At 49.2% G+C, this 69,699-nt stretch overlaps 2 protein-coding genes and 2 long non-coding RNA genes across 9 annotated transcripts in view; 2 read left to right on the top strand and 2 right to left on the bottom strand.

Annotated features, from left to right (window-relative positions):
* LOC135289895 (uncharacterized) overlaps nucleotides 1-898 on the bottom strand; it is a 4,431-nt gene extending 3,533 nt beyond the window's left edge. The window contains exon 1 of the mRNA XM_064403758.1: nucleotides 1-898. This exon is cut by the window's left edge and continues 403 nt beyond it. The gene's annotated coding sequence lies outside the window, so the exon portion shown is untranslated.
* A 7,724-nt stretch (nucleotides 899-8,622) lies between these two features.
* LOC135290528 (TOG array regulator of axonemal microtubules protein 2-like) lies at nucleotides 8,623-40,824 on the bottom strand. Of its 3 annotated transcripts, none has more exons than XM_064404459.1 (26): nucleotides 40,131-40,824; nucleotides 39,301-39,338; nucleotides 37,823-37,926; nucleotides 34,933-35,060; nucleotides 34,565-34,734; nucleotides 33,677-33,748; nucleotides 31,866-32,026; nucleotides 31,385-31,431; nucleotides 28,715-28,926; nucleotides 27,038-27,162; nucleotides 26,557-26,603; nucleotides 24,889-24,977; nucleotides 23,787-23,934; nucleotides 22,533-22,694; nucleotides 21,674-21,806; nucleotides 19,926-20,031; nucleotides 18,959-19,194; nucleotides 17,792-17,944; nucleotides 16,526-16,643; nucleotides 16,032-16,076; nucleotides 15,459-15,562; nucleotides 13,874-14,078; nucleotides 12,486-12,702; nucleotides 11,316-11,402; nucleotides 9,472-10,026; nucleotides 8,623-8,991 (listed from the first exon to the last, which is right to left on the bottom strand). In XM_064404459.1, the coding sequence occupies exons 1-25, from the start codon at nucleotides 40,204-40,206 to the stop codon at nucleotides 9,791-9,793; spliced, it is 3,219 nt and encodes a 1,072-aa protein (XP_064260529.1). In that variant the 5' UTR covers nucleotides 40,207-40,824; the 3' UTR covers nucleotides 8,623-8,991; nucleotides 9,472-9,790. The 3 variants fall into 3 exon arrangements, with proteins under 3 accessions (XP_064260529.1, XP_064260527.1, XP_064260530.1); XM_064404457.1 differs by having other exon boundaries at nucleotides 27,038-27,198; XM_064404460.1 differs by lacking the exons at nucleotides 26,557-26,603; nucleotides 27,038-27,162; nucleotides 28,715-28,926.
* Nucleotides 40,825-43,675: 2,851 nt separating this feature from the next.
* On the top strand, nucleotides 43,676-53,662 carry LOC135290642 (uncharacterized). 3 transcript variants are annotated; one of them, XR_010353406.1, is made up of 4 exons: nucleotides 43,676-44,218; nucleotides 49,346-49,619; nucleotides 50,370-50,623; nucleotides 51,175-53,662. It is a non-coding gene; the product is annotated as an uncharacterized LOC135290642 (long non-coding RNA). The 3 variants fall into 3 exon arrangements; XR_010353407.1 differs by lacking the exon at nucleotides 43,676-44,218 and having other exon boundaries at nucleotides 45,936-49,619; nucleotides 51,175-51,796; nucleotides 53,096-53,662; XR_010353405.1 differs by lacking the exon at nucleotides 43,676-44,218 and having other exon boundaries at nucleotides 45,936-49,619.
* Nucleotides 53,663-65,478: 11,816 nt separating this feature from the next.
* Nucleotides 65,479-69,609, top strand: LOC135289871 (uncharacterized). Of its 2 annotated transcripts, XR_010352602.1 has the most exons (6): nucleotides 65,479-65,536; nucleotides 65,791-65,978; nucleotides 67,365-67,485; nucleotides 68,056-68,620; nucleotides 68,977-69,094; nucleotides 69,315-69,609. It is a non-coding gene; the product is annotated as an uncharacterized LOC135289871 (long non-coding RNA). The 2 variants fall into 2 exon arrangements; XR_010352601.1 differs by having other exon boundaries at nucleotides 65,535-65,978.
* Nucleotides 69,610-69,699: the final 90 nt, after the last annotated feature.

Genomic DNA, 69,699 nt, shown 5'->3' on the forward strand with positions numbered 1-69,699 from the left:
TTATTCCTCCGAAATTCCCTAGAAGAAGACCTGGATGAAGGCTGCTGTAAAAAGCCCAAATTCAAGAGTGTTTCTTTGGTAGTATTTTTGTCTGCAAGAATTGTGGCAAAAACCTGCTTTTCCCATGACTTCTGCTACACTTTCATGACCTTTTATGGCAGCACTGCTTCCATCCTCCACTGTCACACAAACATGGCTGTGCAGTGCTGACGCATCTCCCCCGTCAGCCTGGTTTACTCCCCTTTCCACTTCCAATGCTACTTAAAGCTCTCTCAAGGAGCCCTGCTAACTCTGGAGCCGAGAGCCTTTTTCCCTTTGAGGCAGATGTAGCCCATGTGCCACCATCAGGCCTGCTGTCCTGTAGAGTAACCCACGCTCAAACTCCCACACTGTTGCTGGGAACACCAGGCTGCCGGCCATTCACCTCTAGAGCCTTCCTGGGTCTGGCTCACTGCACGTGGCAGAAGAAAATACCACATGCGGCCCAGATCCCTCAAGCAGTCATCCAGAGCCCCTGAGCTCCCTCTGCCTTGTCCACGGACACCATCAGGCACCGCCACGGGACACACACAAATGTCTTGGTTGCTGCAGATATCAGGTAACACTGCTGGCCTTTTAGCCAAGCAGCTCTTCTGACAAATAAATATGCATGACTTATGTGTGCCAGGCAACCTCCGCTCAGAAGCTCTTGGACAGCCTTCTAGAGCACCTTTGGTACAGTTGTCCCTGAAGCTCCACTTAAGCCCCAGGTGTTTCCAGCTGCAAGCAAAGAGGCACTGACAGATTTCCACCCCTCGGGTCTCTCTCCAAGGCTCGTAAGAGTCCTATGCAGCTGACAAGCTGCAGAAACTCAGCCCATGGCATCCTCTGGAATCAAGCACACATCACTGCCCACTGTGAAGGCCGCAGCCCGTGATGAGCAGAGGGCCAGAGCAGGCTGGAGGGTGTTTTGGTGACATCTCCTTCCTACGCAGGACCCAGGCAGGCTGCCCAGCTGCCTCGGCCTTGGCTCTGAGCGCCATCTCGGGCCCTCCATTCCTGCCCCAGGGGAGGCACCAATGAACACGGCCCTCCTTTGTTCCTTGAGGGGCCACACGCCCAGGCTCTCCCTTACCGCGCTCCGCGCCACTGTGCTGCTTGGCGGCCCGTCACCAGCTGTGGCACCAGTGTCCCCAGAGCTCCTGTGCTGCTGCTGAAGCCGCCCGCGGCGTGTGGCCCGGCGGGGCGGCAGCGCTGCCCGCAGCCCGCGGCCTCCTCGTCCCCTGCTGCCGCCATTGCGCACGGGGCCCTGAGGGGCGGGCACGGGGCTGCGGGGCTGTGCCGGCCCCACTTGCCGGGCCTCAGCCCCAGCTGCTGCCGCTGGCTGGCAGCGACCACTGCAGCAGGAAAACACCTCGGGCTTTACTGGAGTGCATACAAAAACTGCCCCTGGGCTTCTCCTTGTGTGTTGCTCTAGCCACTTGCCCGTCCCTTGCTTGCCCGCTATAGCCCTGTTCTTTGCCACTCGCTCTCTATTTTGTTGTCCCTCCAAAGCTTCTTCAACAGTCTCCATCCCGCCCCAGCCCAGCGTTCGCTCTCTCCTGCTCCCTCCTGCTCATTCTGCGTCTCTTCCTCTGTCCCTGCTGCCCCTTCCCGCAGCTCCGGCCCCGTTCCCTGGCCCTCTTTTGCTCCCCTTGTCTCTCCGTTCTGCTTCCTGCCCCTGTCTCTTGGGTCTCTATTTCTCGGCTCCGCTCCCTGGGCCATGCTCGCTTCAGACTCCCAGGCGAACCGCGCGGCAGCCGCTCTCTGCAGCCGGGACACGGCGGGGAGCTCTCCTGCGGCGGCACGACAGCGGCCAATGGGGCCCGGCACCGGCACCTCGGCCCTGGCGCCGGAGCGGGGCCGCTCCCAGGCAGCGGCGGCAGCTGGAGCTGCGGCCCGGGAAGCGGGGCCGGCACAGCCCCACAGCCCCGGGCCCGCCCCTCCCGGCCCCAGTGGCAGAGAGCAGGGATGAGGTGGCAAACCAAGGCACTGGCCACTGGACAGAGCAACACACAAGGCAAATGCCAGGCACGCTTTTTGCTGGACCCCTTTGAATCCAGAGCTCTTTTGCTGCTTCAGTGGCATGTCAGCTCCCTCAGAAGCAGCCGAGGCATTTCAGAAAGGGCACTGCAGGGCATGAGCATGCATATGTCCCACAGCTCTCAGTTGTGCATCTGGAAGGCTGCAAGTGTGGGTGTCTATATGAGAAGAGTTTGTCAGGCTTGCTTCAAGGCTAGAGGCACAGCTCTCTTCTGAACAGAGCCTTGGGCTGCCCTCTCAGGAGGTGGCTATCTCAGAGCTGCTGCTATCTCAGACAGGCCCATGAGAGACAGCGCACAGGCGCAGCTGGAGCTGCTGTGGAGAGCAGAGGAGAGGAACAAGGCTGAGGATCTCAGTGCTTCCTCTTCATCACTTCAAAGGGAAGAGCATTGTCTTGGGACACTCTTTACCGCCTGAGCAAGAAGTAGAAGGACCCCCCCCAAAAGCCCACTGTCCAGAGATGCCTTCAAGCATCTCTCTGGCAATTGCTGCCGGCAATATCCTCCCCACACACTGCAGGCAACAGTCAGCCTCAACAGCAGCTGTGCTGCGTTCCTTGGACAGCAGCTTTGCTGCACTCACACCTCCAGCTTTGGCTGCAGATGGCCCAGCTGGAGCAGGCATGGGCAAAGGCCTGCAGGACCACCGTCAGTCGGACTCGTGAGCCCAGGACAGCAGTTCCCTGGCATGCTGGTTTCTTGCAGTGCCTCGCTTTCTTCATCTGAGACAGGCACTCTGTCACTTCTTTCCACCTGGAAGGCCTTCCTACATTCCATCACTTGAGAAATCCAGCAGGAAATACCCCCATCTATATTGCCTGAGTCTTAATCTCCCTGAACTAAAAGTTAAGTCAAGTCCAAAAACAGGAATAAAGGAGCCTGCAACTGCCACACTCGCTCAAACAAAAGATCACATCAAAGTTTGTGGTATTCCTCACTCTCCCACAAGCCAAGCAATTATTGAAAGAGCACATCAAACATTAAAACGCATTTTAGATCAACAGAGAGGGGGAGCAGAGGTCACACCGCAGATGAGACTGAGCAAAGCTTTGTATGTTTTTAATTTCCTAAACAGTTCGTTTTGCAGAACCTGATCCATCAATTTTTAGGCATTTTTCAAATAACACGCAGGCGAAACTGAAAGAAAATCCACCTGTTTTAATTAGAAACCCTGAGTCTGGACAAATTGAAGGTCTTTTCCAATTAATAACCTGGGGCAAAGGGTATGCTTCTGTCTCTACAGGTGCTGGAATTAGGTGGGTCCCAGCCAAAAATGTCAAACCATATCGCACCCCAGAACGTGTTGACAAGTCCAGAACCGAGGAAGCAAGTACGCAGATGTGAGCCGAGCACAGAGATCCCTGGTCACGCCTGACGTTCCTTGTTCATCGGTGGAACCTGCAAATTCTGGCTTTGTGTTAATGTTATTTATAAGTGTGTCAATTGTATGTCAAATGTTTGTTTTGTAGAGCTGACTTTTGGCAAAAGTTTGGGTTTTTGTTTTTGTTGAAAGCAAAATTTTAGAAATTGATATATATGTAAGGATTCTGCCAAAATTTAGCTCATGGATAAGATGAAGCAAATGCAAGTTGTATGTTGGTATTGGTGGGTTTTAATTCTTTTTTGTCGTGCAGATTTGCCTGTGGAACAACCAAAACCAAATGTTTGGGTGACCTTAGCCAAGGCAGCCGGCTCAGATACCATACGGTTGTCTAATTCGGAACCAGAAAAACCTTTCTCAACCTGTCTGGTTGGTGTGCCAGTAAAAGAGTTGCCTTTAGTCAAAAAACAATCCAATGGTAAGCCAGGTGAAATTGACAATGGAAACAATCCCACACTGAATTGGAACCTTTGGGCCAAAAAACTTCCGAGGTCAGCTTCTGAACCCCAAGAATTGGAAATCCTTGGTTCTTTAACAATAGATTTTTGCTTTACCTTCATAGCTAGTGCTTGGCGAAAAGGTGATCCTCCAAATTTCAATGTTACTCCCCATTACTTTGCATATAGAAATTTGAGGTTTTGGTGTAATTCTTCAAACAGTTGGGATGTGCTTCCTGAGGCTGACCTACATCTACGGCAATTGCCTAAGGGATATTGGTTCATTTGTGGAGACAGGGCTTGGCAAGGCATTCCAGCACACCTTGAAGGTGACCCTTGTGGCATTGGGATGCTCACTGTAATCGCACCCTCAGCTAAAGCGGTCATGAAAAGGAAACAAAGGAAAACAAGATCTGCTCATCATTATGATGAGAACTGTCAGAGTGATTTCATGCCTTGGAAAGCTGCAAGAAGGGTTTCAGCAAGTATATTTTTACCCCAATTGACTTCAGCAGTGGCTTTGAAACAATTAGATCCAGTTGGGTGTTGGCTGAGCAAGCAAACTAATGCCACATCCTCTGCCATTAGTGATATGCTGACCGATGTTGATAGTGTTGGACATGCTACCCTTCAAAACAGAGCAGCAATTGACTTTCTTTTACTGGCACATGGACATGGTTGTGAGGAATTTGAAGGACTGTGTTGTATGAACCTGTCTGATCATTCGGAATCCATTCACAAAAGCGTACGAAAACTGAAAGATTTGACAGCCCAAATTAAAGAGGATGGTGAATCCTGGTTGGATGATCTGTTCCAAGAATGGAGCTTTGCACCTTGGCTAAGGCAACTTTGCAAGATAGGTCTCTATATATTGGGTGTTTTGTTAATGCTTCATCATGGCCACACTGTGGGTCAGCAGCCTGTCTTTGAAAGTGGGAGAAGAAGGATGTTGTGCCACTGAGGCAAGAAAAGTGGTTTCCAAGGCTGTTCACAGGACACCCCAGGAGCTCGTCAGGCAGCACAAGCTCCTGGGAGCGCTCAGTGTCTCTGACAAGCTCAGGAGGAGCTGGGCCCAGGGGCTGTTCAGCAAGGCCCAGGCCTCACAAGCCTTTCTCAGGCCACCATGTGGCCGCACAAGGCCAGGGGCATTCACCACCACAACCTGAAGCACAAAGTTTTGATGTAGGGTAAAAAGCCATGGCCCAGTGGAAGTGGGCTGTGTCCTCAGGCCTGTGGGAGAATCACAATGCAGATCCTTGTGCACCTGATTCCATCTCTCCCACTTTTCTAAGTTCTTGGTGGCAAGGTCATTTAGGTTAGACACACAGCTCACTGTAGCTTTCTGCACAATGAATTAAAGTAAGAGTACACATCCCAAATCGTGTTCTCTTACCATTTAACTGACTGATTTAAGGAATTTCTGGAGCAGCAAACTTGCTTCCTCAAATATTTACTGTGTGTGGCACAGAGAACAGAGGAAAGATTTAATATCAAAGGCATCGCCCAGGCAATGCTCTTTTGACAAGTTCTGCCCTGAGCTTTCCTGAGGAAGATCGGAAAGGTTCAGTGTCACTAGCACAAGCTCCTGCAATGGCTGCTGGCCAGCAGAGCAGGGCTGGCAGCTGGGAAACAAGTCTTGCCACAAGCAGCAGCTCAACCAGGGCAGCAAATCCAGAGCAGGGAAGGAGCTGATCTGAAGGCCAAACCCCCTTTTAGCTCCTCCCAAGAGGGCTGGAACAGTTCCTCATCCCAGTGAGGTGCAGTGCTGGACCCCAGAGCTCTGTGTGAGCACTGGACAAAAGTTTGCTCCCACTGGCTGGTGCGATGGTTTCTACAGGAGCTCTGGGCTCCTGTTTGTGCTGGACACAAGGAGGAGACGAGGAGCCAAGTGCACTGACACACTTTTGCCTTGAGCATAGCCCGGCCTGGACCAAACACACTGCAAGGGTTCCCCTTTGGCCCATGTCTCGAAACATCAGGTGCACTGTTTGATGACTCAGGCTGGTTTGGTGTCAAGGAATTTGCCTCAGAAAGACTGGGTTTGTCTCCCTCTGTGCCTTCCCCTCAGCAGCATTGCGGATGTTCCTGTGTGAAGCCATCTATCCCATGCAGCTTGAGACAACTTAAAACAATAAGTTGTGTCCTCTAAACTGTTCCAACAATCCCCTTCCAGCAACAGGAAATGAAAACTAAAGAAAAAAGGCCAGTGACTTCTAGATACCAAACTGTCAGACCTCACTGTCCCCCCTCTGGAACAAAGGCCCAAAATGCCGGAGGACAATCCCCCCAGGACACGCGTCACAAGATGGCTCCGGGTTCTCCCTCAGGAAGAACAGGAGCTGTCAGGGAGCAGTTCCAGCAGGAGATGAAAGTTTGGTGGCTCGTCTGGCATCTGGCACTTTCTCCCAATGGCAGAGCTCTGTGGAGTGGTCACGGCAGGGGAATCAGCTGGGCTGGAGCCCCTCGTGTCTTTTCTGCCCAGTGTGGCACAGCTCACACTCTTGGGCTGGGAGTGGGACCGTTCCACTTCTGCCAGCACGATGTCCCTGGGCTTGGACAAACAGTTTTCTGCCAGGACAGCCCTGCAGACTGTTCCACATATCTTTCATAAAGCCCATAAAACAACTCCAAACACTCTGCCTACAGCAGCTTTCAGAAAGAGCTGCAGAAATCCAGGACAGCTTAAAGCGAGAGTCAGAAGGCTTTTGTCTTGTTCCTGCCTGCAGAATTCTTGATGATCTGATGCAATTTTATTCAAATGTAACATGGGATCTGAGTTTTTCTGTTAAAATATTTCATGATGAGTGCAAGCCTCTAGAGCATGAGGTACAGGAGTGATGTGTGAAACCATGAGCATATCCTCCAAAGTGGCCAGTTTAGTTGTCCATTTTACTATTCTTGTATTTATTCTACACTAATAAGCAAAATCAAGCTTTGCTTGGATGTAAAACAGGCACGGCATACACTACAGTCCTCACAGGATCACCAGGGCTGGCAGTGACAAAGCATGCAATCTGCTTCATTGTGAACCACTACAGAGCTACATCACAATGTGGGTTTAAGTAGCATGGTATTATTAAGACCTCCTTTTTTGCATGAGATACAAAAAGGAAGTCCCAAATGACCTTCATGCAAGCATGCAGTAAAGAACTGATCCTGCTATCCTAACAAAGCTTTGGCTTTGGCATTTACACTCTTCCCATTCATCTTTTGACACAGACACTCCAGGTTTTCCCCCCCACCCCTGCAAGGCTGGCAGTCGCTGTTTCCCATTTACTGTTCTTCCCTAGAGCCAGTACAGCGGCTGGTGAAACTAAAAGCCCTGAGATCTGGATATCATGAAGGAGAATGAAATGCTAATTAAGTGTTCACATTAGTAATACCCAGGTCTGCACTTCCCAGTGCTCTGAAGTAGCAGCTGGAGGTCCTTGCATTGTTCCTGTTTGTGGATGTTCATGTTTCAGGGCTGCAACAGCAATGGCTTTGAGGAGGGACAAGAATGCCCCTATTCAAACAGTGGCTGTGCAAGGAGATGAGAAGTTTCACTGCCCTTTTTAGAATATTTTAGAAAGATCTAAGAGAATATTGTGGCATGGAGCAGATCCCTAATTGTGTCTCCAGAGAAAGCCCCAAAGCACACGTTCACTCTGCCGCTGATGGCAACCCCATAAGCACATGGACTTGTTTTCCCTGCAACATGCCACCCTGCCTGGGCTTTACTAGACCAGGACTAGACTCATAGCTAAGCAAACACATGCAGCCACGTGATATAGAGTTTTCCCATCAGAAAACCTAATTAACGCATTCACACGCAGTTCCTTCTGTAACATCAGAAGCTGGCAACCATGAGGACTTTGCTGTCAAAAGCTTGCAGTATGCATTGGGCCCAGGAAGTGTTTTCCCTTAAGGCAAAGCAAATTGAAATGTGAACTTTAAAAGTTTCAAAAGACTATGAAAGGAAATTGCAAAAGAATTTCTGGATAGGGAGTATTGTCAATGATTATGCAGCCCACCAAGCAATTCTGGAGCAGAATCCTGAATTGCTTGTTCCAGCTATGCAGGAATTCATTACCCTGGCAGGCAGTGGTCCATGGGAACAAATGATCCCTCAGCTCTGGGCTGAATGGTACACAGACTGCACTTTAGGTTTGAGGAAACCTTGTCACTTGTTATTGGCCTCCCAGTCCACTCATCCTTCTGCAAACAAGTTGCAAACAACAAAGTTGGACTGCTGGCCTGGGTAAATCTATATACAGATGACTTTTCCAAAGCAGTGCATCGTTTCCCAGTGAAATACACGACCTCTTCTTACCTATGAAATTGTGATTGAAGACACCTGTGAGCCAGCTCTGTGCAAGATTGCAAAGGAGCAAAGCTTTGGCATTTGGGCACACTTCTCTTTGTTTCTTTGCTCAGGCCTTTGGTGAGCACAGAACTCATCTAGGTAGAAAACTTTTGACCATACAGGATCTTTTGGATCCATTGTCCCCCAAACATGTCAATGTGTGGCCCTGTTGTCATGACAAGTTAAAAACAGCAGCACAAGTGACACAAAGAAAACATGGCAAAAGAGGAAGAAGAGAGGCCCAGTGAAGAAAGGATGTGGTGAGACACTGCACTCCCATAATCTCCAGGAGATCCTGGTGTCACATTCTTCTTTTGGTTTATTTAAATTTAATTGATTCATTTAGGTTGTTTTAAATCATCAAAATAAAATATATACAATTAAAATATCTCATCAAAATTTAAATATACAATCAAACACATTTATTCAAAACTATCAGAACATAGATACATCTGCAACTATGAAGCCTAAACCTATTCCAAAATCCTAACTCCTATTGTTGATGAATCCTATAGTTGATGAATCCTATTCTTGATGAATCCTATTGTTGATGAATACTTTTCTTGATGAATCCTATTCTTAATGAATCCTATTCTTGATAATCCTAAAGCCTAAATCCTATTCTTGAAACATTCTTTGGACAGTTGGCAGCTTCTTCCTGATCTTGGAAGAAAGAGCATTTCTGGACTGGAGGCAAGGACTTTCTTGGTAAGGGAATATCAGAAATGTCCAGAGAAAACTTCTTGGAAAGACTGTAGCCAGTCGTATCTGTGGAGACACAAAGTTTAACAGAGCCTGGAATGCAAACCTAAAGCATCTGAAGCTCCGTATTTCATGGGACAGATTCCTTGGAAATTTCTAAAGAGCTGCACAGGGAAACATGCTCCTGCTGGCTGCAGCTTGAAGCAGACCAGGGGGAAAACCCTGCCCCACTTCCACAGAGCTGCCACAGGAACAGCCTGGCCTCTGGGCTGCCCTGGGACAGCAGGGAGCCCAGAGCCCTGTGCTCTCCAGCCATGGCTCAGCTGCACATGCACCCTGCTGCTGCTCTCCCTGCCCCACAGCTGAGCAGCCCTACAGCTCCACAGGGCACTGCCAGCAGCACAGCTCATTGCAGGGCACATGCAGGGCACAATGTGCACAGCCATTGTGTAATTCAAGCCAATGTTCCCTGCCAATGTGCACAGCCTCTCTGGGCTGCCACAAGACCCTTCCCCCCAACAGAGAGTGGCCCAGCTCCCACCTCACCTCTGTGTGAGGCAGATCCATGCTTGGTCTTCATCTTGTCCTCTGTCTGCAGTTGCTTCAGGCTGATCCATGCTTAGTCTTCACCTTTTCCTCAGTCTGGGTTCACTTGAGGCTGATCCATACTTCATCTTCACCTTGTCATCAGTCTGCTGTTGCTTCTGGCCCCCCATGTCATGACTAGGAAGGGCAATGGTGATAACAGAGCGGGGGCAGATCCACACCCTTCCTTAGTATTTTGTCATTTCTGGCACAGCTGAAAAGTCACGTCCCGTGGTGTCCAGCTCAGAAACTTGTCCGCTTTCTGGAGAACATCAAACCTTCACCAGCCCAGAAGGCTGTTGAGGTTTTCCTGCACGTGTGGAGGTGTGCTGTCAGCAAACTTAATGATCTGGCTGCCCAGTGCCTCACATAGGGCACAGGCCAGCTTGGTGACCACAGCGCAGACGTTGGCGCTTCGCACAGGCAGCGCCTTGTTCTCCAGGCAGGACCAGAGCACGGGCAGGGCGTAGCGCTCGACCGCTTCAGGGCTCCTGGCATGAGCCCATTCCACAAGCACTGCCGGGAGAGAGACACAGCTGCTTACCCACCAGCCTCCATGCAAACAGGGATCTACCTCTGCTCTTGCTTCTTGGAAGCCTCTCGGGCCAAGATCAGTGAAAGCACACACAGCCCCGTGACCCAGAAATGGGCAAAGCCGCTGATCATCCTTGAAACACAACCACCAACCCCTCGGGACTAATATCTCCAACCAGAGCCTTGTACCTGTGGCAGACTTTGTACCTTTACTCAATTATTGCACAATTTCTTTCTGCATGAACAATGAATGAAACGTCAAATTGCCTTCTATTTCCATTAACAAGTTGTCTAAACCCACGTAGAAGATTTGGAAATGCACCCTAGAGAGACAATTGAGAGATTTCTAATAAAAGCAATGATTCCATTTTTGAAACTTTGATGTCAAGGGCCAAAAGTCTAATCTGGCTCTCCCCTTTGCTCCGTGGCACACAGCAAAGGGCAGTATTAGAACACACTTCAAAACTCCAGCCCATCAGAGATGGCTGCTACTTGACAGCTGGATGAGAACCACCAGAGACTAGCTGGTGTCTTTGGTGGAATGCTTTTGTGGCTTCCAACAAAGAGCTGTTTCAAACCTCAGGGTGTCTTGGAGAATTACCCAGACCCATTGCCCTGGCATTTGCCCCGGCACTTGAGCATCTCCACATTTTAATGACATTTTCCCTCCCAATGTTAATAGCATTTCTTCTTACAACGTGCACTGAAATAGGGGCATAGAGACAGAAAAAAGCTACACAGGGGACTGAAATTTATCCAAAACACGAGGGTTTTCTCACATTGCCTCTGGAATCTGCTCTCTGCTCATTTTCTGAACTGAACTATATCAAACACAGACAAAAAGTGACTACCAACAGGCTCCTTGCATGGCAGATTTGGCTGAAAGATCAAAACCTGAAATGCTCAGGAGACCAGTCTTGTTTCCTGATCAGGCAAACTGTTATGTAGTAGCCATTTACTATTCTGTGGTGGAAGAAACTTCATTTCCTCTATGCTGTTAATCCACCAGCAGTCATCAACATTGAAAAAGCTCCTGAAAGTACCCAAAACCAATTTGGCTAAGCAGGAAAAGGGTTATGGTACCCATTCAAAAATGGGACTTCATTTGAGTTTAAATGCAATTAAAGGCATTGGCCACTATGGGACTTGAGAAGGGCCCCAGTGAGAGCTCAGCACCTCCTGATGTGGAGGAGCTACTCTACTGTCTGTTCACTGGCATTCCCTGTAAATACTCCCTCGGAGACCTCTTGGCTTAGAAGGGGAGGCCGTACCTGTGATACGCTCCGTGACATCCAGCAGAGCTTGGCCACTCAGTTGTCTCCATTGGTGGCAGAGCTCTTTCATCAGTGATATTTCATCTACAAGTGAAACACACGTTTCTATTCACTCATCTGAGGGCATAGGAGAGAGAACAGTGGTGAGGGAAAGGGCAGGGGCAACCCCATTTTATACAATAAAGTCCATTTCTGCTGATTTTTGAATCCTTTTCTTCTTTCCTTCCAGCCTACTTGTCAGTGTTTAAAATGCCAAAAGAAAAGCTCTCCTTTCACATTTGTAAATCCAAAGTTGTCTGCTCTATCAGGAGCTATGTTAAAACATTTCACATCAGGGTCCTCGAGAGTTCAGTCACATGGAAGCAATGAAAAGGTTCTGCATCCCAGAGCCAAAAGGAAGAAGCCTATACTTGGGACACAGAAAGGCACTGAGTCAGGCAGTCCATGACTTCGCAGAGCAGCTGAGGTGGAGAAAGTGGAAACTCCCCTTGAAGACCTGACTCTTCAACACTCCATTGTTCAGCCATATTCCCCCAGTGTGGCATTTTCAGACCCGACATCAATCTGTGTGGCAGAAAAATTTACAGCTGCCCTTGCCTCTATAGGTATTTGCCATTTCCTTCTTGTCCCATGCAAAACAACGTGTGGAACAAGGCATCATTGACAGATGGATTTTGACCCATGTGTTATAAAGAAATGAACTTGATGAATCCTATGGTCCCCTTTGAAAAAAGAAGACAAAGAAGAAAGGTGGAAAACAGGCAGCTACTGCCTATAATGTAGAGCCTTCCAGGTGGCTGCTGTGCAGAAGCTCTGATGGGCCGGTGTCCCTTCATGCCTACAGCAAAGCTGTTCATTTGGCAAGTCAGACGGGGCCCAAGCAAACTCCAAAACCCCTTTGCCTCTGAATTGCAGCAAAGCTGTAGTCCAGGACTTGCTCTTCAGACCAGCAGCACAGAGCCAAGGGCTCCTGGGACTGTTGGGAAATGCTGCTGCACATTCCAGCCAGTTGGGGATGGTGCATAAGGACTGCACCTGCACAGCTTCTGGTGGGTGTCAGCTGGAGCATTCCACAGACAGCAACAGCTACCAAGGCACTCAGCGTTCTCTTGTGTCGGAGAGACAGACACACAGGTGAGGAGAGTCCATGCCAGGGCTCAGCCTTACCTAAATGCACAACAGATTGGTCCAGAGCCGTCATAGCTGCAGCATGAACCCCGGGATCCTTTGAGTTTAGGTTCTTTGTTATGCCTTCAACCAAACGGATCATCAATGGGTTCATGGCATCCTGCAGCAGTCCTATGATTTCTGCCAGCGCCTCCAGCGCCTTCTGCTTCACTTTCTTATGTGTGTCACAGATTCTCAGGCCAAAATAATCAAAAATCTGTGAAGAGAACAAACAACATGAAAGCTTGATTAAAATGACCTTTTTTGAAGAGGCGATGTAGAAATGAGCACTCAGGAATCTAAAAGATGAAAGTGATCCTTTCTCTCAGGTCAGCCCTTGCTTGCACATTTTCACTGTTTTCCTGTGGGCCACTCACTGGAATGGTTGCACAACCTCATGCTGCTTGAAAGATTTTCATCTGTTTTTAAGAGGTTTGGGTGGGGACAGAAAAGTTCCTATGGTGTTTCTCTCCACCTATAAATCATTAAATCAATTCCATTTATTAATTCAAAAGACTACCTTTGCTTTACAAATATGGAAGCAGATGTTTACAATGCCCATTTTTTTATACAGTTGCCTCAAGTATTGAGGGCAGCTATGATTTTGCCTAAACTATGGCTGGAGGAGATCTAAGTTTTATTTTCTCTGTCTCAGAACCTGTGTCTGGAGAAGGGCAGGGCTCAGATCAACTCTTCCAGGATCCAGACCATTGCTCTGACTAACAGGTGGACTTGTGAAATATAATGTGCTGTACAGCTCTCATTCCAGCAGGTTCAGTCCCTTGACAGCCACATTATCAGGCACACTTTTCTGGAAAAAGGGGAAAAGCAGCTACAGGGAGGAGAAGGGATGGATCTGTCCTTATTTGTTTTCTTCCTTTCCAAAGAGAAAAAAAGGCCCCCCAAGAAGGGTGAGCACCATCTTTACCAAGAGGAATAGGGACGAGGATGGAAATGAGTTTTACCTGTGCAAGACAAGATGGAGTTCACAGAAGTATCCTTTTAAAAACATTTTGTTTAAACCAACCCAGCCTGATACTTCTCTTCCCCATGCAAACCCATTTTTTCTCTAGAAAATAATTGCCATGTCTTCAATGGCTCAATTCCCTCCACTTAACCCAACTGGGAGTAGGAGACAGCAGAGGTTACACCAGCAGAAAATTCTGCCATCATCTGATGAACAGCAGAAATAGGCACCTGCCAGACAAATACAGCTGGACTGAAATAACTTGTCCTGAAGCCTGGAGCTCAATTAATTTGTCTGAATAAGAAGGGCCAGTCTGTCCCAAACAGCCAGGATATAGTGCCAAGACACACTGAATTGAATTTACTTCTGCAGGCTTGGGAAAGGAGCTAAATGAAAGGAGCAATGAAGGTATCCTACATACTTGGACAATGTTAGTGGAGATGAGCTGGGGTCTGGTTTTGGACAGGTCTAGGAGGAGTGCCACTCCTTCCATCCGTGTCTGGAACGCCTTGGCTTCCAGGAGATGGTAAAGCTTCTGGAGCAGCTCCCTTTCTTCCACAGATGCAGGTAACGTGACCTGGGCTCTTGCACGGTGTAGGCGGCGTCCACCAGTGGCAGACTTTGCCCTGAAAAATAAAATCAAATTAGGATCTGTTTCTGATAATCCCTTCAGTTAATTGTGAGCCAAACATCTTGGGGAGCTTTCCTAATGATGTGATTTCAAGCTAGAAAATCATGAGGCTCTGAAGTGAAGAACAACGTGGACCTCATGACAATCATTATGGGAAACAATCTGCAAGTCACATTCTCCCAGTGCTCACGCAGGAAAACCAAGGATGAGATGCATCTGATCTAGCTTCAGATGGCTTCTAAGACACACAGGCCACGTTGCTTTGTGGGGAAAGAGAGACACTGCTTCCAAGTTTAAATGCCTCCTCATACGGGATGTGTGTGTCTTACAATAAGGAAACTCATCACTCTGGAGAAGTGTCTCTACAACCAGGCATGACAATCTGCAAAAGTAGCTCAGATGCATCTGAACAGATGAACAGGGGCATAGCTAAATGATCCAGAAAATCAGTAACAGAGAGAAAAACAGAAATCAGACATCCCAGAACTACGCTCACATTTCATTTGCTTCCCTAGAAACTAGATGCACAGCGTAACAAACCCACTGGGAATAATCCTCTTGGATCAACCTGTCTCTTCCATGAGAATGGGAAGATGCTGGGTATGCTACTGAGGCATGTGGTCACTTTCTTGCCACCGCTGAGCATGACAGAGCTAAATAAATCCCCTCTGTTGTCAGAGGAGAACAGTACAAGTAGCTCTGCCACTGGCATGAAGAGACAGCAAGGACCAAATTCCTGTCTTAAATGCTGATTGCAGCACAGGGCGAAAGAAACCAAACACGCTGTCCATCAAGCAAACTGTAGGAAGGACAGGAATCGCAAGACAAAAAGTCCACCTTGAGATACCTGTTGACCAAAATGGCTTAGGAATTGTCTTGCTCCTTACTACTCAAACTTGGTACTGCTGTTTGAGGGTAAGAAAACCAACAATCAGCTAGACCAAACCTCATGGAAGGGAACTGCTTGTTTGAGGAATGGCATCCTGCCTCTAGACTGGGACTTCTCATTAAAACACCCATCTAAAAAGGACTCCACTTGGATGGAAAAAAAACCCTGGTTGAATTTACTTGTCTCAAGTCAGGCAGCAGAGACTTGGCCCTCTCTCCCAGCCTCCACAGCCCTGCCCTTGCCACTGCACTGGATCATCTGAACTGCAAGCAATGGGTGACTTTTTGTCACCCAGTATTTGTGGAAAGCCCTCCAGAGAAACTGTGTTCAACACAATGCAGAAATAGATATTTTTTATCCTAGAGCATTTGTAGGGAAAGGAAACAATCTTTGGCACTGGTCATTTCCATCAGAAAGATGTGCCTGAGGAAGAGGCATGTGAAGTTTTTCATGGGCTTTGTCACATCTGGCAAAAGTGCTCAGTACCGTTTGCTAGGAGGTGATGTGGCCTGGGGCTTCTGGGAGCCTTCATTCCTCTTCTTCACTGGCTCCTGCACAGGTGGGAGTTCAGCCTTGTTGTTTTCCATCCCCTACAGAGACACAGAGAAACCCCATCAATCTTTAGAATAGAACTAGGAAATTCCCTCTTTAAAACACCAGTTAGAACCAGGATCACTGCTACCAAGGCCTAGGGAAACATTTCCTAACTTACAGAAATAAACAGACCAGAGATTCAGTGATGCCAACTCTTTGTTTTTGGTAGCCCAAGGCAGGTTATGGGTGCTACCATACTGAGCTGCTGTCTAAAATCCCAAATTTATTAGTTTTGACCATAAATGGGAATTATGCAAACTGGTAGGCAATGAGTGGTCTTAAAGGAAGCAGCAGAAAGAACTGGACTCTTTGGGGGTGGGCCCATTGTGTTGGAAGTTGATTTGGTTCAACACTTATTCTCCCTGCCCCTGCATAAAGAAACACTCCCTTCTGTAATGTAGATAAAAAGAATAAAATCCCTCCCAATCAAAGAAATGATTTTCCACTGGATGCTGCTGAATTTACCAAGCTTCTTCCAGCTCCACAGGGCTTGACAGCAGGGCAGTATTCCTAAAAGACAGACAATAATTGTAGTAACTAGGATTGACTTGGACATCTTTTGTATATTTGGAAATTTTCTTGGTACTACTAAGAGACTTAGAGTCTCTTTTGCAAAGACTCTGTTATGTTCAGAAGCACTATTGTCACTTAATTGCTTTACTGAGGGCAGGGTAGGGAGAGTGCTGTGGGGGCTTACACATGAATATAAACCCATTTTCTCCTCTCTCCCTTTCCTCTTTGTGACCCATATTCAAAGTATTCAAAACCCCACTTTTCCCCTAAGAATACAGTTCCTCTGTGGTCTGCAGAAGAACACGCTGAGGATTAACAGCTCATTTTCAGGAATAAAATGATTCAGCAAAAGAGGAATGAGATACAGACACATTCGGTATGTTGGATCTCCTATTAGCAGTGGCAATACTTGCACAAAGGAGACATTTGTCCTGCCAAGCACTTACTTTCTTCTTAATTCTCTTCAGGATATCTTCCAGGTCATGCGTTGAAAGAGATTGTTCCAAAAGCTTTTTAAATTTTTGATTACTAAGCAACATCTTCACCATCTCCTGTCCATAATGCCTAAGGAAGGACGGAAGGAAACAAAAGAAAATTTAACAAAGGAAGAGTGTTAACAGAAGAGGCTGATGCCTTAAACTCATCGGGTGCAATGTTTGCATGAGAAGGCGTTACCTACACTCAGCAAAGAGGGAGATTTACCTCACTTGACACTGCACAGTGCTGTCAGCTGAACACAAGAGGCAAGAGGAGAATGTGGGCCAACAGAAAAATACCATTTCTCTCTGAAACTGGGGGCGTGCTTCTGTGGGATCAAAGGATCCCAGGCAACAAGGGAAACACATCTGCTTTGTTGTCAGAGCCTATTAGCAGTGTTCTGCTGCCCTTGCACATCCATTTTCCTTCCTTTAACTGGCAGGGAAGCCAGGACAAAACACCTCATCCTTGCTTTTGATTATTCTATACTATCTTTATGCACATGGGCAGTTAGTTGCTCTGGTGTTCTTGGCAGCTATTAATGGGAATTTCATCATCAAAGGAAGGGGATTTTGGTGGCTTGGGGTGATTTTGCCACTAGGAAACCACAATTTTCTTCAAGAAGAAATGTGGAGGTCACTGAGCCACAGATAATAGCACTCTAGAAATCTGCAGAAGAGGTTTAGAAAGACTGAATACATTGGCTAAAGACCTCTAAAATATTTCTAGGGAAGTCTTAAGTTAATGAGAAACAGATGTTTGGGATCCTTCAATGAACATTAGCCAACACTTTGGCTTTCTCTTGTGCACCTAAGGCCAAACAAAACTGTTGGACTGGCTAATCAGAGCTCTTGTGATCTCAGTAAAGAATCTTTCAAGTGTCACAGGAAGTTGGCAATGCTCCTTGCTGCCAACCTCAGGTTACCCAGTACAGTCATGTCCCCAGACAACCCAGAGCAGTGGTCACAGCACCAAGCCTGACAGAGCTCAAGAAGCGTTTGGACAATGCTCTCAGGCACATGGAGTGACTCTTGGGCTGTCCTGCACATGGCCGGGAGCTGGACTGCATGACCTACATGGGTCCCCTCCAACTCTGCATATTCCATGATTCTGTGCCCCTTAGCCACACTGTGAGGTCACTTATTATTGCCTTGAGTTTCCACTCTTTCTGGTTTTAGTTTAAAGCCAAACACGAAACGGTTTTCCTGTTCTAGGAGGTGAAAGAAGATCATTACCTCGTGTCCTTGTGACTGTCCTGAGCGAGTGTCCCTGCCACCTGTGCCAGCCTCTCAGCCCTGGGTGTGCCTGCAAGCTTCGTGACTCCCATTTTCTCCATCAAGGACAGGAGGAGTTCGGCCGTACACTTCCGTGCCGGGACGTAGCGGCTCCTGGGAAGGAGAGAGCAAACCCTGGGACACAGGGAGAAGGAGCAGCAGCAGCACAGGCCTTGGCCACAGCCTGCTCCCTGTCCGTGCTGGGGGAAGGAGCCTGGCTTCTCCCTGCAGCTGCAGACACCTGTAGAAGGTTCTGTCCTCAGATAAACACAAAGTTAGCATTGTACAGAAGGGCTGTCTGCATGGAAAAGGGAAGCATTCAGTCTCCCTGCACTATCGGATGCTCAATTTCTTTCCCGAAGTTTACTTGGAGAAAGATTAAAGTAATAGATTACATATGAATTATTTAGAAATTAAGGATAATTCGTGCTGACCCATCAGAGGGCACCCACTACCCAGAGCTGCAGCAGGATGAGGCTCTTTCCACCCATTCATCCCCAAATCTGCAGACCCCTGGGAAAACACAAATGCAGAGAAAACACGCCGTGGGCCGTGAAGTTGAGGAATACCCAGCAATGCAGCCTGTTTCTTTTGTAAAGCTTGGCAAGGGATACGTCTGAGTGCTTTACCATATTCCAAAGCTGAAGAAAGGGTGGCAGTCGGTTCAGACAGCTTGTCCTATTCTAGAGACTGTCTCTTGGAAACTATCAGGCCCAGCACCAACACTTAAGGCATTATTTGCTTCAGCTGTCCCATGGCACTCAGCCAGTGAGGGTGCCTGGAAAGTGCTCCATCATCTCAGGGCTAACATGAAACATCAGTTTGAATAGAAAGCAGAGCTCTAAGGCCAGGACAGTCACACAAGACTCCTTTTGGCAGGAGCTGCACCTGCTGTGCAGGCTATGCCACACCCAGCACATTCTCCCTGATGTGCTCCATGCCCCAGCAAGTACCCTCCTTATTTCTCAGAAAGGAGAAATGAGGTTGATCAGAGAATCAAGTCACTGAGTCCACAGGAGATGCAGGATACAGGGCCCTTCCCTTCCACCATTCCTGTTCTCTCTGTCATCCCTTCCCTCACCCACACACTAGAAGGTCAAGAATATCACAGAAAGAAGAAGAACCTACTTGACTCCATTGTCCATGAGAGCAGTCATTGCTCGTGTAGGAGTCACGTTCTCTACCATCATCCCCAGGCTCTGACAGGCTGCCTTCTGAATAAACTCTGGGGAGTTCCGCAACATGTGGAGAAGGACTGCAGCAATCTGATCCACCTCGGAGTCCATGTCCTTCCCCAAGATCGCAAAGAGCTCTCCCAGAGTGACAATTGCAGAGCAGGACACGTTGGACCGGAGGTTGGTCACCTGGGGAAGTCATGAGGGGAAACATAAGCATCACCTTGAAAAGAAAACCAGTTTCCTTAGACAAAACTCCCAGGAAATCACAACACGTCCCACTGTGTATAAAAGCACAGTAGGAGCAGAAGAGCCCAAGCACAGAAAGGCACTTACTCTGGCACCAGTTTCTGGCCACACCCCTGCTTACTGCAGGCATGAAAAATAGGCTTTACTAAAGTGTTCCACTTAACCCTTCTATAATGTCTACTGCTTTGATTTTAGGCCCTTTTATTTGAAAAACATAGAAGCAAAATATAGGAAGGGCTGCTTTCAAACCATAAAGGCACAAGGCATAAAGATAAAACATTCAGATGCTCCTGTTCAAAAAAGCAACAACTATAGCTGAAGCAGCCAGGCAGAAAACAGAAAACAGGCTCAGGTCTACAGACTCATTTGCAGTGTTCAATTACAGCTTGAGCAGAGATTGGGACTCTGGTATATCATGTCATTAGTGTCTCTTTTCTGCCTTGCATTATAATGGTACCTCACTCACAGACAAGTGTCAGATACCCGACCTGCCAGTAAATACAGCTACATGTACACACAGATCCTACAGATAGCTGACAGACATTAGAAATAGAAGGTCTAAAACCAGAAATGAAGGCAGTCCCTGAGCACACATGGAGATGAACAAACACATATTCTACTCTACAAGCTGTGTATCAAGTATGGGGGACAATTCAGAGCAATGTTCTCACCTCTCTGGTAACTGCCAAGCAAATCTCACGAAGTCGACAGAGCAGGACTTCTGAATGGGACTCAGCCAGCAGTGTGATGTTCAAGAGTCCCTTCTTCTTCTGTTCCCTGAAAGGCAAGTACAAAAAAGATTGATTTTTCTCTCTACCCAAGCACTTGGCAGCACCCTTTGAAATCACCAGGCTGGCAGCTCAGTCAAAGCATGGCAGGTGCTTTTCAAGGAGTATTTAATGAAATCGTGGAACACATTGCCACAGGATGATGTGGCTGTCAAAAGCATACACAAATCCAAGAGGCAAAGAGAGGGCTTTCAGAGTCTTCATTTGTGACCTTTCTGAAAATCTCTGCTATGAAGTCCCTCTGTCATCACTGCTTCCTAGAAGCTGTGAGGCCAGGCCATGCTGCTGGTTCTTGTCACCTCCCTGTACCTGTCCCTGAGACACAGTCCCATTGGGCTGTTACTGGGACATTTTCCTTCTTTAGCAGCCCCAGCAGGCAGTTCAGCACTGAGAGTCTGCACTGGCACTCTGGAGCTGAGTTTCCACTCTACAATCGAGGCCTGTGTGTCACCCACTCCACCTCACACGTTCCCCAAAAAAGTAGCAGGATGCCCCAGAAGATTAAGATTCCACCCCTGGGCAAGAACTGTTAAAACTCTGGCTTTTCCCAGAACACTCCGACCTAAAACAACGCCCACAACAGCAAAGTGTTATTGAAAAGGGGCAAACAACTCCATCTCTCAGCACTTGCTTTGTGCAGGCCCTCAGCTACAGGAAGGTGTGTGAGGCATCAGGGCTGCAGCCAGGGTTGGCAACTGATCCCACGGGCACCCCTGAGTGTCATCTGGACCCCCACACCTGCAGAAGCTCTCTGCACCTCCCAGGGCATCAAAGAGAAATGGGGAAGAGAAAGCAGAAGAGAAAGGGCAAAGCAAAGGAGACTGCACAAGGAGATGCAACGTGGCTAATTTTTCATGCTTATCCCTGTGAGAATGAAGCATCCACCAGTGAGTGGATGCTAACCCAGACATCAAAAAGACAACCAATATCACCTAACATTTGGAAGGGTATCACCTCTGGGCCTCCTTCTGTCTGTGTAGAGTTTTGGGACACATTGTGAGTATTGACAAAACATCTCAAGCCCGTATGACTCCTTGAGAAGGAAAAGTTGAATTGCAAAAGTGCAAGATTCCCAGAGGATTTTATTTCTCTTTCCTTCTCTTCTGCCATGAGCCCTTCAGGAGTAATGGCAGGCAGAGGGACCTGAAGGCACAACTCAGTCCATTTCTCAAAAAGAGGAGCTGCCTGGAGCACCTTCTGGGACTCACATGCAGGAGTCCCTGCCATTGCTGTCAGCAGTGGGAGCAGAGAGGAATCTTACTCAGTCCCACTGGGCCAGTGGCCCAAGGCACCCAAATCTCTACACTCAAAACTGCTGCCATCCTGCTTCTGCCTTCAGCCAGCAAAGCATCTCATCCCACAGCTTTCTCTCTTCCCTCAGCATTTCCTTTGAAGCTCCATGGAGCAGCAGCCAAAGCCAGGAAACAGCATGGACCTGCTGCAGTTGGAGCAGTGCTGCAGAGCAAGGCCAAGAAAAGGCTGCTCTCCATCTTTATCCTCTCACAGCTCCACAGTGGTTTCAGCAGTGCCCTTTGGCCCTCTGGGCTCTCGGGGCTCAGAGGCACCAGCAAGACACACTTCTGACCGACCTTAATGCCAAGAGGGACACAGAGTGATAGGGCCTTTCTTACCAGTCGTCGCTGCCCAGCAAGGACAGTGCCTCCTGCAAGGCCTGCTGTGGGTCCGAAAAGGCTCTGTCCTTCTGCCTGTGCCCACGGAGCGGCTCCTTTCGGCGCAGGTCACCAGTGGCTGTCTGCGAGGTCTCTGCAAGGACAGGGTCGGCCATGGGCGCTGCAGGCCCGGGCAAGGCACCCGCCATGGAGCGGCCTGCAGCCCATCTCCCAGCCAGGGTTCCCTGTGGCACACACTGCCACTGGGGCACAGACTTCCCTGCTCTCTGGATCCTGGGGCTCCCTGCTTTCTCTCAGCCTCCCCAGCTGAGCACAGCTCCAGGCTAAACCTGACAATTGCCCCACAGCCCCAGCTCCAAGTGCCACAGGTGCCACAGCCAGCGGCAGGTTCCTGAGGCCGCAGAGCTCCCACTCCCTGCCAGGCAGTGCCAACAGCAGGACTGGCCAGCCCAGCAGGGAACCCCTCAGGTGCCCCTCTTGTCTCAGCACACTGATTTTCCACAGCCCTGAGGACAGGGGCTCTTGGCAAGTCCCTGAGGAGAGACCTGCAGCTGCCTCGTGACAGCACCAAGCCAAGCCTGAAGAACCCAGCCCTGCTGGGCCCAGCTCAATCCCCAGGGAGCAACAACCAGGGAACAGCCACACCTGACCCTTCACACCTGACAGTGCCTCTGTTTCCATTGACTTCAAATATTCTAGACTACCAAGCTGGAGTAACTCCAAAGTAGATTTGCTGTTCATTCTCATTACAGACTATGGACCCAAGATCCCAGCTGTGCTGGCTGAGGCAGGAGGCAGTTCGTGCTCCTTTTGCAAGGACAAACCCCTGCAGGAAAATGCTGCCATGGAGCAGGCTTACCCGAGGAGCTGCGTGGGAAGCTGCCATCTCCAGGGAGGGTGGGCGTACTGGGCTGTAAGGGCACCGTGTCCTGCTTTCTCACGACCGTTTTCTTCATGGCGCTACCAGGGTCTTTTCTCTGTACACTGGAAACTGTGCCATTGATAGGTGGTAGGCTGAAGCCTGCAGGGACCAAAGAGGAGCCTGTAAGTGGTGAGTTCTGGACAGGGTGACGATGGAAAAGGCCAGAGAAGTTGCTAGAGCTGGGTAACATTCTTTGTTGTCCCAAAGAACTTCAAGTATAACAATGGCACACTAACATGGGACAGTGATCACAGAATCCCAGAGAAGTTTGGGCTGGAAGGCACCTTTAACCACCATCTAGTCCAACCCCTGTGAGCAGGGACGTTGTCTAGATCAGGTTTGTCAGAGCCCTACGTAAACTGGCCTTGAACACCTTCAAGGATAGACCAACAACAGCTTCCTTTGGCAAATCCTGCCAGCTTTTCATCCCCTTCATTTAAGAAAAAATTCTCCTTAATATCTAATGTAAATCTGCCCTCTTCTAGTTTAAAAGCAAACTGCAGTGACGTTTCTCCCAAGAAACAAGGAAAACCCAGTATTGCTTTGCTTTTGTTCTCCTGTTCCAGAGGCAGGCAGGGAAGTTACCAAAGTGCAGATAGCCTGGTGTGATGCCCTCGGGCTGAGTGCTGCCCCTGAGGGCCCCGCTGCCGCCCTCGGGCAGCGCTCACAGCCCTGCAGGCTGAGCCCCTCAGCCAGGATTCAGTTGGGAACGCTGCTTGCTCCTGGGGCTACAACACAAGCACTGCCTGGGGCTTCAGCACAGCTCTACAGCGCCAGCTCCTCAGCAGGGAGCGGCAGGAGAAGGATCTCTGGTGTTTTCATCAGAAGGAATGGAATTTAGTTCCTTCCAGGTTGCAGCCTGGTTGAAAAGCATCCTTTTGGCCTCACCTTCCCTGGAGGCTGCTCTCCAGGAGAGAGTCTGAAGTCCCAGTGTACTTTGCAAGACAGAATTTTCTACTCTGAAAGACTTTACAAGTGGAGGTGGGAAGCTAATATTCTGTTACTGACTCAATGAGGCCATGGGCAAGACACTTCATGTCTCTCTATTTTTCTTTAGGAAACAGAATTAAATCCTAATGCAAGCTTCTTACTCATATGCAAGCAGAACAGCCCCCCCAGTCTGATTGCAACATTGTGCAAAGTGCAAGCAAGTGGTCAAAAAGGACCACTACAAGTGTAGCCACCACTTACTTGCTTCAGCTGCATCCCCAGGCTCAAATGTCTCTGGAGGAAGTTGCAAGGATTTTTCATTTTGTCTCCTCTTCATCTCTTCCATCAAAATCTCCATTTTCTTCAGCTCTAAGTTCTCTTTAGCCAACCTGCACAATTCAGCGTGGGTCTAGGTGCAATGGAAACACATCACAGACTGTAAGCAGAGACACACCAAGCAGACACAACATCTCATCAGGAGCACAGAGTGCACAGAGTGCCACAGTCTTCCATGCAGCTCCATATCCATTCCAATAGTTTCAGAGGAATGTCTCCCATGCTCACCTTGGCAATTACACACAGTGAGGTGGAACACACTTCACTGCCACAACCTCACACTGCTGCAACTGCAACCTATGTCAGGAAGCCCTGCTTGAAGCATGAAAGTCATAGGAGTGCTCCAAGACAGATGAAGAGCTCACATGACAGTGAGCAGGCAGTGCAGTTCCTACAGGCCATGGCAGAAGAATGAAAACCATGTGCAATAACCAGCAAGGAGGGGCAATGGCTGTTGCTTAACACTCATGGCTAGGAATTGCAGCTGTTTCTCACTTCCTGGCTTCTGAAGGACTCAGCTCTGAAGGACTTGGTCTCTGAGGCCAGCAGACCAAAAGGAGGAGTCTTGTGAAAACAAGTTGCACAAATGCTGATGTTAATGAGCAGAAAACATGAGAATGAGAGGGCTGTGAGATACAGCCACAAAGGTAACCAGGAAAAAGCAAACTCTCCCATTTTAGTTTGCAGCCTTGCTTACACTCAACATTAGAGTCTTTGCTTCTCTGCATCCAAGGATGCACTTCTCCCACATTCACTGATGTCTAGCATGATCTGCCATTCTGAACTTCTCTAAACCAGCCTTTGCACATAAAGAATGCTTCTGGCGTGACCTTAGCACCATCTCCAAACCAGACACCTTGGCACTACTGGAAATAGCCAAGCAATTGCTATGTAGCTGTCAAATACATTCCCAAGAGAATCCCCATCCCCCAAGGAGTGGAAGATTATGATTTTCAGTGGCATTTTGGGCCAAGCACTAAACAGCCACTGGAAAGGAAGTCTGCTCATCCCTGTTCTTATCCCTTACCTTTCCAAAGCTGTCCCTCCACTCCTTGTCACTCCTAAGACCAGGACTGCTGGGATGATCTGTCTCCTTGGCCTGACTCAGTGAGAGGCCTGGGAATGGAAGCAAAGGTTCCTGTAAATCTCTGGCACCACGTGTTGGAAGCAAAAGAAGCTTTGCTTTCCTCATTAGATGTGCCCAGTATTCTGCAATCCTGTATTTGCAGGGAACAAAGTGCTCATCCAAAAGTTCCACTTTTGCTCTCCTTCCTCATTCCAGGGGTTTATTCTCTGCTTTCTTTTCAGCAGAGACATCCAAACCCAAATAAACATGACCTAGCTCAAAATAATTTTGATCTTGGCTGATATTGACAATTCAAAATGTCCTTAATAGAAATAGCTGATGGCTGGTCATTCTGAAACACTCCCCAACAGAGCTGGTAGAACTAGGAGAACTGATTCTTCACATGGTTTCACAGAGGATAAAAAAATGTAGCAGTCAAGCACTATGAGAGGTATACCTGTCTTAAAACTGGATTCTATCACCCTGCTAAATGATTGGGTCAGTAACAAAACAAAGACCGGAAAGGATGAATGACAGAAGTGATTTATAGTGCAGAATTAATCCAGAAAAAATGTCATTTACTTACTAAGGACTACCGCTGCCTAGCTGCAGTAAGCATTGCAGTTGCATATACACAATTAAGGAGTTATTCCAAAGGTGCCATACTCAGGATGTGGCAGAACAAACCCTGAGCAAAGGGACCAGGTGATCTGATCCCTTTTTCTGCATCAGCAGAATTACTTCTCCAAGTCTCATCTCTCCTATCATTACACAACCAGAGATGCCAAAGGAACAACAACAGTGTCATTGAGGCTTACAGCTTGAAAGCAGTGGATGACCCAGAGGTGCCAGAGACTGCATTTTGTCTGGCATAATTCCACTTGTCTGGGATCAGGCAAGGCAGGGACAGGAACAAGGCAGGAGGCATCTCCTCCCCAGCCTCAGCCTGCAGCACTGACACAGGCACAGACAGCCAGGGAAGAGATTTGTCATTGGGAACCTGCCACAGGTGGCTTTGGCCTTATGCTGTCAGAGGATGACAAACTCACACCCTGCCTAGGCTGCAGCCATTTGGAAGTCTCCTTCTCCTTCACTGGAAAATTCAAAAGGACTTTCATCATAGGAGGTATGCCTATTCCATACAGTGCAAAACAAGGAATAACCAAGTGCAGACCAAAAATCCATGAATCTCCATCAAATCTCAAAGGGTTCAGACCAGAAACTACCTCAAGGAATGGTTTACTCCTTCAAAAGCAGGAGGAAGGAGTGGAAACATTTCTCATTTCATACTAAATTCCTTCATTTTCTACTCTAATTTTGACACAAGAAAGGCTGCAGGGAGATAAAAGGCATGTGCAAGAATGTTTCCTCTTCCTGCACAGCACATCCAGGAGCCAAGGTATCCCCCCAGCTCCTGCCACTCAGCATTTCACACTGGAGGAATTTTCACTGCACTGCCAGAGAACACTCCGAGTCATTGGGCTCTGGGAGAGTCCACTGAGCCCATCAAGAAAATGAAATTAATATAAAGATATCTTTAAATGAATGTGTTTTATCAAAGCTTTCCAAGTGTCACCTCTGAGTCAAGATCCCAATGATCATTTTAGGACAGACATGCCCTGTACATACTTGCATGCTCCGGGGTCTTCTCTTGGCTTCTGCTGCTGGGTCTTGCCCTGAAGAAAATGGAGGACAAAAAAACATATGAGGAGCTAGAAGGAGAAGGGAGAGAATGGGTGTACCATGCAAGGAGGCAAACCTTCTTAGCATGGTCACTGTGACGAAGGAGGAATTGTAACACATAAACCCAAATATGATTTATTGTCCTTAAGCTTTCAGTTGCTGGAATCACACAGAACTGGCCAAGCTCTGGCTGAAGTAACAGCCAAGTCCAGCAGGGGACCCATTCTGACATGTTTTGAAGCCCTGCCTCCTCTTCCCCAGCACCACCTCTGCTCTTGGGGCATTGCTCTTGGGTTTGACATTGGATGGGCAAAATGCGGAATATTCAGAGGTTTGCCTAAATACATGGGAGACTGTGCCAAATCACCACAGGAGATGGGAAGAGTGAGGTGAAGAGCACACTGGAGCAGCAGACACCTTGGCTTACCTCATCTCCTGGGACTCCTGCAATTCCATCTGGGGAGAGCTGTGCACAGACCCAGCAGCACTGCCCACAGGGGGAATTCCTGCCTTGCACAGACGGGGGATTAAAGATTTTCCCAATTGTCTCTTCTTCATTTCCCCACCCTTGGAATACAGCAAGGAGGTCTGGAAAGAGTAGAACACAGTGCTCAGATCAATCATCCACACTTGCCCCCTTTGATGCCTCAAGAATTTTATCAATGCTCTTAACTGGGACCTGGTAGGAAAAGTCAAACTGATGCAGCAGCTTGGCTGTGGATTGGGAATGCAAAGAGAACTGGACAGGGAGAGACCATGTCCCACATTTCCAAGCTCTCCCCACCTTCTCACTTCCCTGGAAATGCGACTACATTCCCAGCTGACATCCATACGTTTGACATCAAGGTGTTCTGGGGTGCCACTGCCTCCCCTGGCCTTTTGGATGCCATGGCAGTGGGTTTAGATCACTCTTCTCTCCCTGCCCCTAATGTGTCTCACAGCCAGTGCTGATCTCCAGCCAAATCCCCACAAAGCCATTCTGCAGCATGTCCAAACCTGCTTGTCTCAAGCCCCTCATTCCTTCTGCTGCTGCCCTTCCCTCCTACACTTCCCCAGCAGCCTTGGAGCCCAGATGCTGCTGCTGAGCTCTCGGGATGCTCGCTGCTCTCCAGCTCCCATACATCCATCATCTCAGCCTCACTGCCATTTAGGAAGTTCAGCAGAACTCCCTGCCCTGCTGCTCTCTGCAAGGTCTCTGCCTGCCCAACTTGCTCCAGGGCCCCCATGCCATGGCCAGGAATGGGGGAGGAGGGGCAGATGCACACCCATGCTTAGTATCCAATCATTTCTGGCCCCACTAGAGAGCCAAATCAGGACCTGTTCAAAGTACACTGAAAGGGTCAGTTCCTGTATACACTGAGCCCTTTCTCTGCAAGGCTGAAATCAAGTGCCCAAGCCTTTGATTGGACATTCTGTCAACCAAAACTGTTGTTCATCTGTCTCCTCCTGCACCCCACAGCAAACCCAAAACAACTGCACATCCTGGCCGTGGTGCAAAGAAAATCGTGTGCCTGGGATCTGGGCTGCTTTCCCGATGGCCACATGCCATCTCTTCCCTACGGACAGAGCCATGCCAGAGCACACAGCTGCCCAGAATCTGATGAACTCTGGAAATAGCATCAGAGATTGCTGTGCAGGGGGCATGGCTGTACCACTCACAAGCTCAGACAACCTGACTTTGCAGGTTCCAGCAATCATCTTTTTCCATCCAAAGCAGACACAGCTGACAGAAAACATCAGCAAAACATACAGGTGCATCATAGATACCTGTAGATTACTCAGTGGGGAAGGATTGCTTTCCCAGATTGCACAGCTTTAGCTGCTCTGACTGCTTGTTGGTGTTTTCTCAGCCATAAGACAGACGAGGAACTACAACACAGCCCAGAAACCATTCAAAGACCTCTCCTGCTATTGATACATGCTGAGGACATGACATCTGCACTACACACCCACTGCAAAGACAGCCTGAAGCGCAGTGTCCAGCTGAGCTCTTCCTTAGCTCAGCTGCTTCCCTGGGCTCACAGCACAGGAAAAGGCCTCCTTGCTCTGCCTACAGCACATAAAATGAAAATCTACCATCCAGGACTTAGCTTGGTCTCCTTACCTTATGTCCTTTTCCCTCTGAACTCTGCTCCGCGTTGTTTCTTCTGACATCTTCGTTGTCAGTGCTACTTTTCCCTTTCTGTTCCTCCCCATCATACATCTTGCTCAGCTTGATGGAAGAGCTCTCTTGGATGGGAGGCAAGGGCTTGAAGGGAAGGAGTGAAGCGGGACGTGTCTCAGGAAGATTCGTGGCAGGAGTGTAGCCAGTCAGATCTGCAAAGTGGAGACACAAAATGTAACAGAGCCCCCAGTGCCAAGATGAAGCATCTGAAGCTCCGTATTTCATGGGACAGATTCCTTGGAAGCTTCTAAATAGCTGCACAGGGAAACATGCTCCTGCTGGCTGCAACTAGAAGCAGGCCAGGGGAAAACCCTGCCCCACTTCCACAGAGCTGCCACAGGAACAGCCTGGCCTCTGGGCTGCCCTGGGACAGCAGGGAGCCCAGAGCCCTGTGCTCTCCAGCAATGGCTCAGCTGCACATGCACCCTGCTGCTGCTCTCCCTGCCCCACAGCTGAGCAGCCCTACAGCTCCACGGGGCACTGCCAGCAGCACAGCTCATTGCAGGGGCACATGCAGGGCACAGCTGTTCCCTGCCAATGTGCACAGCCTCTCTGGGCTGCCACAAGACCCTTCCTCCCAACAGAGAGCGGCCAAGCTCCCACCTCACCTCTGTGTGAGGCTGAGCCACGCTCACAAGGGAAGAAGTGAGTTCGGTGAACTCCCACCTTTACAATCAATCCATCTAATGGGTGAGGCATGCAAGGGGTGTTTTCATTATTCAGAAGATCTCTCTGCTTTTTCTTATCATGCAACTACCATCACTAGAATTCCTTTGAAATGTATGGAGCTGGCAAACCAGGAGAGAAAGCTTCTACAACTTTGCTTATGTGCTGTTCATTACCCATCCACTACTTTGAAATCCCTTTCCTTCTAAACTGTGGGCAACCCACAGTGGTCAACAGAATCTGACAATTACAACTCAGAAGTAATTGCTTTCCAAGTTAGTGTTCATGGCCTTTGTTTCAGTAACTCCCACTCAGTTCCAGGTTGGGTTTTATTGCTTCATTGCTTTTCTTTCTCTTCACAACAGAGGAAATGCTGGCACATGAACAATGGCCCCTCATGTTGGAAGAAGCTTTGCAATCCAGGTTACATGACCCCAGTACTCAAGGAGTCTGCATTTGCAGGGCATAAACTGACCATTCAATTGGAAATTGCCACTTTTGCTGTGCTTCATTGCTCCATGGGTTTTTCTCCCTGCTTTCTTTCATGTAGAGAACAACCAACCAACATAAAACCCAAAACCAACATAAACATGATCTGCCACAACACATTTCTTATCTTGGCTAATACTGCCAATTTAAATTTTCTGAATGGGAAGAGTGGAGGGCAGGTGATTCTGAAATGCCCTCTAAACAGAGCCCTTAGAAGTAAGAGAACTAATTTTTTACATTATTTCACAAAGGGGAAAATAAAAAGGCAGCCAAGCAATACAAAACGAACGCTTCTCTTAAAACTGGGGCCTTTCAGCCTGAACAATGCTCTGGTCAGTAACAAAAGAGAGACAGGAATCATTCAACGACTTAAGTAATTTCCAATCCAGAATTAATCCAGAAAAACTATCCCCCTGCTTACAGAGCAATACTGGTCTAGTGCTGCATTCAGCATTGCAGCTGCATTCCAGCAATGAAGGAGTCATTCCAAATAGGGCCATACCCAGGATTTGGCAGAACTAACCCTGAGCAAAGGGACCAGGGGATCTGATCCCTCTTTCTGCATCAGCAGAATTACTTCTCCAAGTCTCATCTCTCCTATCATTACACAACCAGAGATGCCAAAGGAACTACAACAGTGTCATTGAAGCTTACAGCTTGAAAGCAGTGGATGACGCAGAGGTGCCAGAGACTGCATTTTGCCTAGCACAATTCCACTTGTCAGGGATCAGGCAAGGCAGGGACAGGGACAAGGCAGGAGGCATCTCCTCCCCAGCCTCAGCCTGCAGCACTGACACAGGCACAGACAGCCGGGGAAGAGATTTGTCATTGGGAACCTGCCACAGGTGGCTTTGGCCTTGTGCTGTCAGAGGATGACAAACTCACACCCTGCCTAGGCTGCAGCCATTTGGAAGTCTCCTTCTCCTTCACTGGAAAATTCAAAAGGACTTTCATCATAGAAGATATTCCTATTCCTCCCAGTGCAAACTTAGGCAATATCCATGAATCTCCGGCAAATCTCACAGGGTTCAGATCAGAAATTACCCCAATGAATGATTTTCTCCTTCAAGGGCAGTCGGAAGGAGTGGGAACATTTCTCATTTCATGCTAATTGGCTTATTTTTCCATTCTGAGTTTGGAACTAGAAAGGCTGCAGGGAGATAAAAGGCATGACCAAGAAGGAGAGGAATGTTTCCTCTTCCTGCACAGCACATCCAGGAGCCCAAGGTACCCCTTCAGCTCCTGTCAATCAAAAATTAACACTGGAGGAGTTTTCACTGCACTGCCAGAGAACACTCCCAGGGACTGGGCTCTGGGAGAGTCCACTGAGCCCATTAGGAAATTGAAATAAATGTAAAGATATCTTTACATAAATGGGCTTAACCAAGCTTTCCAAATGTCACTTCCGTGTCAAGACTAGAAAGGCCACTTTCGGACAGACATCCCTGTACATACCTGCATGCTCTGGGGTCTTCTCTTGGCTTCTGCTGCTGGGTCTTGCCCTGAAGAAAATGGAGGACAAAAGAACATATGAGGAGCTAGAAGGAGAAGGGAGAGAATGGGTGTACCATGCAAGGAGGCAAACCTTCTTAGCATGGTCACTGTGACGAAGGAGGAATTGTAACACATAAACCCAAATATGATTTATTGTCCTTAAGCTTTCAGTTGCTGGAATCACACAGAACTGGCCAAGCTCTGGCTGAAGTAACAGCCAAGTCCAGCAGGGGACCCATTCTGACATGTTTTGAAGCCCTGCCTCCTCTTCCCCAGCACCACCTCTGCTCTTGGGGCATTGCTCTTGGGTTTGACATTGGATGGGCAAAATGCGGAATATTCAGAGGTTTGCCTAAATACATGGGAGACTGTGCCAAATCACCACAGGAGATGGGAAGAGTGAGGTGAAGAGCACACTGGAGCAGCAGACACCTTGGCTTACCTCATCTCCTGGGACTCCTGCAATTCCATCTGGGGAGAGCTGTGCACAGACCCAGCAGCACTGCCCACAGGGGGAATTCCTGCCTTGCACAGACGGGGGATTAAAGATTTTCCCAATTGTCTCTTCTTCATTTCCCCACCCTTGGAATACAGCAAGGAGGTCTGGAAAGAGTAGAACACAGTGCTCAGATCAATCATCCACACTTGCCCCCTTTGATGCCTCAAGAATTTTATCAATGCTCTTAACTGGGACCTGGTAGGAAAAGTCAAACTGATGCAGCAGCTTGGCTGTGGATTGGGAATGCAAAGAGAACTGGACAGGGAGAGACCATGTCCCACATTTCCAAGCTCTCCCCACCTTCTCACTTCCCTGGAAATGCGACTACATTCCCAGCTGACATCCATACGTTTGACATCAAGGTGTTCTGGGGTGCCACTGCCTCCCCTGGCCTTTTGGATGCCATGGCAGTGGGTTTAGATCACTCTTCTCTCCCTGCCCCTAATGTGTCTCACAGCCAGTGCTGATCTCCAGCCAAATCCCCACAAAGCCATTCTGCAGCATGTCCAAACCTGCTTGTCTCAAGCCCCTCATTCCTTCTGCTGCTGCCCTTCCCTCCTACACTTCCCCAGCAGCCTTGGAGCCCAGATGCTGCTGCTGAGCTCTCGGGATGCTCGCTGCTCTCCAGCTCCCACACATCCATCATCTCAGCCTCACTGCCATTCAGGAAGTTCAGCAGAGCTCCCTGCCCTGCTGCTCTCTGCAAGGTCTCTGCCTGCCCAACTTGCTCCAGGGCCCCCATGCCATGGCCAGGAATGGGGGAGGAGGCAGCAGGGGCAGATGCACACCCATGCTTAGTATCCCATCATTTCTGGCCCTGCTAAAGAGCCAAGCCAGGACCTGTTCAAAGTTCACTGAAAGGGTCGGTTCCTGTCAGGGAAAAGGTGTCAGAGCTCTGCTGTGTCCTGGGTTGACTATATGATGCTTTTATCCCCAATTGTCTTGTTCTGTTTATACTGAATAATAAGTTTTACACCTTTAAGACTCTCTTCCAGACAGTGAAGAGGGGAGGGAAGAAGCGCGCAGTTTGTTTTCAGACTGCTCTCACTCCTCCACATTCCTGCTCCTGGACTGTGTTGTCTGCGGATGGACAGACAGCCGGACAGTGCTCCTTTTCCCCTTTTTTTCTGCTTTTAGTTAGTTTTAGCTAGCTGAGGCAAAGAAGTTCCCTGGACTGTGATTTTTTTCCTTTTTCCTTGGACCTGTTCAACCCTGCTCTGGACTGAATACCCAGAAGAGCACCGGCAGCTCCACCTGTGGCCCCCTGGCCAGGCCTGGGCCGCGGTGTTTCCAGCACCAGAGACTGGTCAAAGACTGAGTGAGCCGAGCTGCAACCCGGGGAGGGGACTGTTCTGAGTTTGCTTTCTTTGGAGCAGTGAGAAGTTTTATTGTTTAATATTGTTTGGGTTCTATTGTTTAATAACAGGTTTCTTTCCACTTTTTCTCCAAGGAGATATTTTCTCCCGAACAGGTTAGAGGGGGCAGGGGCAATTGAATCTGCTTTTGTAGAGAAGCCCCTTTGGGGGTTATCTCCCAAACTTGCCCTAAACCAGGACACAATGCCACCCAGACAGACAGTGCCCAGGGAAGCAGTGCCCATAAGGAGCCCAGAGGAGTCCAAAACAGCACACAAACTCTCTTTCCACACTCTGTGCCTCTTGACTGCCTCTGCTTAGTAGCTTTTTTTCTTCAGCTTGCATGACGGCAATTTCCCCCTTCATCTCAAGCAGCCTTTTCTCCTGCTCCCTCTGTACCTCTGCCAGGAAGTTTGCCCGTTCCTCCAGCTGCTTCCATGCCTCCACATGCTGCTCTTCCAGTTGTCTCTCCTGATGAGGGGAAGAGACAATTCCTGATGAAGTCCAAGCAATGCTCCCCATAGAAAGAAATGGAAGCTTCATCCCTCCAACAACCCCCCCCACCTGGAAAGTGCACATGAGTTGTGACTTTGTGCCCTCCAGCAATGCTGTTCTAACCCAAAATGTAGAGGGAGTGTCAGCAGGTGGAAGGAAGGAGATGCCACCTTCCTTCCCTGCTCTCATGGCTGCCCGTTTTCTAGCCCCTCTCTCCTCAGCATTTCTGCCTGTTCTCAGAGGCTCGGTGCTAACATTCCCCCTGCCCTTTGATCAAGGAAGAGCTGCACATGGACTGCAGGATGAGGATGAGGCCAGCGCCTCGATGATCCAGTCACAAGGCAGGCCACCAGCTGAAATACCAGCAACACGGGGCCTCTTGCATATGATTCAGGCCCAAAGACATCTGTCCACCATGAGAGGACTGAAAGCAAGGAAGCCAGTTGCTGGGACTGCAGTTGGCAGCAAGGTCAGCAGCCACCTGCTGCATGGCACAAGGCTATGGGGAAGATCCTGCCCCTTCGCTGCCATGCTTTGGGTGGCGACCACCCAGCCTCTTGGGGAACTTGGCTGATGCCCATCCTCAATCTGTGCATGCATATACTGTCCCAGCATTATCCTCTGGCTCTTCACAGGCCTTCAAGTATGAGCCCTTGAAGGCCCCTGCTGCCTGGCCCAGCAACGTCTGGCCTACAGCAGATGCTTGTGGCCATGTCACATACTCAGGCTGCTCTTCTGCTTAGCCAGGCCACCAAACCTGCCTGAAATCTTCAGGGGCCTCTTGTTTCTTACCAGTTCTTGCATGAGATTCGTTTTTTTCTCTTCCTGGGCAGAGTGCCAGAGTCTCAGAGCCTTGCAGCACTGCTCTTGTGCCCAGCGGAGCTGTTCAGCCATGTCTTCACATTGCTGCTGGCTGAGAGCTCTTACAGCCAGCAGCTCACGACGAAGGCCCCTCACATCCTCTGCAAACATTACACACAGCAGCAGTCAGACACTCCACAAGCAGAGCAATCTGCTGGCCTTAAGCCCTTCCAGTTTCAGGCAAGGAGGGACCTGCCCTCAGCTGCTTCACTGCTCAGAAGCCCTGGGCACAGAGCTGCCTTCGCAGCCACTGCACTGGGCAGGGCCATCAGCAGAAACAAAGCACACCAGGCTCTCACCCAGTATCGCCTCCTTGGCCTGCCTGGCCCTGCACACTTGGGCTTCCACACGGCTCCTGGCCATCTCCAGCTCCCATATGTGCTGCTGTGCCTCCAGCAGGCTGCTTTGCAGGCTCTCCTTCTCTGACCTACAAGGCGTGAAGATGAAGAGCAATTGCTCCTGGCACACAGGGGCAGCTTCTCCAGTAAGATGTGCCTTAAGATCCCTACACCTTAGTATGGAAAATGGCTTGCATGGAAACTCAGATACAGCAGGACTATTTTGCCACTTTACATAGCAAAGCAGGCCCCTCCAGGTGACTGGGCAGCCTTTCCTCATGACCTAGCCCAGCTCAGTTTGGTCTCAGCAGCCAAAGCTGAAATTGCTGTTGCCTGACCTATCACACACGGGTGTGCCCACCAAGTATCTGCAAAGGGACAAAAGCCCAGCCTCTGCTCACAGCCCTGAGCTCATCAGCACTTCCAAGTCACTCTGCAGGTGCAGGACAGAACAGGGCTCTTCTGGCTGACTCCTCAATGCTTCATGCCATTCATAGTGGATGTATAGGTACTTTGTTGGCCAGGCACTCTCTAAGTAAAAGGGACTAAAGGCATTCACCAAACCATATAGCAAAACCTTTGACTTCTAGCAGCATGAGTAGGAAACCAGAAGTAGGTTTCTATCTGCACAAGAACTCACTAGGAGGAGGGACAGATATCCGGCCAATTAAATTACTGGAATTGGATGAACAAGACCACTTGCTAGCTTTATGTTTGGCTAACTAAGCCAGCAGTGCCCAAATATCTGGGCACTCTTTAAAAAGGAAAAAGGACCAGCCAAAAAGATCCTTGACAGGTTACAGAGGTGGCTGGACAAGTGGGAAAGAATCAGTGCGCAGCAAGAATCCCCAGACACTGTCAAGAAGTCACAAGACCTTTCCCTTCTGCTGCTGCTGCTCTTTGTAAGCAGTTCTAGGTTCTGCACCATCCTTCACAGGAGTCAGCTCTGCAGGCTCTCAAGATTTTCAGCATGACCCTCCAGCTTCACCTGAAGCGTCAGCACCCTATTCACAACATTCACATCTAAGAGCCTTGAATTCCAAAAACCCCATGTCAAACAACTTGGCAAGCAAAGATTGATGGTCAGATGCACTGAAGGAGAAAGCAAAACCAGAGGGAAACTTCTGGTTTCAGCAAACATCTGCACAGTGTCCCTGGTCCTCAATTCAGTGCCAAGTTGGCTTGCTTTGCACTTGTCACAGGAATGTGCAAGGGGTCCCAAGCAGGCACCCAAAAAATGCTTTGAGAGCTTGAGCTGGCAGAAAAGTAAGATTCACATCACAGTATCCTTCTCTTTTTGCTTGTATCTCTTTGTTTCTCTGTCCGACAAACATCTGGAGAGCACAGAGCAGGCAGTAAATCCTGACATAATGCTCACCACCTTTGTAACTACAGACCTTCAGTAATGTCCCACCCAGGGTCTCCTCCCTGCCTTTACCTGGCCTCTGCCAGCTGCTCTGAAAGGCCTCGCAGGTCCCGCTCCGTGGCTGCCAGTCGGGCTTCCAGGGCAGCGTTCTCCTGTGCCAGCACCGCCTTCTCTCTGCACACCTGGGACAGGGTGTGCCCTTGGCGGGAGAACTCCTGCAGCAGCTTCTCCAGGCCCCTGTGGGCTGGCCGCTGCCGCCGGAAAACCTGGCAGTGGAGGGGCACCATTTTTCAAGAGGAACAACAACAACAACACAGGCTCGGTCTCAGCTTGCTGCCAGAAGCAGCATTCGGGGGGGTCTTGCTAGGACAAATCCCTCTCCCACAAGTGCTGCCTAGGAACAAGGTGAGCGTACCTTTGGCACTGCCAGAGGAACCGCTTCCTTCAGCAGATCCCTCTGAGGCTGCCATTCCTCCGCTGTCACTGCCGCCACTTCAGACACCCTCTCCAGTGAGGAGTGGCGCTTTCTCTCAAATGCAGCCAACTCCTTCCACCTACGGCAAGCAGACAGACAAACAAGCCTTTAATTGCAACACAGTCTCCTTGCAAGACCAGGACTGCATACCATGTCCCACACAAGGCAGTCTCAGGGGCTTCCAACAGCCCTCTACTTCCCCCTCAAGTGAATGCTGCAATTCCCTCCCTAGACCAGCATCTCTCTTTGTTGTTCATGTAGGTGAAAGTCACCACTGAGGAAGTCAAACAAGCTTCCAGAAGCCACAGAACACTTCCAGAAAGCTCAGGTACTCTCAGTTGAGTAACAGCTTCCTGCCTGCTAGCTCTTACACTCCTTTCTGATTACGGTGGATACTGGACTTGCAAAAGTTCTTCTTTGGCTAAGACATGCTTGCTAAGTCGAGATGAGTACTGCCACAATTACTCTTGCTTTCACTAGTGAAACAAGGAAAGAGCCTGCAAGCCATAGCTTGGGGAGGAGGTGGGGATGATTTTCCAATCCAGTTATCAAAGGATGGTTAGGCTGGCAGAGATGCCAGGAAGCCTCTAGCCCAGTCTTCAGTTCCAAGCACTTGGGGTCAGCATCTGGACAGGCTGCTCAAGGCCCCATCCAGCTGGGGTTCTGAATTTCCAGGAGTGCAGTCTACACAAGCTCTCTGAGACACTTGTTATGCTGCATGACTGCCTTTGCAGGTCAATGCTTTGCTCTCCTTAAGCCCAGCCTGATCCTCCCTTGCTTTTACTCTGGTCTAGTTTGGAATGCTTTTTGTCAAGGTTTAAGGAGTGAGTCCCAGGAGGCATCTGTGCTCTAGGTTGCTCAGCAGCCACACCTGCCCTGGGCTGCCTTCCCCCGTCTGTGCTCAGCAAGTCCAACAAGGAGAAAGCCAAATTTGTCCTTTGACACTGGGCCTCCTAAAGCCCAGCAACGCCCACCCCTGCTCAGAGAAAGCGAGAAAGCTCAACACACACCTGAACTCCTGGGCGCCGTGCACTCCGTCCGTGCTCTCCTGCCGCTCCGCCTTTCCTGCCTGGGCCCAGGAGTCCTGACTGGCAAGATCCTCTCCTAGCGGAACCTGCAAGGAATAGGCAGGGAAAAAGCACAAACAAGCAATCAGGAGCAGGGAAGTTGGCTCCTGAGAGCTGGCAGAAGCAGCAAGCAGCAGCTCACCTGAAGGCAAAAGCTGTTGTGTGGGGCTGTTTATGTGGTGTTGATGTGGTGTTTATGTCCCAACTAACCCTGGAGTTGTTCAGGGAGTATCTGAGTAGAAGCAGGGAACATTTCCCTGCTCAGCTCTGCTCAACTGGCTTCCCCTCAGGATTTCAGGCCTTCAAGAGCAGCCAACAGGAACTGCATTCCAGCCCTTCACAGACAGATTTTGTCTCTGCCATGCAGAGCTGCTCAGGAGTCTCCTCAACACACTTGGGTCATGTCAAAGTTAAGGGGGCAGTCAAAGCAGTGCCTGTAGCTACCTAGATAGGGCGTGGAGAGGGGTGGGTCCCTGCAGGCAACAGCGGCTCCTCGGCACCCCACAAGGCTGTGAACTGCACCTGGGGACCTCTCTCTGCTGACAGCAGGGAGCCTGCACAGGCTCTGTGCACAAAGGGGCTGACTTCCACACCAGTAGCACTAAAGGACATCATGCTACCGCTTCTCTGACACCAAGGCAAGTTCACAGTCCCTGTGAGAATGCCAGGAAAACGATGCCTGCATGTCAATTTTCAGATGCCATTTCCCACGGGTCAGTGGCTGGGCTGAAGACTGAGGTCATGGCAGGACTCCAGCCCCCAGCATCCTCAGCCACAAAGGGCAAGGGCTGCCTGCTCGGAAACTTGCAGCTCTGCACTGCCCCAAAGCTTTGCACTCAACCAACCAAAGCTGCCACTGATTGCTGCAGGATGCTCAGGCCCTGGACTGACAACACCTAGAGGTTTGTTGTCCTTTGTGTCCCCTTTAGCCTCTGGAGGCAGAGAGCGAGCCAGAGGAGGTTCTGCTGCTGCTGTGGTGCTCTGCAGACAGGCAGCAGTGTGAGGGACAGGGAGTCACCTGTCATTTAGAACCTGATTTCTTCTGAGCTCTATTCCCAGCTGTCCTAAGCACAAGTCATGAATTTGGATAAAAGTGAGATACTCAGGCATTAAAACTCAATTAAAAAGGGCTGATAAGTCTAATGTTTAAACGGGATTGTGCATGCTTCTGCAGGAGATATTTCAGGCTGGCTACAATCAGCATGCAGCCTCCTGTCTGCAAAGCTTGACTTTCATTAGTTAAAACCTCCTCAGTGGAAAAGGAGGAAAGGGATGGAATCCTTCTGGTAGTGTTCATGCAGATGCTGATGTGGACTTTCTTTCAGCTTGCCAGGCTGACACTGTACTGCAACAGGCCAAGCCCACAGCTTTCTCCACACTCCTCAGACACCAGGAATGTCAAGGGTGCCCGTCCCACTCACCGAAGCGCGCGCTTGACTCCTTCCACCTCTGAGGCGAGCTGCCGGGGGCAAGGGAAAATGAACCAGGTGCTGTTAGAAAACTGTTTGTGCGGAGGAATCCCACAGAACAAGCCCACCCAAGCAGAGACCATTCTCCTTTCACAACATCCCTCCAGGAGCAACACTTCTTTAACACAGCAAGCAAGACTGCAGGCCAATACCCTAGGCTGTGTCTACCTTTTGCTCGGCATTGCCACTAAGGAACTAGAAACTTGGCCGTGAAGATGCAAATTGTTCCTTAGCAGGCAGTGCCTACATTGGAGCTCATTTTCGAGCCTGCAGCTAAAGCAGCTTTTTTCTCCTCTCTTTCCTGGACTTGCTTTTTCTTCTGTAAATTGCATGTAGCATGTGCCATGTGCTTGCCGTAAACAATTCCCTACAAAACCTTCCACCAAACCCCTCTCAGCACTTGCAGTTCTGTTGGGACACAGCACAGGCCCAGCTCTGGGCTTCAGGAGCACACACCAAGTGCTCGGCAGTTTGCCCTTCAGCACAGAGCCAATGGCTCTTGGAGCACACAGAGGGGGTCCAGTTACACAGGCACATCCTTGAAGGATGGAATGCAATCAAAAGATGCTTTTCCTCAGTTCTGGAGAGACCTGCATAGTTTTTAGGAGGATGCCTGCAAAGCTCTCCCAGTCTGCATTTTGGAGGTTCCTACACCCTGCTGGGCAAGAGACACCCCCGTCTCCAGCGGAAGCTCTTGACAGGAGCTTTACCAAACAAATGGCATCTTTATGCCATTTTTGTTCCAACGTGCTGCCCCAAGGGGAAAAACAACTTCTATTTACCAGCCAAATGAAGAAAAGCTTTCCGAGAAGCCGCCAATGAAAAGGCGCTTCTGACTGCTCTATGGACTCGCTCCATCCTTTGAGCAGGGCTGCTCGAGTCCGTAGGCCAGGAAACAACAATGGAAAAAATCCCCACTTGCACAAGTCCCGGGACTGTGCAAGTAAAAAGGGGAAAAACAGGACACTTGCACAAGTCCTGAGACTGTGCAAGTAAAAAGGGGGAAAACAGGACACTTGCACAAGTCCTGAGACTGTGCAAGTAAAAAACGGGTAAAACAGGACACTTGCACAAGTCCTGAGACTGTGCAAGTAAAAAGGGGAAAAACAGGACACTTGCACAAGTCCTGAGACTGTGCAAGTAAAAAGGGGAAAAACAGGACACTTGCACAAGTCCTGAGACTGTGCAAGTAACAAGGGGTAAAACAGGACACTTGCACAAGTCCTGAGACTGTGCAAGTAAAAAGGAGAAAAACAGGACACTTGCACAAGTCCTGAGACTGTGCAAGTAAAAAAGGGGTAAAACAGGACACTTGCACAAGTCCTGAGACTGTGCAAGTAAAAAGGGGAAAAACAGGACACTTGCACCAGTCCAAGGACTGTGCAAGCAAATACAGAGACAAAACAACACTGTCTGTAATCTGAGAACAGCTCAGACGAGGTGATCCTCCTGCAAGGATCACACCAAGAGCTGCTCTGGACGCTGAGGCCTTGTGGGCACCAGGAAAACCTCCTGCTGACAATGCTGTGACGTGGCAGCCCTCTGCTGACATCACAATAGCAGCCGCTCTGGCTTGCTCTGTGAGTTCATGCATGGCAACCAAACCTTCCCTACAGCTAATGCAAAACAAAAGCCCCGAAAGTTCTCCTCTGCCCCAAAGGAGCACAAAACCCCCCTGCAGTCCATAACCCACAGCTCAAAGGATCCCAGAGTAACACAGAACAGGCACCAAGCCCATTCACCCTGTTCGCCAAGCTGAACACTCAGAAAGAGCCAGCATGTCAGGAAACCAAAGGCAATGTGCCCTTTTGCCCAGCAGTGCTTCTGACTAAAACCAAGAACTCTTGGTTAAATGCTGTGGATGAAATTGTGCTTTGCTAATATCCTGGAGAGTTCTCTCAACTGGAATGCCTGTCATTCCCACCCACTTGCTGCATGGCTAACATCAACCAGCAAACTGTAGGGCTTGCTGAAGGAACAATGACACCTAAGTTGGGAGAAAAAGCCAAGTAACCAACCTGCTGCACACACAGCACACTGCTGCTGCACAATTACAGCACCTCAAAGAAGCCTTTGGGGCCTGTGCCTCACTTCTGGCAGCTTCCCTGCAGTATGCATCTGGCAGTCACAGGGATCTGACTCCAATGGACACACAGAAAGAAGGAAAAGAACCTTAAATCCCAATGTGGGACAATGTAGAAGCTGGTGGGGGGAGGAAAACCACCAAAATGGGCAAGTCCCACCTAAAAGGGAGTTATGAGGCAGAGACCAAATAGCTCAGCTGGTGGGCACACCTTAGCAAGGCAGGCTCAGGAAAACAGAGCAACCACAAGCTTTCCAAAGTTCAGAAGCTTCCTTCCCCCTCCTCTCCTCTGCCCTTGGAACCAATTTTTTTTCTCCCTCCTAAAAATAACTTCATGAGCACGAACAGAAAGTGCCTGGAAAAACCACCAGGTCTCAGTTAAAAACTAAAGGAATGGAGAAAGATCTGGGCTTTTGCTGTTTGCCTGCTCTTGCAGCCATGGCAGCATTTTGGAAGGGCTCTACACAAGTCCAGGTGTTTCCCAGCTCCAGGACCACCTCTGGCATGAGCCCAGCAAGTGGAGTGGAGAGAGCAGCTGGTCAGACACCACATGTGACAGCTGGGAGGCTGCATATTGTCCTGATGCAAATTCCCTCTGCGTGTCACATGGAAAGTCAGGACAATTCTCAAGAAATGTCTGATTAGATGAGGAATGCCTGTGGATCTGCACACCCCACATTTGTGCCTTACTGGTGTCATAATCCTGAAGCTTTTAGATGTTGCTGGGTGACCCTAAATTCCTCCAGGCTAGACATCAGGGAACAGTTTCAAACATGCACTGCTTACAAAACAGTCCCCAGAGCCAGGCATACCGTTTTCTGCCCACCATTCACAAAACACTGCTGTTTCCTCAAAGGAAAGCAACAGAAAGCTCCAGCAGCCTGCCCCCAGCCCAAGAGTGTTTCCACATTCTCTTCACAGAGAAAAGCAAGGCACAATTCTTCCCAGGAATATTTCTGGGTTTCACATTTTCTGAACATCAGAGAAAGAGAAAACACAATTCTTATGACTGTGTTGTGCCAAAGTAGAATGCAATATGGAGATTGTTTCCCCAAAGTGAGGATGTTTTGTTCCCTTGGCCTATCAGGGCCAGGAGAATGTGTGTGTCGGGACTGCCACGAGACAGACACGAGAGAATCAGAGTGGATGCAGTTCTGTGCAGCTGTGAGCAAGGGTGAGTGTGTGGCAGATTCAGTTTAGATGCAATGTTATAGTATGGTATAAGAAAGTAATTATTTAGCCTTCTGATAAGGTGGAGTCAGATGAATCCTTCTCTCTCCCTCTCCACAATGTCAGTCGCCTTGATTTTCCATACAAGAGTTTCCAACTGATTTTTTCCTCTACTTTCTCTCTCCTGTGTCTCAGCAAAAGTGGCTTCTGCCAGCACAATGAAGTGGACACAGACCATTCGTTCACATGCAACAGCACGGGTTGGTGCTCCAGCCTGAGAGCTGGAACTCAGCAATTGGGCAACTGTGCTTTGAGATGCAACAGCAGCCAGAGAACGAGGCTGGGGGTGACAGCTTGGGGACAAGGCTGGCCCAGCAATGGCATGGCACACAAGCTGTACAGGAGGCACTGTCAGCAAGACAGCCCTAAGAATGCCACAAAACCCACACAGTTTTACACATTTATGCAACGCTGGTTGCTCTGCATATATGTCTGTACTGCTGCCTTTATAACCTTTTGGAAATGGTCAGAGCTAGCAGGATTCACCCCCACCAGGAGCTGATGCAGCCTGGCAACCTGCTGACTTACAGACGCTTCTGGCTTTCCAGGTGAAGCCAAGGCAAGCCCTGCTGCTGCTGCTGCTGCTGTGGCAGAAAGCCCCGTCTGGGCAGGGATGGCACCACTGTGCCACGGGCTGTTTCTCCTTCCAGAGCTGGGCGCTGCTTTTGAGCCACTGATGACGGCTGGCGGCAGAAGGAAGGGGCCTTTTCCTGCACCAGCACTCATGGACGCACCAGGGCCACCTTCAGGGGAGACGTTCGGCCCCACAGAGTAAAGCAGAGGGCCACAGCTGGCAATCGCTTCCTTTGGAGCCTTCCTCTCTCTGGAAAGAAGGGAGCCGAGGGACAGGACGAGCAGCAGGGCCCGATCCCGGCCCGGGCCTGCAGGGAGGGGCGGCTGCCGCTGGGCGGCGCCATGGGCAGGGAGCGCGCCTGCGCGGGGCGGGCGGGGCCGGGCAGCCGCCAGGGGGCGCCCGGGGCGGGGCGGGGCCCCTGTGTGAGGGGGGAGAGCCTCGGGCAGTGCGGAGCCACAAACGGGACTGTCCGTGCGGCACGCACAGCGCCAGGGCAATGCACAGCGCCAGGCACAGCACAGCTTCAGCGCAGCCTGGCCAGGAAGGGAATGCTCCCATGGAGTGCAGGAGTCAGCTGGTTGGATTGCCAGTCCTCTGCTGAGCTGGCAGGGCACAGAGCCTCCTCAAGCACCGCTGCCTCCTCTCCAGGCTTCCTGCACTTCCTTTGCTGACAGGGTCCCATCAGCCAGGGTGGGGGCAGGCTCAGCTGATGTTACAAAGCACAAAGATTTTTACAAAGGTTTCTTCAAATCCCAAGATGTTGTCTTGAGCTAAGAGGCTTTGGCTCTTTTTATTCCAGAATAATGTATCCAGGATTTTACCCTGTCTGTTTCAATGCAGCAATATTGTCTGCAGAACTTGGGAAGGTCCTTTGGCTGCAGCAGAGCAGTTTCCCCAGCCTTTCAAGTACACCCAAGCTCTTGGTTGGAACTTGTGCACTGCTATGTTCAGTCCTGTTGGTCTGGAGATCGCCACTGCTCGCTGTAAGTCCTGTAAAGTTTTGCTAAGAGAAATGAGGTAATTATTCAAATCAACCTCTCCTTATATGTGTGTGTTTTCTGAAATGTGTGGTACTTGGTAGGGTCAACCATACAGCAGCTTACAGGGCCAGATTTTGCTGGTGCCCCATGTCTGAATCCTGATTCAAAGCAGAGCCACGGGTAAGGCTTGAACCATGTCAAGGAGGTTTCCTGACATATTTTACCCAAGTTCAGTTGGATTATGTAACTCATTCTCTCTCCTTTGCCACTAGCTTGCGGTCTGTAAGGATCATGAAGATCCCAAGCTATTCCCAAGGCTTTCCTAACCTCTTGTAGCCCTTCTGCAAGAAAGTGGGAACCTCTATCTGATGACATTCCCAAAGGTACCCCAAATCTAGGTATTATTTGATTCAACAGTATTTCAGCCACTTCCCTAGACTGGTTGATATGACAAGGGAAGTCTTCTGGCCACCCAGAAAAGGTATCCACCAGAACTAGGAGGGATTGATACCCCCATTTTCTGGGAAATTGAGTGAAATCCATCAGGCACTATTCCCTTGGAACACCTCCAGATTTTATGGCTCTTAGCACTACATTATGAGCTGTGCTACAGTTGTCTCTTTTACAAACTATACATTTTAGAGTCTTGGTTGTACAATCTGAGCCATTTCAGACCCAGCTAAAGTTTTTTGCAAATGTTTCCAAAGTTTTTCAGTACTCCAACGAGTGGCTTTGTGTTTGCAATCCATTTTTTCACAGAAGAGTGTTTCTGGGACTACTCTTTGCCCAGCTGGGATAACTGCCCAGCCTTGTGGATCAAATCACCCTTCTACAGTTTCAATTAATTGACAGTCCCTAGCATTATACTCTGGTTTTTCTACTGGGAGAGGTATCTCTGGCAAGGGTATTAAAGATAAAGCTTTGTTTTCTAACATGTCTTTTTCTGCAGCCTCGTTGGCTAAATGTTTCCCCAATTCCAGTTTGGTCTTATCCACTTGGTGTGCTCTGCAATGCCGGATGGCAATTTCCTCTGGTTTCTGGACACTTTCAAGTGTACCCGAGATTTGTTTTCCATTTTTGATTGATGTGCCTTGAGAGGTCAAAAGGTCCCTTTCTTTCCAGAAATCCCATGTGCCCGTAGCACTCCAAAGGTGTATAATGAATCAGTTCAAATGTTAACTCATTTTGCTCTACTCAGTTCCAAAGCTCGGGTGACTGAAATTAGTTCTACCTTCTGGGCTGGAACATCAGAGGGGAGTGCCCCCGATTGGATTACCTCGGGCTGTGGAGTCACTGTGTATTCAGATGTTTGGATAGGAAGATTGAGGGCATGGTCCTGTGAGAGAGCAGCTGCTCCTGCTGCCCGCTCTGCCTTTGGCATCTGATATGCTGCAGGTGTGGCAGCTGCAGCAGGATTTCCTGTGGGAAGAGGCAGCACTGCTGCCATGGCCCTCAGACTGCAGGGGCCCTTGGCTGTGCCCCCAGCACAGGAGTGTCACCCACGGGGGGGCACAAGGGGAAGGGGAAAGGGCATTAGGAGGGAGAAAAACCAGTGTCTAGGGAGTGTGTGAGGAAAATAACAATTGATTTCCTTTTCCTTGAGTAAAGAGTTGCAAGAGCCCTGCTAGAGCTGCTGGTGGCTTGGCCTCTTTCAGGGCTGGGGAGAGCCCTGGGGCCAGGGCCCCTCCTCTTTTTGGGACACCAGGTCTAGCTGGGCAAGTGGCCCCTGTTCCAGCCAGGAGCAGAGGTGCTGTGCCTTCTGCCCTGGGCACAGGGACCTGCCACTGTCACCAGCTCTTTCCACAGCTCGTCCTGGTGCTGGGCCTGCCCTGAAGGGATGGGCACAGGAGGGGAGTGGCTGTGAAACCCAGGGCGGGGCTTTCACATTGACTGCTCTCAGTGAGTGTCTGGAAATGACAGTTTTCCATCTTCTGCCAAGCAAGGCTGCCAGTGTTTCTGTGTTTGTATTGATGAGAAGGGTAGAGTGTGGGTTTGTGGTTTCATGGAGAGCAAAGCAGTGTCTGAATTCAATTGATTTCAATTTTTTCTTTCATGGTATTTTGTCTGTGAAAAGTCTGAAAATCAAGGACATCTTTCTGGAATCTGCTGTCTGTGACCTCAATACTGGCCGAGTGACCCTTCAGAACCTTGACCTGACTAAGCGAGCGCATGAACTCTTTTAGGTCTTTTTAGAGGGAGAAAATAAACCAAACCCAAACCTGTTTGTTGAATCTTTGGAAAATCTGACTTATCCAAGACAGTATCATTTGGAATGTACAGATCTTCTGTTCATCATTCATTCAGGCGCCTGTGAAGCCAGAGCAGCAATGCTCTCTTCAAAGATTTAACACAGCTGATTGACATCAAGTCGCTTGAAATTTTGGCCTCAACTTTCAGTGATATTTTGAATATGACAATTTCCGTTTCAGGGAGGAGCAGAATGCATTTGCACAGTTCCATTATGGTTTGTTTTTTTTTTTTTTCAACACACAGATTCTCTCATTTCCCCTTCTGTAGCCTTAAGCATTAAAGTCAACCATCTGCTTTGGAAATGCAGCTGAAATGTAGCTCTTTCTGCTATTTTGCTTAACTTTTTTTTAGGGGCTGAAAATATTCAGTTGTAATTTGCTTTACATTCTTTGTATTATTTGCCACTGTGGCATTGGAAAAATTCACAGGAGTTTCTCCCATCTTGGATTTCAAAATAATTTAAAATATTATTATAAAGACGATTTGGCAATATTTAATTTTTGCTTCCTGTGTAACTTTATTAAATCTGTGCTTTAAAACAGGTGTCACCTAGCAGGCTTTCTGTTCAATGACAGCAGTTGCTTTTCAGCAGGCTGATTTTCCTGTAGGACTAGCCAAGGAAAGTACCTTAGGAAACTGAGTTTTCCACATTGTTGCAGTGTAGGAATGGTATTCCCTAGTTGAGTGCTCACGCTGATACTCCTCAGAGCACATGCCCCTCACTGACTACCCCACCACTTTCCCTGTGGCAGGATGGAGAGAAGAGCACAAATGGGTAAAGATCACGGGTTGAGATAAGAACAATTTACTAGAAACAGCAGTGAAAAAAGAACACAGACGGTAATAACAGCACTAAAAGGAGAGTGTACAAGAGGCGAATGAGTCACACGTGATCGTTCTCCACACAGAACTTGGCACAGCCCGTGACTTACAGCACACAGGTGGAGGAAGAACAAACCCTTCCATTTGCCCCTGCCGCGTGGCAGGTGGTATCCAGTTACCCCAAGGTCCTGGCCGTGCTCCTCTGAGCTGCTGCAAAGATCACCCTCCTGGCCGGATCCAGGACACAGGATCCTTCCTGCGGGTCCTGGCTCTTGCTCTGGGTGACAGACCCCCATGGCATCTGCCCCGGCAAAAGGGACTTGAGGACAACCTCTCACTTATTGACATCAGCCCCTCTGCCCCTGCCCCAGCTCCCTTTTTGCCTCCAGAAAACTTTGAACAGAAGTAGCACTTAAGTACAGTTCTGCACATCCTGAACTGGCAGGAAGGTGACCCACATGTCGCTGTAGGCACATGTGCAGCAAGGACAAAGAAGGTGTTTGAGGGGCTGGCTCTCAAGGCATTCACTCATGCAATAGGAGCCCTGTTTCTGAGAGGCACAGCCAAGAGTGGAGCAGTCACGCGTGGAGAACGGGGCATCTCCTGAGCCAGGGAAACCCTGGGGGAGCAGAGAGACGCAGACACCGGGCAGACCCCAAGTGACACCTGCTGCTGGGGCACAGGCACCGCGGGGACAGGCACACTTTGGGGTGAGCTTGCTGTGCTTTACTGGAGTATGCAGTACACAGGCATTCTGTTTCTCAGAAATCATTAAATATGTATAAATTGCTGGAGTCTGCACAGTTAGTTTCTGAGGGTCTGCTGGGGATCTTTAGAGACCCTGGGTGTTCACTGAGCTTTTGGACTTTTGTTGACCTTTCATTGTGGTCTTCCATATAGTAGTCATTTTCATCTTGGTTATCTGAGCTGCAGAATGTGTTCTTGAGGAAACTGTATTGCTCTGGCTTGGCTTGGGACATAGAGGGTTTCAGAGCTTTCAGAGTTCCACTACCCACTCCTTCCTCCTAAACTATTTGCAACATAGATCCTCACACAGATCCTTTCAAGATTTGTCTTGGAAGTCTCACTTCTAAAACTAATTTTCTTTTCTAGGATAAAAATGTTTGTTATTACAAATATTTGCAAAACATCTCATGAAAGCTGAAATACAATGAATTATCACACAGAAAAAAAAATGCAAACAGCAATAATTCCAGCACGGGCTATAAATACTTCTGTAAGCCTTTAAAGGTCTGGTAGCCATGAGGAAAGCCAGTCCCACCTACAGTGGGGACTTCTAGTCTTCTCCCATTCTTACACTCCTTTTTCTGATTGATTGATGATATGCCAGATTGCTGGATATCAAATCAATTAGCATTCTTGTAACAAATCCAGCAATTTGTAACCTTTACTCAGGGTTCAAGGCAGTAGCTGTCTTTAGCACCACGTCTTTCGTTCCAGGAGTACCACCTGTTACTTTCAGGTTCTGTTCAGGGATAACCAGTGACCTCCTTTTTGTGCTGAACCAGACATAACCATGTTGGGCACATAAACTGACACTTTTCTTTCCCATTTATTTTCAAGTATATTCTATCAATCAGGACCATGGTGGTTCCTGCCCTGAGGTGCATTGACCATGCCTTGAGTACATTTTTTAGTTATTTTTTGAGAAATACACTCAAAATACCACAGGGTTCCTTCCTTCGTTCCCATTCTTTGAGCTAAATATGGGGCTACTGTGCAGGGCAAAGGCACTCATGGATGAACAGTGCAAAGGGTTCCATCAAATCTGGTATCTCCAGAGTAGGGGTTGTCATCAATAACCTTTAAAAGATATGGAAAGGCTGTTGGACATTCCAGAGTCCAGTGTAACAACCTCCATGGATTCCTTTCATGGTTCATACAAAGGCTTTTCCAACAGTCCCTAACTGGGGCTCCATAATCAACACAAACCAGTCATTCCCAAAAAGGCACGCAGTTCTTTTACAGAACCATTGCCAGTTCAGAAATGCTGCTTTTCCAGAATGGGAGCAAAACTAATCAGGATCATCTTTGCAGAAACGGCCTCTGGCTTCTGACTTTCTCAATCCTGTGATGGGCAAGAAGCAGAGGATTGACCAAGAGCCCAGTGATGTCCAGCCAGCAGCTGGTGGTGGCCACTCTCCTTCTTTCTTGGACCTGCCTTCCACATCCTGTTCAATTTTGAACATGTCTACAAATGTCAGATCCATTTCCACTTCCACCCCTGAAGAACAACAGAAAAATAAGGTTCAGACACATTCTGGATTGCCAGTGTCTGCCAGGGTGCAGGGGAAGACTCTCAAGTCCAAGGGTGAGTAAACAGAACAAGACAGGGTAAAAAAAATCCCATCCTTTGGATTTTTGTGAAATGCTTGCCATGATCAAAGCCAAAGAGAAGAGCAGAGAGCTCAGGACCCAGGCAGAAAAGGAGTCACACAATCCAAGTTCAAAGGGTATTAAAGTGATGGACCCCTTTCAGATATGCTTCCATTTCATTTTTTTACTGGATATCTATATGGTTTCTTGCTCATATCCAGCCTTTCATCCACCAGCACCTCCAAGTCCTCCCCACCTTCATCCCCAGGTATGCCTCGGTGCATATTGCCTCGGGCATGTCCCAACCCCAGAGATGCAGCACTTGGCACTTGGCCTTGTTGAATCCCATGAGGTTCCCAGGGCCCCAGTTCCCAAGCTTGTCCCAGTCCCTGTGGATGGCATCCCATGCCTCTGGTGCTGGCAAACTTGCTGAGAGTGCACATATTCCCACTGTCCATGCCATTCTTGACATAGCCAATGCTTGAGCTTACAAACTGGGGAAATCATATAAAAGCACCATGCATAAAAAGAATTTTTCATGAAAACCTCCCATCCAGTATCACTCCTTTACCAGGCATTTTACTAACTGTTTCTTTTTAATGGTTTACTATTTGGATTCTTTTAGATTTGTAAATGCCCAACCAATAGAGGTTCAACATTCTTGGTGCATCCTTTGGAATCAACTACCTTGCCTTCTGCAAACCTGCAATTTGAACTCTCTGTTTCTGGTTTTCCCTCACTTTAGGAGAAGAAGCAGAGGTCAGAGGAGCCCAACAAAACAATCCAGGTCCTGTGCCTGAGAAGAAGAGGATGGTGCCTGTGAGACTTGCAGACATCGACTGGAGCGGCTGCGCTGCTGTTTACGGCCGACCCTACAGGGACAGGGTGATTCATCTGCTTGCTCTGAGGGATTACAAGGAGCCAGAGTTACTTGCTCGGCTGCAGAGAGATGGAGTCAGGCCAAAGGACAAGGACTCCCTTGGAAAGATCCTTCAGCAGGTGAGATCATGGAGCTTGTGCCAGCAATTTGTCCATTATGCTGTTTTGCTGTTCCTAATTTTACTACTTCCTCACCTGTTCAAATTAGAGACTTTTCCAATACTCCTTCAAGATAAGTTCCACTGGTATTTCTTTCTGATAGGCTTTCGTCAGAGGCACACCCATGGAAAGATGCAGTAGCTCCTTCTTTCATTTTTAAATATTCCCCATGCACCTAAGCTGTTGCTGAATTATGCAAGCATTATTATATTAAATAGGATTATTTCCTCTTTAGCTAAGAAAAAGAGTTTTGGAGCCTAGGCAAAGGATTCAAATTCAACGTGGATACAGTTTCAGTTGTTCACGGGATGACTTTTAAGAACTCATTCTCTGAACCTGTGAAGTTTGTTGCTGTGTTTGCCCAGGGCAGTGGCAGAGCTTTTTCACCCTGCAGACATTCACAACATGATGAGAGCCATGTTCTGCCATCCCAGCTGAAGTAGCTCCTTTAGATTTCTGTAGTTTGCATATAGGTGTAATGAAGATTTGTTTTCCTGAACATCTGCCTGTAGGTAGCCAACCTGAATGCAAAGGAGAATTCCTTCAGTCTGAAAGAACAGCTATTTCAAACCCTTCAGACTGATTGGCTGGCTACAGTAAAATCGAAAGAAAGAGTTTGAAGTTAATACTTTCTAGGTAAGTTCAGTCTCTTGGGGAAGGAAAAGAGCCTTTTCAGAAAAAAGCCCTGGAAATAAAGCCTAGATTCTTACAATATGCTGCACCAGCAGAGGCCCACCAGGGTCATGGAATCCAACTCCTGGCCCTGCACAGACACCATGAGAATCACACCCTGTGCCCAAGAGAGTTGTCCAAACTGTTCTTGAGCTCTTGCTGCAGTGACCACTGGCCTGGGGAGCCTGTTGCAGTGCTCGAGCACCCTCTGGGCCATGAATGTTTTCATGATATCCTGCCTAAAGCTCCCTCAACTCTGCTTCATGTTTTTCCCTTGAGTCCTGACACTGAAGGTCTGTTTTCCCTGCAAGGAAAGAACTATGACAGTTGATATTTAGACTTTTTAACATGAACTCTTGGACCATCCATAGAAAATCAGCTCCATCTCAGAACCCCACCAGCAGCAGCCAAGCGACATCTCCAAGGCCTTCTGAGACAGATGCTCCAGCAAGACCTGCTCAGGTATTTTGTGCATTTTTAACATTCTGCACTGTGTATTACATTTTAGCAGACTTGCTGGTGATGTAAAAGCTGTGATGGGAATGTGCAGGACCAGGCCTGGGCATGTTTTGCCACACACTGCTGTGACCTCAAGCTTGTGATAAGAAGAGAGGATCCAGCAGGGGTGGAGCAGCATTGTCCTGATCCAACTTTCTGCTCTGCCTGGAGACTTGAGCTCAGCCCCCACCCTCAACTCATTCCCTGGACAAGGGCTCAAAGGGCTGGCTCTGCTTGTGTGACAGAACTGCATGAAAAATCTCCTGTGCATAAGAGGCTGCACCAGGTGGGGCAGATGGGGCCCTCTTGCTCTCTTCTCCCTCTGTCTCTCTGTCACTCTCATTGTTGACCCCACCTCCGCACTATCCACATGGCTGGACAAAACACAGCACCTACGGAATGGTGCTATTCCCTCACTCCCTCCTCTGCCTTAATTTCTCTCCTCCCTCCCTCTGCCTGGGCACAGCACGGCTGTCCTGTTCTACTCCATCCCTGGCCCTGAGGTTTGCTGTGCCTGTGGGGAGCTTGTGGCCGTCTGTTGTGGCTCGTGAGGCAGCACCTTTGAGAAGCTCCTTGGGAGGAGCTGAGAGATGACTGAAGGGCCCTGAGCAACAGCAAGGGCTCCTTGGTAACCACTTGTGAAACTCTCTTGTACAAGTTTAAAGACTTGTTAGCCAACAGCTTTTGAGTCTGCGGAGTGGGTAAGCCTGCTGGATTTAAGACAGCTGTAGCTAAATGCACAAGAGTTTCTGGACATGTGACTGGTGTCTGTGTTCATCCTGATGAGAATTCACAACCAACCATAACAACCTGTACTCATGGGTTGTAATAGTGAAGCATTAATCTTGTTTTTAATGCATAAAACTCTAAAACAGCCATGTTCCTCTGTAACAAATTATGTGGGTGTTTGATAGCAAAAGCTGAGTCTTTTCCTGGTGTGTGCAAGCAGTAATTGGGACCTAGTCAAAACTTACCTGGCATCCCCATTCTGGGGAGGCTTTGCTGGAGCTGCTGAAGGGAGTGTCTACTTCCCAAAGCCTTTTAGCAGTAGACTTGGAGAAGGATGTGCTAAGTGCTAAGATGAGAAAGTAGGAATGCAGCAGAGCAGATATTTACCTGCAGGTCTTCCAGGTTTGACAGTTATTTTTAATTTAAAATAGTGCATTTTAAAACTTTGCCAATTCATAGATGCTTCTTTTTTAGAATGGAGAGCAAAACCTGATTGTGATCATAGAAGAATGAATTATTTTGTTTTTGTTGCAGAAACGGCCTCGGGCTTCTGGCTTTATCAGTCCTGTGAGGAGCAAGAAGCAGAGAACTGAGCAGTAGCCCAGTTACATCCAGGCAGCAGCTGGTGGCTGCTCTTCTTCCTGAGTGCTGGCTTTGACATCCCATTCTACAGGGATGTCAGAGCCATCCCCATGGAATGGGATGTCAAAGCCAGCACCCTGCCTCCAAGTCTGGGCTCCATTTCCCTGCACCCTTTAGGTTCAAAAAAAGACAAATGTTGGAGTTCTAGAATGCCAGCACTCATGTGTAGAGGACTAGCATGTCCAAAAAGATGTGAAGAGAACTGGGGAGGCTGAAGCAGTAGTGTCCCTTGGATTTCAATGAAGGTATTAATGTGCTGCTTTTCCTAACTCCAGTGTGGACAATGATGGACTAAAATTTAATTATTAAGAGAAGCCTCTGTTCAAATTTTGGTGCAAGCAAGACCATATTTCAGAGTTAATACTACAGATGTTATTTACAAGTAATTGTGAACTAGGGAGATAGAAAGGTAAAGGAGGAGATGGGCCAGGTGGGGGGAAGTGCTGAGATGAACACCGAGGTGGGTGAGGCCTGGACGGGCCCTTCCTTCCTGCAGTGCAGCTGCACAGGATCAGCTGCAGCAGTGCTGCTGCATCCCCTCATGGCATTTGCAGGAGAGGAGGGAGAAGTGTGTGTGTGGTAGAAAGCCCTGGAAATTGCTGGCAGCTTGTGTCAGGGCAGTGATGTTGGCAGGGGCAGCCAGGCCTCCTGCAGCTCTGGGGCTCTGGGGCAGCTGCGGCCTTTGGAGCAGGCGCGGCAGGGCCCCGGCTCACACTGGATACAGCCAGGGATGCTCCGTGCCAGGCTGAGGGCAGGTCTGACCCTGCAGGGCAGCAGTGCAGTGAGGCCTGTGCCAGGGCTCTTGCCAGCAAATGTCACTGGGCAGAAGCCAGTAGTGCAGGCTACTGCTTCTCTGGTGCCTCTCAAAATGTTGAAAGGCATCTGTAGTTTTCTTTTCAAACCTGTCTAACACAGGTTGGTTGGTGTATCTGGCCTGGGATGCATCCCTAGCACAAGTTGTTGTCTGTCCTGGTACTGAATTTCAACTTGTTAGGGATTTGTGGCTTGTAAATATTCATTTCAGGATGCTTTGAAATGTTCATTTCCATGTGGAGGGAGACTTTGTCATCCCAAACAATCCAGGTCTTCAGGCCCAGAGGATCAGAAGCATTGGTGTGAGAGTGCTGGGAAGTGGCATCTATTATTCTCATTGCCACTTCATCTTGGATTTGTATCATCAGCTTGATAAACCTCACACCTGCTGATTTCAGGGAGACGGGAATGAGGACAGTTTGACTCCCACCGGTTACTTTAAGCATTAATGAGTTTTGGCGTCCTGAGGAGCTGATGTGCTTTGGGTTTTTGTTGTTGTCGTTTCTGACTTGTCTAGAGTTTGTTTTTCGGTCTGCATTATAACAGCCTCAGTTTGCAAAGTTCCCTCAAGGGCGGTGGCTCACAGAGAAAAATAGCTCAAAAGATAAACTGAGTGTATTTTTACTGTTTTACATGAATAAAGCCAGACTGGACCAGCTGAGTGTGCCTCAAGGCTATTTTGTAGGAAAGGTCATGAAATTCTAAACTCTGCAGAAATGTTGGCACACACTAATTTTCTTTTGATTTCTCCTTCATAGGATAGCCCCAGCTACTCCGAGATGAACAGCAGGTACCAGTGGCTCCACAAAAAGCTGTCCCACATTCAGCAATGAATATCTGAATTTGGCAAGCAGCAAGTCCTGGAGTCCTGGCACCAGTCTTCTGCTTCAGCAAAGGAACATCTATGAGCTCCAGCTGTTTTATTTTAAAAGAAAATTATGTTTTTACGTTTCCTCAAGTTAGTAATAAGGAGATGATTATTTGTTAAAAATGTAGGATTAGTTAGTCTAAGATTAGAGAATTTAGTCTTGAACTTTAGCAATAAAAAAGTTGCATTTCTGTTAACTCCTTCTCTTATCATCAGTTTTATCATCTTTGGAGAGTCTTTCTTCTGGTCAGATAATCTCTTCAAGACTTAGCTCTGTCCACTGAATGAAACTTATCAGTAGAGAATGGAAGCCCAGTACATCTATTATGAAATTGTGCACAATTTAAGAAAATATTGTAGCAAATGGAATTTCTTTATGATAAGAATAAGCCTGTTTTCTGATTTTCTTGTTAATTTAAGATCTTTGCCTTAAGGGGTGGAAGGCATAGAGGACAACCTCCACCCCAAATGACCTTGTTTTGGAGGGTTGGAGAGGAGTGCCCATGGGCTGCTCTGAGCTGTCAGCTGAAGCAGCTCTCAGGACTGCTTGGAGATCATGGCCTCACCTTGTCATGAGCCAGGGAAGATCCAGATCTCTGTAAGGATTTTGTAAAAGACATGGAGAAGTGTTGGAGGCAAGGTACTACAATAGGTTTAAAAAGAGAAATTCCGTTCCAGTGTCCCTTCAGGATCACTATCAGTTTCGTAGATTTCTCCAAACTAGTCAGTCACAACCTGTCTTTCTAGAGAGACACAGATGTTGATTCCTGCACAGACCTATGGGGACTTTGATGTCTAGTTCTTTTCCTAAATTTCCTGCCATTTATTTATTCAGCTGAAAAAGAGGACATGTTAGCAACAAGACCATAATCTTCTTTTGGGAAAGGATATGAAATTGTCTGAGGGAGGATAATATTTGGGAACACTCAAAGGTGGCTGGGAATGCCCCTTTCTTCCTTGCAGAGCATTCTACAAATTCCTCCATTTTCTCCAATCCAACAATGTTGAGTCCCTGTACCTGAGAGCCCTTGGGGTGTTTTGTGATTGAACACCTGAGCCGTTGTTGCCCTTCTGTTCTCCTTCAAGCCAAGTTCAAGAAAATGTCACCTCCTAAACCCTGAGACTTGGGTCCATTTTTGCCTGGCTCAGGGGGTGCTCCTCCAGCTCTGCAGTGCAGAAGCCCCAGGGACGCTGCCGTGGGGGGCATGGGGTGAACTGTGCTGGGCTGCCTCCCCTGGGCCTGCTGGCTGCTGCTGCTTGACAGAGCGTGCCAGAGTGCTGCTGGCCAGGGTGGGCTGAGACTGAGGACTTTTCATAGTTACCTCTTCATGACATATCTTTCCCTTGATGGGATTTCTTCTAGCTCACTCTACACTGCATTGGAAAGTTTTATTTCCATGCTTTAACAAATAGAGGCTTCAAATTCTCATCTACATTTTCCCCCTCAAGTCCCTTATGTGTTGGGGCTGTCTTCCCTTGGGGGCAGGTGTATCAATGTACTGATCCCATCCCCTTTTATTGCTGCAGGAGTGCTTAGGAACACTTCAAATGGTCCTTTCCACTTTTCTTTAAGTGGCTTGTTGCTCTGCTTTCTGGCATAAGACACAGTTCCCAGGTTGATAAGGATGTGCCTGAATCACCAGGGATGGTCACAGCAGAAACTTGTGGAAAGATGAGATCACTTTCCACAAAGATGATAAGAAGGGACTGAAATTATCATTTCCTATCATGGGCTCACTTTTTTCTTTAGAACCAATGGAATTCTGGACCTCAAGAGAGCAAGGAGAAGCACTGGTACCACTTCAGTGAGTTTTCCTGGCCACTTTTACTCATTTCTGCTTTTAGACTCTGATTTGTTCTGTCAGCCTTGCTGCTGGGATTGACCTCCGTGGGCTCAGCAGGTCCCATTTAACAGGGAGTGTTTTACATAACTTTTGTACTGTTTCAGTTCTAAAATGAGAATCTCTATCTGATGACATTCCAAAAGGAATCCCTATTATTAGTAGTTTTTCTTTTATTATTACTTGAGGTGATTCTTTAGGATCTTTTTTTTTTGTTGTTGTTGTTGTTTGGTTTTTTTGTTTTGTTTTGGGTGGTTTTTTTGTTTGTTTGGTTGGGGTTTTTTTTCTGAAAAGGAAAAGCCTCTGGCCTTGCAGAAAATGGGTCTACTAAAATGTAGAAGGATTCCTGGCTGAATGAGGCCATGACATTCTCCTGTGAGAATTGGAAAATCTGGTCTGCAGTTTACAGAGTTACTCTGAAGACCATGTGCTGTCCCCAGAACGAGACAGACCATGTGCTGTCCTCAAACAGATGCATCAAGGAAGAAGGAGCATTGTGCCCAGATGAAACCAAATGCCAAGCACACACAAGTGGGAACTGCTAATTTGGCACACCTTAGCTAAAGATGCTTATGGCGTGACAGCCAATCAGTAATTAACATGCATGTGTGAATGCAGCTACTGAACCAAGCAGCATTAAGCATTAGTGGCGTGAGACAGTGTCTAGAGAAGGATAAATGTGCCAAAGTTGCTTAACAAAGGGGAGCAGCATGTAGCCACATGGGCTGTGAGTGTCGTTCCTCGGCCGACTCTCCGTGGGACCCTCTTCCCTTTGGCGCCTGTGCACAGGGACTCTCTTTGCTGAAATGCAGTTCGCTGAAATGCAGTTCCCCTAAACGCGGAAGACTCCGAGCATCAGGTTCCCAGGCATAGCAGGAATCTATGGATGCACTAATGGAGCACTAACATTCTCAGCCTGCTCTATTTACTTTACATTTGAATACAGGCTGGTAGAAGGAGAGATCTGGCTTTGATTTCTCCCCAAGTCACCTGTTGCACTTTCAGGTTAGGAGTACATGTAAAATGCAGCTAATCACTCTCTCTACCCATGAATATTCCACTAGTGGACTGACATACAGAAACATCCTTTTTCTCTTTCTACCTTCCCAAGTGGTGCACTAATGAACAGGAGACTTGCAGAAATCACACAGAAAATCACCAAAATTGCTGAAATTAACACTCAATTCCATGAGAAAACCTCCTGAGAAAATGCTTGACAGGATCACTGAACTAACTCAAGCTTGGAAGAGAAACGTTCATTTTAGCACTGATCAAGGGGAAAGAAAAAGAAATGCTACAAAAATTCCAAGTGGAAGATAAGGAGAAAGACAGGAAGCAGAGGAAGAACAAGGGCCTGTCAGATGAGCCGTGGAAGGTAACTTTGTGCCCCAGCGCTGTCAGAGGACGTTCCCTGTCATTGGTGCAAGCAGCTGGAGACAGAAATACTGCTCGATTTGGGGGCCACAGTCTTGGTAAGTGCAGAGGTGGTTCAATAACGTGACATGAGGGAGATCCCCCAGAGCAACTGGGATGCCTGAAAGAAGTGAACAGCTCAGCACAGCCTGGCCCCTCGGCTGCTTTTCCTTCTGACCCTCCTGGGGAGGCTCTGACATTTCCTCTTCCCTGGTGGAAGTGCAGCTGCTGCCAAGGGAAACGTCCCCACACTGACTCAGTGTTCCCTTTGCTTCCCACATGTCCCATCTGCTGTCCCTGTCCAGGAGAGCTGCTCTGCACGGGAGGAGGAGACCGAGTGAGAGCCTGGGAACATGGGGGGCTGCAATCCCTCCTGATCTGGTTCTGTTTATGGATGGGTAGAGTTAGACTTGGATAGTTACAAGTGTAGGGATATTTACATACATTGACTGATATTTGTGTAGGTATCTATGTATGTATTTTGTTATATTGATGCATGTGTATTGATCTGTTTACATCTGGAGTTATATTTACATACTTGTACATTTTTGTAGCTGTGTAGTTCTTTTGCTGGGGTTGTATAGATTTTTTTATTAATCCATTGATATTTGTATATTTATAGATATGTTTGTTATGTGTGTACTATATGTCACATATGGAATGAAATACATAATACGTATTTACATCTATATATTCTTATAGATATATATGTATTTACTTTACTTAAATATATATGGAGTTGCATAGTTCTACAATTGTATTTATTTAGTTCTGGATCTGAGATTCTGTAGAGAGGGATGTTGATATTCCTGTATTTGTATATGGGCTGTACAGTTGTAGCAATATGTAAAAAATTTAATTGTTAAACTTCAATTCATATTTGTGTATAGTGAGTTGTAGAGTTGCAATAAACTAATTTTTTATACTGAAGTTGATATTTGTATATATTTAAAAAGCACAATTATCTCAAAAGAAATAAATTTAAACTTAAATTGATATTTGCATGTTTATACATTGGCAGCACAAGTGTAGTAATTTAAAACAAATTTCATTTTTAAACTAAAGGGTTTTTTGCATATTTGTACATTTCTAGTGCAGGTGTAGCTATCTGCAATAAATGCAATGATTCAATTGAAGGAACTGTAGATGTGTGCTACCCAAAGCCAGGAGCAGATGGAAATGCTGCAGGATTGGGCCATGGAAATCCCCGGCCATGCCTAGCACAGGCCCAACCTGCACTCAGGCTGGGCAAGGGCAGCGCAGATTTGGGATGGCAGCAGAGCCACACGTTGGCTCAGAACTCGCTGCCAAGGCCTGCTGAGAAAACTCCGGGACTCCACTGAGAGCAGAACTCCAAGCAGGAGCCACCTGGGGAGGATAAATCCACCCCCCATCCCACGGGCAGCTCTTTAGGAAGGGCTCCAAGTGTCCCCCTGAAGCTCATCCCAGAGCCCAGAAGCCAACAGGGATCCTGAGCCAGCTCCGCTGCCTTTGGCAGCACTTGGGCAAATGAGCTGCAGCAAGGGGGAGGCAGCAGTGACTGTGACTGCTGCAGGCTGGGGATGAAGGAAGGGCCATGGACACAAGTGCTGAGATGCTCCAAAATCCAGGAGGAGGCTGGAAAACTGGGAAGGAACAAGTTCTAAAGGCACTGAAATGATGGAAGCCCTTTGTGTGAAGTTCCCTGAAGGAACTCCCAGGGACATGGATGCTCTAATAAGTAGTACCAGAATACACAAATGCAGTAACACCAGGAGATGGTCTGTATGACCCACAGGCAATGGCTTAGAAAAAGACCAAGTCTATATTTTATATACTTTATTTATTATAGTATCTATATTAAAATACATAATTCATGAAAGACAGAGTAGGGGTAGGGGGGAAAAGGAGAGGAGCTTCCGGAGTCAAAGACTGAATCTTCATACAAGTATGATCAATGCTCGTTTACGACTAATCTAAGGGTACATTTATGTCATAACACAGGATTCAGGTGGCATGGGGACACATCCAATTGGTTAACAAAGCACTGTGCATAAAACAAAGAGCATTTCTTAACATATCTTGGTCATGTAGCTTAGCTTGTCAGCAATATCAGCAGAACATCTTCACATCCTCTGCTAGCATCTTCAGACCATGTTCTTCAACATCCTTTCCCCTTGGATGCAGTTGGCAAACTTCCTCATGCTGGTTGCCCAAGGGCAGAATGCTTCTGCTATCAGGCACGTACACAGAGCATTTGCAAGCGTGATTCAAAATCCACAGAATGTCCATTGTTCTGCCTGCAGGGTTGTGCACACAGGCTACAGTGTCTGCCCAAAATGACCTCTAACATATAATATGTAGTATATAGATGATAAATTACATATATCATCAATTCCTATGTGTTGTGATACATTTTGATATATTTTGAGAAATATTTTTATTTTGTATAGATCTGATATATTCCTCCAGCCAGGGAGAGTGAAGATGTACAGCAGTCCAAAACCTTCTGCCTACACAATCAGCCCTGGCTGTGTGCATGCACATCCACCCACTGTCCTTGCTCTTCTCAGCACCTTGGGGCTGCTGTTTGCACAGAATTGGGATGAATTTAACTCAACAGTACCATGAGTGGGGTGTCCAGCTTGCCATGTACACTCACGTGGCAAGGAACAACAGAGCTCTCAAATCACATCATCACAGGTCCTTTCATTCCTGTCGGGCACTGAGGAACTCTCAAAAAAACCACCAAAGACACAGAGAAGAGGTGGAAAAAATTGGCATCATGCTACTGCTGGTATCCTCATGGAGGAAAATCTGTTGGGTTTCTTAAGGTCAAAGCTTTCCAAAAACTAGGAAAACTGATCAGCACCACCAGCCCAATTGTGAGAGGTTTCCTTGACTTGGCAAAGCTGGGATGTTAACAGTGGACTCTGTCCTTGGCTCAAATCACCTGCCCTCACCTGCAGACAAAAGCACCACCACCAGCAGAAGCTACACCAGTCGATTTTCTCAAAAAAGCTGGGTTAAATTTGGGAGACAAAAGGAAAACATATCAGACTCTGTGGATTAATGACAGGACTCTGTGAAAGAGTTGCAAAGCAAAGGGCAGCAGCTTCTCTCTGGGACACTCCTTGTGCTCCAGGGCAGCCGGGCTGTCCCAGCTGCCCAGGACCCGGCGCTGCGCGGGCTCTGCAGAGCTGCACAGCGGGGAGGCAGCTTCGGGCACCTCAGCCCCTGGCCAGGAGTGGCTTCTTGCTCTGGACGGCTCCCTGGGGGCAAATGTAGGCTGCTGGCCTTCTGCTCTTGGCCCTAGCCTGGCCTTGCAGGCCTAATCCTCTTCCCTGTCTCAAATGTGCTAAAGACAGACTTGTTTGTTTCCAGTCTGCACAGCAATGATTTGCACCACAAAATACTGAAGGACTGAAGGCTGAACTTCAGACCCTGGCTGAAGCCTCAACAACAGGACCTGAGCCAAAGCTGCCCTCTAGGTGACCCTTCCAACCAAATGTGCTGTGTATCTGCTCCTAACCAAGTATTGCTATCAAAAGGATCAATGCATCCATTCACTGGGGAAACACGTCTGCACCTTTCTGCATTAGGAAAATGGACAAGGCCACAGCTGGCCCTGGCTCCTCCTTGAGCCCTGGGCAGGCTCAGGGAGAAAACCAAGAGGAGAATGAAATCAGCTGTCCCCCAGCAGAAGCTCTGTCACGTTGCCTGTCCAGCACTGTCACAGCCGGGCTGCTCTCACAGCGCACTCGGAAGCCTCGTGGCCGCCAAAGGTGGAGGCTCCGCAGGATTTCCCAGTTCCCAGCCGTGGCTCTCCAGGGCTTGGCTGGGACAGCTTCCCCCAGCTGATGTGCCACTCTGGATGAAGGGGAAAGTATTGGGGCATCTGCTGATGTGTCTTTCTTAACCACTAGAGGCAACCTTTTGTAATAATGCTGGGGTGCATTGCTTGGCTTCTCCTTTTCTGACTCTCTCTTGCACTTTTGCATTGCAGTAAATGACACTATTCCTCCAGCTGGTGTCTGTGTCTGCATCTCCGACCCTCCCTACCATCAAAACAAACACACAGCCACTTTAGCACCAGACCTGCCTCTCTGCTAGCCCTTCTCTTGGAAAAATCCCTGATGCCCATCTCTGCAAATGAAATTCTCACTTGGCAACTTCCTTTTCTGCAGGCAGCTGAGAAAAGGAGCCACTCCCAGCTCTGGACACCTCTGGAAACCAGCTGCTTTCAGCAGTCACAGCCCTGAAATGTCAACCTCCTTCCTTAACCTGCCACTGGGAGCTCCCACCAAGAGGTCTTTTGTCCAAGGATGCCCACAGAAGAGCTCGAGGAGGGAGCAGTTTGGAACACAACTCCTCCAGAGTTTAAACCTGCCTTTATCTAATGAGCACACACCGACCTGTCCCAAAGGGAAAGCAGGCAGGAAAGAGAAGCTGCTCTCCCACAACAGCAAACTCTCTGCTTTCTTCTGTTCCAGCTGGAGAGTGGAAAACATGGGCTACACCTCAGTGTGGGAAGGAACCTGGGAATTGGCCTAATCTGGGAGCCTAGCAGTGGGAATTTTCCTAAAGACATGGAGAAGATTCTCTGGAAGCAAAAGATTATGGCAATATTTCTGCAGGGAAAAAAAAAAAAAAAAAAAACCAAAAAAAAAAAAAAACCCACAAAAAAAACCAAAACCAAAACCAAAACCAAAAAAAACCAAACCAAAACAAACAAACAAACAAAAAAAACCAAACAAACAAAAAACCCACAAAACAAAACAAAACAAAAAAAAACACACAAAAAAAACCCCTAAAAAAAACTAAAAAAAAAAAAAAAAAACTGAAGCATTTCAAGATTTCAAGAAGTTCCCAGACTGAAATTTATTCCCCAACATGACAGCCCCAATGTCTCTGTGGCACGTCAGGAAGCTCAGGAATGAACCTGCAGGCATGGATAAACATCATTGGTGTGCGTCCCCCAGAGCACAAGCAGCTCCCCAACAAGACTTCAAGGCTGAGGGACAAAGCTTCCCCCTTCAGCTCTCCACAGCAGCTCTAGGGAGTCTCTCTCCATTGCAAGGTCTCCTTTGTCAGTCTACAGTGACAAGAGCTGGCTGCAGGAGGCATTTGCATTGGAACTCTCCCCAGATGGGGGGAAGAAGAGGGGATTCCCGAGGAAAGAAAAGTGCAACACCATCTGGGAAGACACCAGCGTGAGTTCCCCACAACTCTAGGCCATTAATTGGTGCCCAAAAAGTAGGTAATAAAACAGTGCTCCATAGTGTGGGGTCCATAGGGCAGGTATTGGTTTGTTCATCACCACCAGTGACGGGGATAGCTCCACCACAAACTCACTCGCCCGTTATTCACACAGTACTAGTTTTACACTTTTTTTTTTTTTTACTTCATGGGCACATTAACTTTTCCTAACCTCACATTGTAGCATATTTTCTAATTACACGATTAAAAAGCCCTCGTGGCACACTTGCAGTTTCTGCACAAGGTGGTCATCACTCTCCTGCTGGTCATTCTGGATGAAGGCTCAGAAAGCTTCCTCGGGCTTGAACTTCTCACCTCTCATTTCTGCAGAGTCTACAAGATTGTCTGCTCAAACACCAAGTGGTTACCATTTGCAGTTAGCTTGTTCTGCTAAATTTGCTGGTTTCTGGAAAGCGCTTCATTCCCATCCCCTGTTACAAAGTAAATGCTTCTTTCAGCACAGCTACAGCTTTTAGCACAGCTCAAGCATTTCCTCATTGCCTTGGCACCAAAAAGAAGCGAAGCAGGAGGGGGAAAACCAGGGAGGGTGATGGGGCAACATTGTCTTATTGCCCAGGCATTACAATTCCTTGGGTAGAGTAATATCCATCCACGGGCCAGCACTTTAGCTTGGATGACAATGCTGACAAAATTGCTGCCCCTTCCTGCTGCTGTAGCTGACTCCAAATCACGAGAAATGTGCCAACTCTGCCAAAGACAGGCAGACATGGGAGATAAAAAGAGCCAGTCTGCTGAAAAGGAGACCAAATGAATGTTTTCTAATGCCCCCCTTTCATCCATTTCCCAGCCCAGACAGAGCAATGTCCTTCCTCCCTGTCACCGATGGTGACCCAGGCACGGGATGCAGCATGGGGACAGAGCCCGCCGCTGCTCTCAGTGCCCTGCCCTGCCCTTCCCTGCCCGCCTTGCCCGCCGAGTCCTGCCGTGCCGTGCCGTGCCGTGCGGAGCCCGGCCAGCGCCGGGAGCCGCCCCGCCCGCGCTGTGCCCGCAGCCCCGGCTCTGCCGCGCTCGTCCCCGCCAAGTCCGGCCCGCGCCGGGGCCGCGCCGGGCGCCAGCGCAGCGCCCCCCTCAGGCCGCGCGCCGCCGGCGCAGCCGCGGCCGTTGCGCCGCGGGCGTTGCGGCCACAGGCGGCGATCGCAGCCATGGCGGAGCTGCCGCTGCCCGCCGGGCTCAGCGCCAGCGCCTTCCCCGCCAAGCTGTGGCGCCTGCTGAACAGCCCCCGCATCCGCTCCGTGCGCTGGGACAGCCGGGCCCGGGGGCTGCTCGTCGACCGCTGCCTCTTCGAGCGGGAGCTGCTCAGCCCGGGCCCCGCCCCCGGGGGCGGTGGCGCTGGGGCGGGGCCGGTGCCGCGCCCCTTCAGGGCCACGCAGTTCCGCAGCTTCGTCCGGCAGCTGTACCGCTACGGCTTCCGCAAGGTGCCGGGCTGGCTGGGCGCGGCTGCGCCGGGCGATGCCGGGGGCTGGCTGCACTACAGCAGCCCCTGCTTCCGCCGCGACCGCCCCGACCTCCTGCTGCGCCTCAGGCGGCGGAGCGCGGCCGACAGGCGGCGGCCGGCGGCGGGCCGGGAGCGCCGCAGGCGCCCGCCCCGCGGCTCCCGGCAGCTCCCCGGGGCGCGGCCGCTGCCGGACGGGCGGCACGGGCGCGGCCGCTTCCAGCCGCTGCCCCGGGAGCGGCCGCCGCTGCCGCCCGGGCGCCCGCCCAGCGGCTTCCTGCTGCTGCAGCGGGAGCGGACGCTGCCGGACGGGCGGGAGCTGCGCAGCCCCCGGCCCGGCCGCCTCCAGCAGCGCCCCGGGGAGCGGCCGCTGCTCGCCCGGCGCCCGCCCTGCGGCTTCCACCTGCTGCACCGGGAGCGGCCGCTGCCGGCCCGGCGGGAGGGGCCGAGCCGCTTCCAGGAGCTCTACGGGGAGCGGCCGCTGCCCGCCGAGCGGGAGGTGCTTGGGATGCCGCCCTGCCGCTTGCTCGGGCTGCACGGGGAGCGGCCGCTGCTGCTCGGGCAGGAGGGGCCCCCCAGCCGCTTGCAAGAGCTCTACGGGGGGCAGCAGCCTCCGCTCGACCGGGAGGTGCTCCGGCTCCAGCCCTGCAGCTTCCAGCAGCTGCACAGGGAGCAGCAGCCCCAGCCCCCGGCTTTGGACCCACGAGGTAGGAAAACAGTTGTAGCCTTGTTTTTCTAAAATGTAATTAAAAGTGGCTGTTTGAAGTATTTTTCCACAAGGCTCTGTCATTCTCAGCCAGCAATTGTCAAGCCTATTAAGAGGGGGCACTTAAGAGGCCAAAAAATTCTCTGCCTTTTTTTTCCTGCTTCCTTCCTGTGATGTTTGATCTATAGCACCCGTAGAACTCTGTGTCCCAGAGCCACATTGTGGAGTGTGATCATTCTGTTTGGATTCTTGCAGCCACCCCAGGCACTTCAGTACCCAGTGCTCCACTTGGCCGTGCAGGTTGTACAGCACCAGTTGCCTCCAGGTCATCACAGAGCGCACCTGAGGAAGAGCAATGGCCACCAGCAGATCTGGGCCTTGCAGTCGAGCAAATGATTCGGGAGATCAGGAGGTCCCTGTCTGAAAGATCTCCCTCTGCTCAGGTAACTCCCTTGAATGGGAACCAAAGGGGCTGGGAGCTTTTGATCGTTGTTACATGGCTCAGAAGCAAAAGCTTCTTTAATTGAACTCATTTCAGTATTAATTAATCATTTAATTATTCTTAGTAAAGAAATAATTTTTAAAAGTCTCCCCCCCCCCTTAGTGAGGATGAGCATTGTGAGCCTGTGTTGGCCAAGTTTGAGTGCTCCTTTTCCTGGGAAGAATCCTTCCTACAGGTGCATTTGTAGCGAGGGCTAAGCTGCAGCTGGTGCTGCTGTGTGAGCCCTGCCGGGCGTGTGGGCGCTCCCAGAGCCGTGTGTGGGGCTGGGCTGGAGCTGCAGCTCTCTGTCCTTGTGCAGATTATTATGTGTGTTGGCCAAAGAATGTCTCTCTTTCTATTCATGTGCTGACCCAGTGCCTGCAGTACATTCATGATCGAGGCAGGGCAGACTCAAGGAGGGGAGTGGGATTTTTTGGATTTCCCAATATCATATTCTCAAGTAGCTTGTCTTTTTTCTTCTGTAAACTCACACATAGCAGCTTTCAGAAGCATTTTATTCCATAACAAAAGGAAACATTGCAGGCTCGCAACCATCTTTAGAATCTTTAGGATTCTGATGGAATCAGAATCGCAGAAGAGATGAATATTTTGGAACTGGTCCTAGTGAGAATATCTTTCTGCCCAAAGGTAATTTGCAGGTGCTTCATTGTGGACATTGACTTCCTCAGTGGAATAGGAACACTGTTTGGTTGTTTGGCTTTTCCTGTCTTTTGGGTTGTTTTTTTCCTGCCCTCCTGATTTACACATTTTTGCCACTGGTCATGAATGTGATCCTGGAAGTAGCCTAGCTGCATAAATGCTTACTTGGATCATACACATGGGGCAGCAGCAGAGGGCTCCGAAAAGCACCACGGTGTGATGGGTTGTCTGAGCGGCTGGGTGGGGCTGGTGGGACTCCCAGCCAGAAATGTGTGCCTTGCGTGTGGGTTTGCAGCACAGGGCAGGGCTGGGAGCGAGCTCTGCCCTTGCTGACAGCTGTGCTGGCAGCCAGGAGAGCCCCTGGCTTTCTGCTGGCTGGTTTCTCACAGCTCCTGAGATAAGCCAGGGTCAGAGAGTGAGGGCACCTCCCCCACATCCCCTCACTTGGTGTCTTCTGGTTTTCTGTGTTCATATTTTGTCCCAGAGATCATTTTGTAAGAGCTTCAGTTTCACCTTGGTCACCCAAATTCTGAGTTTAAGAGGCTTGTCATGTAAACCATGTGGGCAGTGTTCCCCCTGTGCTCCATGTCCTTTGGGAGTGGAGAAGGAGAGTTATTGTATCCCTGATGTGATTCCAGCAAAATAGTGAGTGATCTTTGGGTTCCCTTCTTTCTGTGCTTCTGCTCAGGACAATATTGGTGTTGCCCCTGAATCTTCAGGACGGGAGGCTGTGGACAGAGCTGCAGCAGAGGAAACTTCATCTGGCACCGAGAGCTGCAGGAGCAGTTCCCCAGAGCCTGAGGAGCCTGGTAAGGACAGAGCCCCCCTTGGTTTAGAAGGTGTGAGATGGCTGCTCTGAGCCTGCCTCTGGCAGCAAGGGAGATGAGTAGAGCTGAGTTCCTGTCTGCAGGGCTGGTGCTGCCTGGTGCCTTTAGTTCAAATCCTGCACTGGCACAACCTCCCCGAGCCCTGCCCTCCACGCTTCTCCAGAGGCTCTGACACTGAGTCCTCTGCTGTGGCAAGAGAGCAGGGAATAAATCTGACCTTGGGGCAGTTGTGTCACCAAGCTTGGTGTCCCAGTTTGGTTCATAACTCAGCTCCCAGCAGCCTTCAGCTTCAGCCACTTCAGTGAGGAATGGGGTCTCTCTGTCACTGAGCTTGAGACTTGCTGAGGCTTTATCAGGATACTTAAACACTTCACACAGTTAAGTTTTGAACACTTGGAAGGATCCCTGTTCTTTAAAGAGCAGGCTTCAAATTGCCAAGTGAGAGTTTGCCTTTCGGGCCATCTTTTACAGTCCCTGATAGAAGGACAATTGGTGCTCCAGGAACATTTGCACAAGGGCCAATATTGATTCAGTGTTCCCTTTGCTTCCCAGATCCCGTGTGACCGACCTCTCCAGAAGGGCTGCCCTATGTGGCAGGAAGAGACAGAGGGAGAGCCTGTGACCATCAGGCAGGTAGAATTCCTCTGTCTCTAGTTATATTTATAGATATGTATAGTTTATTTAGGTAGTGGTATTTATAGATTCATATAATTATTGTTAGAGAGCTGTACAGTTAATTATTTTTTTATTTTAGATATATATTGTTATAGCTTTAGATGTATTGTTGTGGTTATAGATGTGCCCAGTTGCTTTTATAATTGTGTCGTTAGTTACATTTACATATATACATTTGTAAATGCATATTTATATTTGTATATGGGGGTTTAGACGCATAGATTGGTATTTATATACACCTCTTTTTAACCTCTTGGCCTGTTCTACTTCCTCGCTCACCTCTTGCTTTTCCCCCTGTGCCCCCTGTGTCCCCTCTCCCTGGGCTGGGTCCGAGCTGGCGGCCGGGCCGGGCGCAGCAGCAGTTCCAGCCCCGAGTGTCCCTGGAGCGCTGGGAACTGCCGGTGGCCCCAGGCAGTGTCCCCTGAGGAGCTGCTGAAGGACGGTGAGACTGAGGGGGCTGAGGGGGCTGAGGGGGCGGTGGCGCTGAAGGGACGGTGACCCTGAGCTGCTGCAGGGGCTGAGGGCTGTGGGGCAGCCCAGGGCCATGGTGGCACTGAGGTGACAGGCAAGTGGCACAGGCTGAGGGGGTGGCGGGTCTAAGGGGACGGGATGGGTCAGAAGGGACTGAGAGGGGGGAGAGGACTGTGAGGGGCTGAAGAAGCTGAAGGGGGCTGGGGGTTTGCCGAGAGCATGGCGGGGCTGAGGGGATGGAGGGGCCAGCAGGGAGCACAGAGGGCTCCGCGACTGCAGCTCTGCCAGGCCTTGGAACCAATTCCAGAACCTCCACTTTGGCCACAGCTGTAATGAAGACCACGAGGAGAGCCAGAGACTGCCAGGAGCCAGCAGGGAGAAGCTGAGTGCCAGCAGCAGGAGCAGTGAGCGGGGCCCTGCTGCTGCCAGCCTGGAGAGAGCCCGGGTGAGGCCCCAGGGCCGGGGAGGCAGGGTGGGGCTGAGGCTGGCGTGGGTGCTCACCACAGCCCGGCCCGCTCGGCTGCTTTCTCTTTCTGACCCTCCTGGGGAGGCTCTGACATTTCCTCTTCCCTGATGGAAGTGCAGCTGCTGCCAAGGGAAACGTCCCCATAGTGACTCAGTGTTCCCTTTGCTTCCCACATGTCCCATCTGCTGTCCCTGTCCAGGAGATCTGCCAAACTTCATCTGCAGGATCAGAACAACTGGTGTCTTTTGGCCACCCAAAGTGGGTGTTCCCACTGAAGATGGGACCACCTGCAGAGCAGAGGGGACCAGCTGCAGCTCCAGGCCCAGCTCTTGCTGCTCACAGCTGAGCCTGTGGCAAGCTCCAGGAGCTCCTGCCATCTCCCTCCCTGTTGGCAGCTCTCTCCCTCCAGACCCCAGGCCCTGCCCATCCACGTTTTTCCCTCCCAGTTCACCCCTTTGCTTTGCCTTCCCTCATTAAACAGTTTGTCTTTTTCATTTGACTCGTGGATCTGTCCATGGAGCTGAAGGAGCAGAAATCCTGAGCCTGGGGACACGCAGGGCCCTGCTGCCGTTCTCTTCCATGCC

Source organism: Passer domesticus, chromosome Z (assembly GCF_036417665.1).
Source record: "Passer domesticus isolate bPasDom1 chromosome Z, bPasDom1.hap1, whole genome shotgun sequence".
Classification (NCBI taxonomy): Eukaryota; Metazoa; Chordata; class Aves; order Passeriformes; family Passeridae; genus Passer; species Passer domesticus.

Bases quoted from the DNA above. Each gene is read 5' to 3' on its own strand.
- LOC135290528 (XM_064404457.1), bottom strand. From the start codon at position 40,206: ATGGAGCGAGTCCATAGAGCAGTCAGAAGCGCCTTTTCATTGGCGGCT. The intron at 39,339-40,130 runs GTAAATAGAAGT...TGCCCCCGGCAG, and splicing joins AGCTTTTCTTCATTTGGCTG to CTCGCCTCAGAGGTGGAAGG. The intron at 24,978-26,556 runs GTATGTACAGGG...TTCCATTCCCAG, and splicing joins GAAGACCCCGGAGCATGCAA to GCCTCTCACTGAGTCAGGCC.